The sequence below is a fragment of the Pituophis catenifer genome, unplaced genomic scaffold (assembly GCF_029215685.1).
Source record: "Pituophis catenifer annectens isolate HBS135680 unplaced genomic scaffold, rPitCat1.0.hap2 SCAF_5, whole genome shotgun sequence".
NCBI classification, from domain to species: domain Eukaryota; kingdom Metazoa; phylum Chordata; class Lepidosauria; order Squamata; family Colubridae; genus Pituophis; species Pituophis catenifer.
The window spans coordinates 79855678-79927766 of record NW_027256885.1 but is presented as its reverse complement, the minus strand read 5'-3'; positions in this window follow the sequence as shown (position 1 = coordinate 79927766).

Sequence of the window (72089 nt, the reverse complement as noted above, 5' to 3'; positions counted from 1 at the left end):
CAGGCCACCCTGCTTAAGGAAGACCTATTATCTATGGTTACAGACCCCCCAGAAAAACCCTGGACTTTTGAGTTAGATTGCATTCATCACAAAGCTTACTGTATTGTAATTGCAAGCATTACCCCCAGCATTTACCCCAGTATTAGGCACCACCTGACTGCGTTAGAAATAATACAGAGAATGCACAAATTGTTTTACTGCCAAAGCGTTGCCAGCACCACCAGGCTCTCCAGGGAATTTTATGCCACCAAACTCAAGGCAGGGACACCCATGAGCGAGCATTTACTATCCCTAAATAATACTAGGGCCCAGCTGACACAAAGGGGGGAGGTCATAAGCGAGAGGACCATGATAAGTATCATAGTAAATTCCCTAGACCCCAGTTGGGACACCTTCATTACGCAGATAGACAACCTAGGGACAGGGAGGCTCTCACTGGACTTACTAACAAGCAAACTAATATCAGAGGACTGCATCAGAAAGGACCGCTCCCTAAGCCGCAGGGAGCAAAGACCTAGCAGAAAGGTTGAACCACAGAGCAGGAGCCACAGCAACACAGAGTGTTATATATGTGGGTCAAGAAACCATTACAAAAGGGACTGCCCTAAAAATACAGGAGACAGAATACATAGAAGAGATAGGCCAGAGCAAAGGGCAAGACACACTAGCGGACGCTCACCAGAGGCCAGACACAGGCGTAGGGATTCCCCTAGCCCCAGGGACAGGAGAGACCACAGGGACAGTTCCAGGGAGAGCCACACTGGATCACTGTATGGCATAGGGGACCAAGTGCGACACATAGGCCAAGACAAGGAGGAGGGCACGTGGCTACTGGACTCAGGAGCCACAAACCACACCACACATGATCGCAATCTACTAACCTCCTTTACAGGAGAAAGCTTCGTAGTGAAAGTGGCTAACCAGAATAACGTGCAAGTAACCGGCAAAGGTAACGCGTACGTGCCAGGAATAGGTGAGGTACAGGGAGTACTCCTAGTGCCAAACATACCATATAATATCCTTGCCACCCTAAAACTGAGCAAGGATAACAATGTAGAGGTGACTTTCAAAGAAGGAAAGGCACAGGTAACCAGAGGGGGTAAAAGGATAGGGAAAGTAGTAGTCAGTGGGGAACTACCATTCTTCCACCCAACCAAGGACAAACAGCCAGAAGTAAACAATCACCGAGGGGTTAGACCCAGTAGCACAGACAACGCAAGTAAGGAAGTAGAGGGGGTTAAGCACACACACACCACCGATGAACCCAGTGAACAGGGGGCACCCAGGAAGGAGAAACCAGCAATAGGAAAACCGATGCATGACAACTGTGCCCACCTATTACACAGAAAACTAGGACACATTAGTTTTCCCGTAGTGCAGAAAATGTTGGAATGCTCTGAAGGTGTAAAAATAAAGGATTGTGAGAACTATCTCGAGTGTTCTATTTGTAAGGGCTCCAAATTAAAAACCAAACCAAGACCCAAGAAATCAGTACGCACAACTAATTCGATTTTTCAACTGGTACATATGGACCTAGTGGGACCACTAAGGCCCTCCATCAAGTATAGGAAAAGGTACTTCCTGACCATAGTGGATGACTTCAGCCGCTATGGCTTCGTGTACACCCTGAAACACAAAAATGAGGTATTCCAAAAATTTAAGGAATTCTATGCGAGGGTGGAGACACAGCACAACACCAAAATCAGGCAAATAATGACAGACCGGGGGTCTGAATTCTTATCAAGCGACTTCTCGCGATGGCTGAAAGCACGCGGGATGGTCCATTACACGACTTCTCCGTTTTCCGCCTTTCAAAATGGCGTGGCAGAACAAAAAAACGGAACGCTACAGACCATGATGAGGTGCGCGCTGGATGATGCCGGCCTAGGGCAGCATTTCTGGTCTGAAGCACTCATTTATTCGAATTATACCCTAAATAGACTATGGTCCAGCGTACTGAATAAAACTCCATACGAGTTAATGTACCAAAGGAAACCATAGGTGTCACACTTACACATATTCGGGGTCACAGCAGATGTGCACATCCCCAAGCAACTCAGGCGTAAGGGGGACAGGGTATCCAGGAGGCTGAGGTTCATGGGCTATGAGCCGGGGACGAAGGGATACAGGTTCATAGACAACAGCAACAATTTCGTAATATCACGAACAGCTGTTTTTCACGAAAACACCAACTGGTCCAAAATACACCTCAACGAGGTGTCCCTTAACAAGGACGGACCAGGGGATGATCAAAGGGAGATAAAACACCAAGCAGGAAGGGACACTGAACAGGCAAAGAACAAACCCAAGGGGCAGGAAATACCAGTGAAGGGATGGAAGGAAAACCACCCGCACATTAAAGTGGACTCACTCACTGAGAAAGAAGCTAGGTACATGCATGACACAGAGACACCTCCTGACAGACCAGTCAGGGCAAACAGGGGCAAAAGGCCAGAAAGGTTGGGGGACTACATACTATCCCTACACACTAACCAACTAACCCCCAACACATACGAGGACGTACTGGGGTTACCGGATGAGGAGAGAGAGAAATGGGAACAAGCCATGGAAAGGGAAATGGACAGCCTGAGGGAACTAAACGTATACACTCCCTCCAAAGTCCCAACAGGAAAGACAACCATAGGCACTAGGTGGGTCTACAAAGTCAAGACACTAGAGGGAAACAAAGCGCTCTACAAAGCGAGACTGGTGGCACAGGGGTTCGCCCAGAAATACCCTGATGACTACACGGAAACGTACTCCCCCACGGTCAGGGCCGAGAGCGTGAAGTGTGCACTCGTAATCGCATCACTGCTAGGGCTAGAAGTGCACCAGTTCGACGTGCAAACCGCTTACCTGCACGCTGAACTCGACAAAGAGATATACGTGAGAGCGCCACCCAGCCAAAGCACCAAAAAGGGAGAAACCTGGATTTTAAACCGAAGCTTGTATGGACTCAAACAATCAGGGAAACGTTGGTATGAGTGCCTATCCAAGACATTAAAATCCATGGGGTTCTCAGCCACTTCAGCCGACAACTGCTTCTTCACCAAGAAGTCAGACAACTCCCTCGAATATGTTTTGATATACGTAGACGATATATTGTATATCGGTGATCAAGCCAGCAAATGTAATAACTTCGCCAATGAACTAGGAAAACATTTTACACTAAAAGTATTGGGCAAGGTAGACAAATACTTGGGGGTGCAGATCACGAAAACAAGCAAGGGCTTTCAACTGTCACAGAAGGATAAAATTTTGGAACTAGTTCATAAATGCAACATGGCAAGCGCCAAGGGGTGTGAAACGCCAATGCAACCAGATTTCTTAAAGGACATGTATAATGAGGCTGAGGCGTTCAAGGACAACACATTATACAGATCCACCATAGGCTCCCTACTATACATTGCAAACTGGACCAGGCCAGACATCGCCCTGCCAGTTAACTTGCTGTCAAGACATGTGGGTAAGCCCACTGTGTACCACTGGGAGGCCATCAAAAGGGTATTAAGGTATCTAAAGCAAACCTCCGAGGCTTGCCTGTCATTAGAGCCCGAGAACACCACAACACCCACACTCACGTGTTACGCTGACGCTGACTGGGCTGGGGACGTAAAGTGCAGAAGGAGTACCTCAGGTTACATATTTTTTCTGAACAACAGCCCAGTTCATTGGTATACAGGCAAGCAAGACTTGGTAGCTACATCCACCACGGAGGCCGAATATATCTGCTTGTCCAAAGCCGCCAACAACCTGGTCTGGTTTGATGACCTGCTCGCTGACATATGGGCCGAGCCAAGCTACCCCATCATCATGCACGAGGACAACAAAGCTGCCATGGAAATATCTAAGGCTGAAGCGGTGGGTCAAAGGTCGAGGCATATCGACATAAAGTACAAGCACGTTAGACAGTTCGCGAACATAGGATTTGTGAAGGTTATACACTGTGACACGGAAGAGCAGACAGCAGACATTCTAACAAAGCCATTGCAAAATAAACAGCACACGTATCTCACATCAAAATTAGGCGTCCTACTGAAAAGGACACCTCAGGTACACACCACGCAAAAACATCTCGGCCAGGCATTTAGAGGGGGTTTTGTCATAAATAAATGCCTTGCCTCTGACCCAGAGCTGGAAGCAGGGGGGCTGGACAAGCCAGCCCCCAAGGTCCACCCTAGCAGAATAACCCCTCCTTACCTTAGCCACGCCCCGGGGGTACTTAAGGGTCAGCCATGCGGTCCTGCTGCAGTTCCAGACTTGTACCTGTAACGATAAGATGTATGATCAATAAACAATAATTGATTTACTAAGAACTTGTCTATGGAGTTATTGGGCACGATCCTCGAACACAATTAACAAGAAATGAGACACACACGCAGGTATCTCGGGATGAGAGCCCAGAGCTGACTCCGTGACCCTCTTTTATTAGAAATTCATCAAGCTCATTATACAGCATCATAGTAAGGCGGGCGGGGGGTGGTTACATGATCGGGTTGCATACACTCATGTGATAATAATTACATAGGTCTTTCCCAGGCTGGTACGAGAGTAATCACATAGGTATTTCCTGGCCTGAGCAGTTGGGACTTTTCAGATGATGTAATGTATTTCGACATCCTATTTCCCTGTACGTGCTGTGGCAAGGCCTACGGGTAATTCTGATATGTAGGTATATTTCTATACAACTATTCCCACATCTCCTCCTTTTCTGTTTTGTTGAGATGGGCTTCCTCCAGTTCCAGAAGGGCTTTGGTTTCACTTATCAGGACGTCCTTCCTATTGGAGGGAATAAAACCTTTGCACATTTGAAGAAGGGAGGGGAGACATTGGATACAGCAACAAAGCAAAACAAGCAGTACGATTATAGATACAATAGTTGGCATAATTGATTTCAACCAAGAACCATCCGGGAGCCATGACCAAAGGGCAGCCCAGATGTCAATGGTGTCAGATCCATTGGATGATAAGGGATTGTTTTTTATCATGTTTTCCATATGTTCTATGGTGTGAGTGATGTTATACTGATAATCAGATACATAGGCACAACAATGTGAGTGTATGAGGGCACAAACGCCTCCTTTAGCTGCTAGCATAATATCTAAGGCATATCGGTTTTGTAAGACCACCTCCCTGATTTCAGCCAGTTCTTTGTTCATCAGCTTCAGCACCTTGATAGTCTCGTTGAACATATGTACTGTCCAGTTATTTAGTAAATGAAGATCCCGATAGTTCATTGCCACCCCGAGATTGGGCAAGATGCCTCTGGATATCTGAGTTTTTAATGAGCCACCCAGTGTCAGTGGTTGATCGTCCGTGGTGATCCTCCTATTGCGGAGGCGGCCCTCCGGCAATGTCACCACAGGATATGTGGCCGGGACAAGAAGGCCAAGTGGACATATGCCTTTCCAGTCTTTTGGCACTTGTCGGTATGCTTGCCGGCCGCAAAGAAGCCAAAACCGACTCAGTTCGTATAACCCCCCTGAGGAAATATTGGCGAATGTCACAATGGTTTCCATACTGGAACAAGCCCAGTATGTGCTGACATTGGTCCATTGATTGGAAATGTATTCTGTAGTGTTGTTTTTGGTGTTAGTAACTTTTGTCAGATTGTTTTTTATATGCGAACATCTGGCCACCGAGTTCCATGTAATGGTCTGATAACAATTGGTATAAGTCCCCATGTATGTGGCATTAGTGAACAGGCCGGCGCTGCTGAAGCAAAAACGGGCTGGCTCTAAAATCCGGGTAGGGACAGCATACGTGTGGTTAAGCAGGGCTGTTGTGTAGGGCCACAGGGACGTCCATCCGGTCTCATTGAAAGGCACACTATGAAGCGCCAAGCCTGTTTTCCCATCAGAGGGGATGTGCATGCAAATCCAACAGTTAGTTTTATTGAGAAGTAAAGCAGCCTTGTTCAAATCTCTCACAAATGTGTTGCTGGCCCATGTCCCTGGATCACTGGTCACAATGACATGGTTAAGTGACCATATATGGACGAACACAGCGAGCAGGAGTCCATATAATTTCGCCATTGTCGTCGACTGCAGCGTAGCCCCGACCCCAGGTGACAAGAGAGGCCGGGCCTTTCCACGTAGGATCTGGAAGACGGCGATAATAAACTTGCGGTCGTGGAGAGTCTGTAGGAGAAGCAGAAAAATGCCGACTTGCGGCGGTTGACCTGGGGGTGCCGGAAACATTGAGGAAGTTGAGGGTAAACAAGACAAGGTTCAAGGTATTTTGTATTCCAGGCAAGCCGGGGGTATGTTCCCCTTTCTGTTTTATATGAGCATCAAGGGCCTTTTTTAGGGTCTGATTAGCCCGTTCCATGATGGCCTGGCCAGTGGAGTTGTATGGGATTCCAAACTTGTGTAAGATGGACCAGCGGTGGCAAAACTGTGCAAAGGCAGCACTAGTATATGCAGAGCCATTGTCCGTTTTTATTTGTTTGGGGTTGCCCAGAATACTAAAAGTCCAAATACAATGATTAATAACATGTTTGGTGGCTTCACCCCTCTGCGCGGAGGCCATAATAAAAACATGAACACACTTCCAGGGGGCAAATGATGGATACAACATGACATCCATTTGCCATAATTGACATCTCTCCGTACCCCGGGGGTTGACCCCCAGGGGGACAGAATGCGCTTGTAAGCTGCAAGTGGGGCATTGTTGAATAATAGCAGAGGCCTCCGTTGCAGAGAGAGAGAATTGTTTCATTAAGGCCTTACGATTTTGGTGAAAGTAAGAGTGGCTAGCCCACGGGGTAATAGGGGACAAGGAGAGAATAGAGAGCTCAGGAGGGGCAGTAAGGGCAGTGGCTGCTGCAGCATCAGCCCGAGAGTTTCCCTCTTGAATAATACCAGGAAATGGTTGGTGACTTCTGATATGGGCTGGAAAAAAGGGTTCAGTCCTAGCATGAAGAAGGGATTGTAGGGTTATAAATAAACTTAAAAGATTATCATCAAGAGATGGGGAGATATAGGAGTCCGACAAGGATGTGAGAACCTTGTAAACATAAAGGCTGTCAAGGATAAATTGAAGGGAGAGGTGGGGAAAGTCTGAAAAGCCAAGATGGTAGCGGCTAATTCGGCCCGCTGAGCAGAAGTTTGAGGAGGGGTAATTTTGGTCTGCCACTGGGCCCCTTCTTTCCACACACACGCTCCATAAGATTTGCTGCCGTCTACATACACAGTGACAGCGTTAGAGATTGGGGATGAAGAAAGAGTGGAATGGAAAAACATCGGAACATTGTGGAGGAGTTGAAAGTGAGGGTCAGACGGGACATAACAGGAGACACTGCCCGCCCATTCTGCCAAAGGAAGTTGCAGGGGATCAGAGGTAGCATACAGGGGTTCCCAAGTGGTGAGGGACATAGGAACAAACAAGGAAATAACATCAAAGCCAATGAGACACTTTGCTCGAAACCGGCCTTTGGTGATGAGCAAGGCGAACATATAATGCAAAGGGTTAATAGATTTGCGCGGGGTATTAGGAAGATGAATCCATTCCAGGACGGCAACAGTGCCCTTTTTATATTGAATCAGGGCAGCGGTTGGGATGGAGGGGGTGTTAAAAAGTACAAGGGACACAGGTTCATTAGGGATGGCTCGATCCACCCAACGAGTGGCCATCGCGGAGTCGATGAGAGTTAGCACATGCTTTTGAGGATCAGTCAAAACAATGACTGATGAGGGAGATGAAGGGCCTTTGAGGGCCAGGAAAAAGGGGGAAAGTTGGGCCGTGGTGAGCGCAAGAAACGGGCGGACAAAATTTATCGCGCCCAATATCTGCTGGAGGGCCACAAGAGTAAGAGGATTCGGAAGAACAATATGAGGCAGGGTGGGTGAACAGGAGGAGGTTAAGACCTTATGACCCAGTTATGAAAAAGGTGGGTGGGTCTGAATTTTTTCTGGAGCCACCTGAAACCCATGAGAGGACAGGTGCTGAATCAGTTCAGGGAGAAAAGGTCGGACCGTGCTGGGAGGACCCGAGGCGGCCATAAGGATATCATCCATGTAGTGATAAAGCAGCAAATGAGGGTGAGAAGTACGAAAAGGTGAAAGAACTGCATCGACATAAAATTGACACATTGTGGGACTGTTAAGCATGCCTTGAGGCAAGACAGTCCATTGATAGCACGGGGTAGGGCGAGACATATTAGTTTGAGGGATCGAAAAAGCAAAAAGTTCCTTATCATTATTATGCAACGGGATAGTAAAAAAGGCGTCCTTGAGATCAATGACCACTAAATCATAATCTTTAGGAATCAGATTTGGGTTGGGCATCCCGCATTGAAGTGGGCCCATTGGCTTAACGATGGCATTGACAGCACAAAGATCCTGAATTAATCTCCATTTCCCTGATTTCTTTTTGACCACAAATACTGGAGTATTGTACGGGCTAGTGGTTGGCTCCAAATGTCCGGAGCGCAGTTGGTCATCCACTAGCTGTTGTAATGTGATTAATTTTTCACTGGTAAGTGGCCATTGGTCTATCCAGAAAGGCATAAGGGAGAGCAAAGTAAGTTTCAGGGGAGTTGGAGACATTGCTAGTCCTCTAAAATAAGTTTTGCATCAAATTGTGTAATAAGATCTCTGCCCCATAAATTAATGTGAAGGGGCAGGACAACTGGCTTGATTTGTGCCATAATTCCTTTTGTAACACGTTGTACTGTGAGCCAATTTTTACTGGAACTTGCCTGTTGTGTGCCGCCCACTCCCCGCACCGCTGGAGATGGTTCAAGGGGCCATTGAGAGGGCCATTCCGCTGTTCTTATGACTGAAACGTCAGCGCCAGAGTCTAGAAGGCCAGAAAAGAGAATGCCGTTAATTAAAAACAGCATAATTGGTTTCTGGGGAGTGATTGGCTTGGTAAGAGCTAAGAGCTCGGTGGGCGGGGGCTCCACAGAGGAAGCTGACACATCCTTAGGTAACAGTACCAACCGAGCAACGATATCCCCCTTTTTCGCGAATACGGGGACATTGGTATAGAATTGAATCTGAACACAATTCTGGGGTGGAGGATCAATCACGGAAGGAAGGACAAAGATGCCTCATTGGCAGGCCGCCGCCACTGGGAGAACGGTTGCAGTAACATCTGGTGGGAGCGGGCCGGGCAACTGGGCGTCTGCAACAACAAGGAGATTAGGAAAATCAACAGAAGTGTCAGCAAGAAATTTCAGATCCGTGCCTTGGCAGCAGGGCGGGGCGGAAGGCGGAGAGGAAGCGACAGGAGAGAAGGAAATGTCGCCACAGGAAAGAGAGGGTGCAGCCTTTGGAGGGGGGCTAGCTGCAAGCCCCGTTATTAGTTTCCCTGATTGTGAGGGAAAGCTCGACATTGATTGGCCCAATGGTAGCCCTTTTTACATTTAGGGCATACCGTCTTCGGTTTGGCACTGGAGTTAGGTAGGGGGCGGGCAGCGCTGCCACCCGGGGCTCGGCACTGTTTTTTGAAATGGCCAGGTTTTCCGCAATTGAAACAAGTGCCTTGAGGTTGGTTCCCCTTTTTTAGGGCTGCGGCCAATGCATCCATCTGATAGGTTTGGGTGCCGATAACACGGCAAGCTTTAAGAAAATCCGCCAGAGTGGAGGCCGGGTTAGAGACTAATGGCTTGAGAACAGATTGACAATCCGCATTTGCATGTTCAAAAGCAAGTTTCATCAAAATTTCTTTTGCCGCTTCTTGGTTGGAAATTTGGCGGGTTACCGCGAGTTGCAAGCGGTTAACGAAGTCGGCGTATGACTCTGTCGCCCCCTGGCGAATAGCAGAAAAGGATTGGGTTGGGGTGCCTCGATCATCAACACAAGTTAAGGCAGAAAGAACAGCAGAGCTAATGACAGGAAACGTGGGGGGGGGTTAGATTGTGAGCCTGAGCGTTAATGTTAGCAAAAGCACCTTCCCCAAAGAGTTGGTCAACGGTCCATCGAAAACCTGGGCGAAGAACTCTTGTTTGGATTTCCCTTTTGAATTCTCATTCAAAAACAACATATTGTGTGCCGGTCAATAGCATTCTAAGCAAGTCTTTCCAATCTTGAGGCAACATTTGATAGTTACCAGCAATGGCATTCAACAAACCCCTGGTATAGGGGCTGGCTATGCCATAATCCATAGTTGCCTTTTTTAGTTCTTTAATCATCTGCAGAGGCAAGGGTTCCCAGTCAATAAGAATGCTGCCGGTGGGTCCTTGTTGAAAAACGACCGGGAACAACTCGGTGTCGGCTGGATCAGCAGCATCTAAAGTGCCGGATTTTAAGGCTTTTTGGTATGCCCCGTGAATAAGACCAGGTTGAGAAACAGGAGCAGGGGCAGCGGCAAGGGGAACCAGGGCTTCAGGGGCCGTGGGTGAAAGGGAGCTCACAACCGAGGGCAGAGGGGTAGTCACCATGACCGAAGGAGTCCGGTATGGCGGCGGATCTAATAAAAGCTGGTGAGGCAAATCAGCGTGGTTTTGAATCAAGGTATAGGCTTTTTTCCAAAGGCACAGAATGTCGGGCGGTGCCCAAGGAGGTTGGTGGAAGACTTCGCCAATCTTCTTCCACGTCTCCATTTTTAGAGATCCGCCCTCTGGATAGGACGGACATTGAGCCCACACATAAGCAAGTAATTTAACAGCCTCACTTTTAGAAAGAGATTTGGTAAAATTTTGTTCTTGAGGAGAGAGGTATTTTTTCCTGCCCAATTGTCTCAACTCTTCTACATGAGCTTTCTGAGCTGCAGACATTCCACCCCCCATACTTACGAAAAGAAGAGTCAGTCGCCAGCGACGTCGTCGGGTGCACCGTGCCTATTCCAGGCGATAAGTAGAGGGTTGGCAGGGACGTATTCCCTTGCGGAATCACATCGAGACGTATCCGTATCACGTCGGGGTCACCAGTTGTGGTGGTCTCCCATGAGAGAAATGAGACACACACGCAGGTATCTCGGGATGAGAGCCCAGAGCTGACTCCGTGACCCTCTTTTATTAGAAATTCATCAAGCTCATTATACAGCATCATAGCAAGGCGGGTGGGGGGTAGTTACATGATCGGGTTGCATACACTCATGTGATAATAATTACATAGGTCTTTTCCAGGCTGGTACGAGAGTAATCACATAGGTATTTCCTGGCCTGAGCAGTTGGGACTTTTCAGATGACGTAATGTATTTCGACATCCTATTTCCCTGTACGTGCTGTGGCAAGGCCTACGGGTAATTCTGATATGTAGGTATATTTCTATACAACTATTCCCACATTCTTCCTTCGTTTCTTCTGCTGACTCCTCCCTTTCCTGGGCGTCTTGTTCTTTACTCATCATCCCTCATATGGTGTTTGTTAGGAAATGACTATTGCCTAACTGGTTGGGTTGGCAATATACAGGTGAAACTCAAAAAATTAGAATATCGTGCAAAAGTTCATTTATTTCAGTAATGCAACTTAAAAGGTGAAACTAATATATGAGATAGACTCATTACATGCAAAGCGAGATAGTTCAAGCCTTGATTTGTCATAATTTTGATGATTATGGCTTACAGCTCATGAAAACCCCAAATTCACAATCTCAGAAAATTAGAATATTACATGAAATAAATAAAACAAGGATTGTACATAGAACAATATTGGACCTCTGAAAAGTATAAGCATGCATATGTACTCAGTACTTGGTTTGGCCCCTTTTGCATCAATTACTGCCTCAATGCGGCGTGGCATGGATGCTATCAGCCTGTGCCACTGCTGAGGTGTTATGGAAGACCAGGATGCTTCAATAGCGGCCTTCAGCTCTTCTGCATTGTTCGGTCTCATGTCTCTCATCTTTCTCTTGGCAATGCCCCATAGATTCTCTATGGGGTTCAGGTCAGGCAAGTTTGCTGGCCAATCAAGCACAGTAATTCCATGGTCATTGAACCAAGTTTTGGTACTTTTGGCAGTGTGGGCAGGTGCCAAGTCCTGCTGGAAAATGAAGTCAGCATCCCAATAATAATAATAATAATAATAATAATAATAATAATAATAATTATTATTATTATTATTATTATTATTATTATTATTTTATTTCTATACCGCCCTTCTCCCGAAGGACTCAGGGCGGTGTACAGCCAAAACACAGGACACAACAATGATTAAAAATTAAAATAATTAAATAAATTTGGCCGATTTAAAACCCCAAAAATTAAAATACCCCAATTTAAAATTATTATATTGATAGCCCTGCCTGGCGGAACAACAGGGTCTTCAGTGCGCAGCGAAACACCCGGAGGTCGGAGATCTTACGTATTTCCGGGGGCAGTTCATTCCACAGGGCTGGGGCTCCCACAGAGAAGGCCCTCCCCCTGGGTGTCGCCAGCCGACATAACTTGGCTGATGGCACCCTGAGGAGACCCTCTCTGTGGGAACGGACTGGTTGGTGGGAGGGTATTGGTGGCAGAAGACGGTCTCGAAGGTACCCGGGTCCTATGCCATGGAGCGCTTTAAAGGTGGTAACCAACAACTTGTTTCGCACCCGGAAGACCACTGGGAGCCAGTGCAGCTCGCGCAGGAGGGGTGTCATGCGGGCACAACGAGTTGCGCCCATAACCACCCGCGCGGCCGCATTCTGGACCAGTTGGAGCCTCTGGGTGCTCTTCAAGGGGAGCCCCATGTAGAGAGCATTACAATAGTCCAGCCGGGAGGTGACAAGGGCATGAGTGACTGTGCGCAAGGCGTCCCGGTCCAGAAAGAGCTGCAACTGGCGGATCAGGCGAACCTGATAAAAGTCCCCCTGGCCACGGCCGTCATATGCTCTTCTAAAGACAGCCGTGCGTCCAGGATGACACCCAGATTGCGAGCCCTCTCTGTGGGGGGCAAAGATTCACCCCCAATAGTCAGCGATGGCACCTGCTGACTATATCGGGACGCCGGCAGCCACAGCCACTCGGTCTTGGACGGGTTGAGTCTGAGCCTGTTCCTCCCCATCCAGACCCGCACGGCCTCCAGGCAGCGAGACATCACATCAAGGGCATCGTTGGGGTGGTCTGGGGTGGAGATGTACAGCTGAGTATCATCAGCGTACAGATGACACTTCACCCCAAAACCACGGATGATCTCACCCAGCGGCTTCACATAAATGTTGAACAGAAGAGGTGAGAGGACCGACCCTTGTGGCACTCCCCATGCGAGACGCCTCGAGGTCGACCTCTGCCCCCCTGCCAACACGAACTGCGAGCAGTCGGAGAGGAAGGAGGAGAACCACCGCAGAACGGTGCCCCCTATTCCTAACCCTCTCAACCACTGCAGCATGATACCATGGTCAATGGTATCAAAAGCCGCTGAGAGATCTAATAGGACTAGGACAGAGGAGCAACCCCTGTCCCGAGCCCTCCAGAGATCATCCACCAATGCGACCAATGCCGTTTCTGTGCTGTGCCCCTGCCTGAAGCCCGACTGGTACGGGTCTAGATAGATAGCTTCATCCAGGTGCCCGGGCAGTTGTCGTGCCACCACACTCTCAACAACCTTCGCCACAAAACGAAGGTTGGAGACAGGACGGTAGTTAGCTAATTCAGCCAGGTCCAGGGAAGGCTTCTTGAGGAGGGGCCTCACCACCGCCTCTTTCAAGGCGGCGGGAAAGGCACCCTCACTCAGAGAAGCAGTTATAATCCCCTGGAGCCAGCCTCGTGTAACCTCCCGGGAGGCCAGTACCAACCAGGAGGGACACGGGTCCAATAAACATGTGGCGGCACTAATCCTACCCAGAACCCTGTCCACATCCTCGGGAGCCACAGGATCAAACTCCTCCCAGGTAATATTCTCAAGACCTACCCTCGTCTCCTCCCCCGGACTCACCCAGTCGGAGTCCAAGCCTTCCCGAATCCGAGCGACTGCAGAAGGAAGCATGAAGTGCTCCAAAATCTCCTGGTAGACGGCTGCGTTGACCCTGGACTTAATGAAGCACAGTGGACCAACACCAGCAGATGACATGGCTCCCCAAATCAACACAGACTGTGGAAACTTCACACTGGACTTCAAGCATCTTGCAGTGTGTGCCTCTCCATTCTTCCTCCAGACTCTGGGTCCTTGGTTTCCAAATGAGATGCAAAAGTTGCTCTCATCAGAAAAGAGGACTTTGGAGCACTGAGCAACAGAGCAGTTCTTTTTTTCTTTAGCCCAGGTAAGATGCTTCTGACATTGTTTGTTGTTCAGGAGCGGCTTGACAAGAGGAATACGACATTTGAAGCCCATGTCCAGGATCTGTCTGTGTGTGGTGGCTCTTGATGCACTGACTCCAGCCTCTGTCCACTCCTTGTGAAAGTCCCCAACACTTTTGAATGGCCTTTTCTGGACAATCCTCTCCAGGCTGCGGTCATCCCTGCTGCTTGTGCACCTTTTTCTTCCACACTTTTCCCTTTCATATAACTTTCTATTAATGTGGTTTGATACAGCACTTTGGGAACATCCAACTTCTTTTGCAATTACCTTTTGAGGCTTTCCCTCCTTATGGAGGGTGTCAATGATGGTTTCCTGTACAACTGTCAGGTCAGCAGTCTTTCCCATGATTGTGATTCCTACTGAACCAGACTGAGAGACCATTTAAAGGCTCAGGAACCCTTTGCAGGTGTTATGGCTTAATTAGCTGATTAGAGTGGGACACTTTGAGCCTAGAATATGGAACCTTTTCACAATATTCTAATTTTCTGAGATTGTGAATTTGGGGTTTTCATGAGCTGTAAGCCATAATCATCAAAAGTATGACAAATCAAGGCTTGAACTATCTCGCTTTGCATGTAATGAGTCTATCTCATATATTAGTTTCACCTTTTAAGTTGCATTACTGAAATAAATGAACTTTTGCATGATATTCTAATTTTTCGAGTTTCACCTGTATATAAACCATCAATGCATGTTTGCAGTCAAAATGTAATGTATAGTTTTAAGACTGTAATGCTGTATTGCATCATACTGTATTCTGATTGGCTAGCTCTGTAGCCAACATACTTAAGAGGAAGCTTGAATCATGGCTTATTGTTCTTATTACATTATTATTGCTACCTCTGCTCCTCTCTGCCTGTTCTCTCTGCATGATCAGTGCTTGATCATTGCTACTTGTTGTTTCCTACTGTTTTACTGATTGTTTTACTGCTGTACTTGTTCCTGTTTGCAACTCCAAAAAGAACTGTTTTATTGCATATGACTAAAACAACTGGTAAGAAGACTTTGTTCTTGGAATATCCCTGGATTGACAATTTAACTATCTTTATCTGTGTATGACCTGGATTGTTTATTGGACTTTGCTTTGTTTTTTCCTAAAAGTAAAAGAATATCACAACTCAGTGTGTCTGTATTGACAGTGCTTATTCACAATCACTCTCAGCCATTTTCTCATGTGCACACCCTTGCTACTCAAGGGTTACTCTGCGCATATTCCTTAACAGTGTTTTCCATTTTTTCCATATTCTCCTTAAATCCTTTCTCCATGGTGTCTTTTGTGTTTTGGAAGAGTAACACCATCTCCTTCGAAATTCCACCCATTTCTGCCTCATAAAGCATCTTGTTTTATTTTTTTAAAAATTCAACTTTTGTCCAACAATCCAAGAACTCTTTATTCAGTCCTTAAGTTGCCCTTCAGGGAGTGCACTACTCCCAGTTCTTTATATTCCATCGATAAACAATCAGTTCAATTTAGATAATCCCAAAAGTTATCCAAAGCCTCTTTACATCCCCTTTACAGGTTCAATCTTCTAGCATAACATTCAGGGGTCCCTTTAGTTAAGAAGACTTCCTTATTTTCATATTTGGATCTCCAGTAGTCATAGGGTAGTTAAAAGTATTCCAATAGGACCGGAAGCTGATGTCGCGGCGAAACGGACGGGAGATTCTGGGGCTCCAGGATCCCCGCTGATAGCCCCACTGCTGGATGGTCCATTTTGGACCCCACAGTCTAGTTTTGACTGTGGTAGTGGAGGGCACATCCTGTCGATCCCAGGGACACTGCAAAGTCCCTGGTTGATCCAGGAAAGCCCTTTTTCCCGCAGCGGGGTAGCAGCCATTGCGGCTGCCGAGGCTGGGACAGTTCCAGGAAGAAGAAAGAAGAATGACAGTAAATCGACGTGGTGAGAGAGCTTTATTTTTTTTAATTAATACAAAGAACATCCTGAGGGATAAGAGACTTGGAGAGTAAAAGTAAGAGAAATTAAGCGGCAAATTTAATTTGGAATGTTTTTTTATACCCAACTATTTAATTTGAAGGATTTTAAAATTAGTCTTTTTTTACTATTGACCGGGACTGGATTGAAAGAGAAGAGATTAATATTGGCAATTTTTTGAGCCCTGCCTTTTTAAAATTACTGTTTGATTTTGGTCTGATTTTTTGTGATTGAAGCCTTTCCTCTTTTTTCCTTTTTCTGTAACTTTTTATTAATTTTTAACAAAGAAGTTCTGGATTTTAAAGTGCAGGAAAGATAGGAGAGTGTGCAGTGCTGCTATCTGCTGGAAAAGAAACTTTGTTGCTATGTTTATACAAGCAATAAGCTGAGAGATACATTGTAGCCATAACAAAGAGACTCTGAACTTCTAGACCAGCGGTTCTCAACCTGGGGGTCAAACGGCCATTTCACAGGGGTCGCCAAAGCCCTCTCTCGGCCCCCCCACGCCTTCACTCACCCTCATCCTCTGCCTCTGTTGGATCGCCGGTCGCTGGTCGCTTACCCTGCCCACTCCCAATCTATTCTGCCTCCTGAGTCCCAGCTAATGGCTAGAGGGAAAAAAACTGTTTAAATTCTTGCCGGGGGGCTTCAAAGGGCCGCCCTACAGCTGATCAGTGTTAAAAGAAAACAAATGAGTAGACCGGTGCCTGCAAAAATAGAAAAAACAGACCCTTTCAGCTTCAGCATAGGTTAATTACCATAAGTTGATTTGATCAGCCTCCCGACTCTCAGCTGATTTGCTCTCAGCTGTTTTGCTCAGGGCTCTGTTGCTAGCTAGCTGCAAAGAGGTAAATTGCTGGAGCTATGCTGAAAAAGCAAAACTGAAAGTAAAGCAGGGTCTCTGCTGCAACGTGACAAAATGAGGCAGAGAGAGATTTCTTTTTCTTTTTGCTCACCAAAAAAGGTAGGTGCAAAACTGCAAACAATGGGAAATTTAGGGCAAAAAAGGAGGTTCAAGATTTTAAAACACAAAAGAAAAAAAGCTCTATTTAACTAAGGAATTGTAATAATTGAGATACTATTAATTGTATATTGTGTTGAAAGCAGAAATGCTTAAGTTGTGGTTTGGAGGAATATATGGGGGAAATTATTTGGTTTATTATTATTGGTAAATATAATTAATTGATTTGTAAGAAATTGGATTGCATGGAAATAATTGGAATATTCATGTTCATATTGATTAATATACAAAAAAGATAGTTAAATAACTAATTGATTTATATTAAAATGTTGAATTTGTATTAAACAACTGCATTACATAATTACATAATTAACCAATGTGAGGATGGATATAAAAATAGATGACAATGGGAATGTCACTGCGTTATTTTATTTGCCAGCTGAGCTCATTATTTCTGGACTGTCAGACTCTCTGTAGCTTGCCAACTTCTTATCAGTAAGCTACGTGTTTCTGTATCCACCCACATTCCTTCACACTCTTTCCTTTATTCTCTTGCCAGAGGTCCGGCTGGACCGGCAGGAGATCTCGCTTGCCAAAATGTAACAATTAACTTTTCTTAGTTAGTGAGGTGTTTTATTTTCTTTATAACAAATAAATGAGTTTTATTAGAAACCTTCCTTTGCGTTTCTTTTTCGGAATATTGCAAACAAGGAGGAGCCACGATTCATCTCCTCTAATTAAACCAGGGTAATTAGTCCCAGAGCCAAACATGGGATTAATAAATGCCCTGACATCTGGTAGCTCTCGGACGGTTGATTTATTTTTTTTTTCCTTGTTTTGTTATTTCTGATAAGAGTGCATAGGCAATTAGTTTTTAGCTACTGAGGTACGCTAATTATATTGCTGAGATGCCGAAACAGAAGAAAAAAGGCAAAATGAAGCACAGAGCTTTATCCTCTTTGGAAGAAGAACAGGAGATAGTAACGCCCTCAAGATTCCAGCCTCTTGCTACGGCTACGCAATTGGAACAAGAAGGTGCCATGGGTGAAGAAGATCTGAAAATGCTTTCGGAAACACATCAAAGGACAGATATCAGAACAGCTGCTTTTGAAGATAATGAACTGCGACTGAGGTCGGTAGCTTTTTCTTCTCAATTTGCATGCTATGAATCTATTCTACCAGAGCCCACAGATTACGATGTGCTTGGTGCCAGGCCAAGAAAGTTTCCACAAACGGCAAAGCTTTTTCACCCCCACGCAGAGAGAAGTAATTCATTATTCTTCTCAAAGCCCTGAGCTCACCCAGCGTGAGATGGCCATCAAATCCTATCGTGAGCATGTAAAATATTATGAAAATGAACTGTCTCGATTTAAAAGAGATTTGTTTATGCTGGAACAAGAAAAGACAGAGTCCCGTGACTTAAGATTTTCAAAAGAGGCCATCTTGTCTTCTTCCTCAGAGCCAAAGACACTCCCCCTGGTGGATTTTGTGTCAGGCCAATCAGACCAGAGAGCACTGCATACGTCACATGAAAGTCTCCCTGATCAAGTTACATATAAACCTGCCACGCAATCATTTCTTGTAACTGGGCTGCCCGAAGCTAAAGGTGCAGCACCATCTGCTGGCGAAAGTAATTTACTACAGGAAGCTGAAAGAGAAAGGAGCTTAGATGAACATTTTAAATTACTACAGCAGACCCTGGCAAACCTGTCTCTAACTCACTCAGAGATTCAAGCTGAAATGCCACAAGTGTCTCCACGGGCTCAAACTCCAACACCCCCTGGTGGTGATGGTGCCTTTTTAGATGGAACACAGGCACGCTTTATGCAGCAAAGGCAAATGACTGCATCTCCAGCAGGTCATGCCAATATTGCAGATCAAGCACAAATGGCAACTGGAATACAGCAGATTCCAGTGCATCAGCCACAGCAGCTACAAATGCCTGCATATGTGCCCCAGCCACAAGTGCAAATAGGGCCACCTCCTGGCCCACCTCCAATGGCACAACCAAGACCATTTTTAGGTCCACAACAGGCACAGCAAATACCACAGGCATTTCTGCCAGCACAGCCAGCATACCAAATGCAGGCTCCTCACCAGGCATTTTCTGTCTCTCCACTAACTGGTGAGTCAAAACTAAAAATGTCAGGACATAATTACAAAGCCTGGGTCAGTGAGATTACACTATTGCTTCTTAGAGAAGGCACTCACTGTATGGTATTTAACCCTCCTGCACAACCATGGGATTTTGCAATAAGAGATTTAGAGATAAGGGCTCGCACAACATTATTGATATCCATGGATACTGAACTGCAGGTCACTTTTCCACCAAATACAACAGCCCGACAAATTTGGGCTGAATTGGAAAATTGCTACAGGCCTATCTCAATTGAATCTTCATGTTTACTCATGTCTGAACTCCACGGTTCGAGATTGAAACCTGGTGAACAAGTTGGAGGACATTTGACCAAACTGAAAGGTCTGAGAACAGAATTGAGAGAAAGAGGCCATAACATTGAAGATATTCAAATGATCAGCATCATTATTAACTCTTTGAACTATGAATGGAAAGATGCTGTTACAAAAATTAACCAAGTCCCAACTGCTCAACGCACAGTGGACAATGTCTGTAGGCTTTTAATTGAAGAAGAAGCATTCATGTTGGCCACGCCACACTTGAGAGGACCACCCGCATCAAGAGCTCCAGCTAGACGCCCCTTCCGAGGAAGGACCTACGCTCCAAGGATGCCAAGGTGCAACACCTGCAATCGTGTGGGACATGCCACCCGGGATTGTCCCCAACGAGTTCCAGCTCCCGTCACGTACCAGCCCAGAGGAACAGATTCCAGAGGCAGAGGCAGAGGCGGAAGACAAGGTCGTCGTGGTCCCCGGCGTGATCCACAAACTCCACTCGCCACGTTGGCTTTAACCAATGATCTACAACCTCAACCAGAGTACGACAGACGACTCCTGTGGACTTTGGACAGTGGTGCAGCATTGCATGTTACCTACAGAAAGGAACTTTTCACAGAAATGCACGAACCTGAACCTGAACTACGTGAACTTTATTCTTTTTCCAATCATCCTTGTCAGGTCAAAGGAAAAGGAACTGTTTATGTTGAAGAGCTCGATGCATTCATTCCTGATGTTTATTACATACCAACAGCAACCAGTAATTTGCTTAGTCAGTGTCACTTGTCTAGAATGTTAAAGTTCCAAGTTCACCACCTTGAAAAAGCAAGTTACATAGTTAAAGATGGAGATATTGTTGCTGAAACCATATTAATTGGTGGTGTTTATTACTTAAAACCAAAGCCTAAACCACAAACACAGGCAAGTATGCAAACTCCAAAAAGGGAGAGCACAGGCCCAGAGAGAGATGCTCCAGAGAGAGATCCTGTTGCTATTCCAAAGGCTCCTAAAGCCAACAAAAATAGAGTTGGTAAACAGGTTGCTCAGAGCAAGCCTGAGGTTCCGCATAAAAATGTTAATGTTGAGAATTCACTAACTGGTAAACCTTTGCATTCCAGGTGTATCCATAAATGGCATAGAAGATTGGGGCATGCCAGTTTCCGTGTTCTTAGGAAGATGCCGGAGTTCGCAAAAGGTTTGGATCTAAAGGGGTGTAAGGTGTTTTTGGATTGTGCTGTCTGCAAGAAGGCCAAATCCAAAGCAGCAGCCATTCCCAAACACGCTACACGCCTGTCAACACGCATTTTTGATTTGGTTCACATTGACATAGTTGGTCCTTTCCCGCCATCATTTGGTGGTAGAAAATATTTTCTAACAATTGTTGATAATTACTCTAGATATGGATATGTATATCCTATGAAAGAAAAATCAGAGACTTTTCAGATCTTTAAAGACTTTGCAACCCTTGTTTCTACCCAACACCAAGTTCGCATCGCCAGAATCCAGAGTGATCGTGGTGCCGAGTTCATGTCTCAGCGTTTCCAGGACTGGCTGCGTAAGAATGGAATTATTCATCAGACTTCGGCCCCTTACACACCGGCTCACAATGGAGTTGTAGAACGAAGACAAGGAGTCCTGCAAACCATGATGCGTTGTCTCCTAGAAGACGCCAACCTTGGTAAGATATACTGGGGTGAAGCTATCAAGTATGCAAATTACATTGTAAACCGTACTTGGAGCAGTGTAACAAATCAGACTCCTTTCTTCATGTTGTATGGATACAAGCCTGATCTTAAAAACATCCATATTTTTGGTTCATATGCTATGGTGAACATTCCCTTAGCTCAAAGAAGGAAAGGAGGTCCAACAGCAAAGAGACTGAGATTTATGGGTATTGATGATAATTCAAAATGGAGCAAATTTATTGACTCTAAACATGCAATTGTGATTTCCCAATCTGCTAATTTTGAAGAAGACATTGACTGGTCCAGGATTCATTCCAATGATCCTGGAGTTTATTTTCCTAGAGATGATACCGCTGATGCTACGCAGATTGATGATCAAGATTCCACTGATTCTTCTCAACCCGATGTTCCGTCTTCGCAAGCCGCAGATGCTGACGCTAGCGACGAAAGTGAGGACGAGGACGAAGTAGAAGAAGACTGGACAGTTGTCCCGAGACGTTCCAAGAGGGCCACAAAAGGAATTCCTCCACAACGATATTCTTGGCAACTGACAAAAGCACCCTTGCCTTTGATTTGCAATGTTACACTTCCACCTGATAATTTCACACAAATCAAGCAGCTCCCTGATTCAGAGCAAGACAAATGGTATGATGCAATGCAGGTTGAAATGGACAGTCTAAAGAAACTTAAAGTATTTACACCTGCAAAACCTCCAGCAAACAAAAAGGTCATTGGCACTCGATGGGTCTACAGAATCAAAAAGAAGCCAAATGGTGAGTCATTGTACAAGGCCAGACTTGTAGCTCAGGGTTTCGCTCAACGTTATCCTGAGGACTACACAAATACTTACTCACCGACAGTTCGAACTGAGAGTGTAAAAATTGCTTTAGCAACTGCAACTATCCTTGGTTTAGAAGTTTTCCAGTTTGATGTTGACACGGCTTATCTACATGCAGACCTAGATGAAGAGATCTACGTGAGAAGTCCTCCAGGATTCCGACAGCAAGAAGGGGATACCTGGTTCCTAAACAAAAGTCTTTATGGTCTGAAACAATCTGGTTTAATGTGGTATTTATGTCTTACTGACAAACTAAATTCAATGGGCTTTATTAAGTCCGAAACTGATGAGTGCGTGTTCACAAAAAGATCTAACAATGCATATGAGATAGTTCTTGTTTATGTTGATGATATTGTTTATATTGGTCCAAATAAGCAAATGAGTGAAATTTTTGCCAAAGCTTTGCAGAGATACTTCACATTGAAATCATTAGGTCACATTAGCACTTATTTAGGTGTTCAGATTGAAAAAACACAGAAGGGGTTTAGTCTTTCACAAGAAGATAAAATTGAACAAGTTTTGCATCATTGCAACATGAAGGATGCTAACACAACAAAGACACCCATGCAAACAGATTTTCACAACTTGACACAAGAAGCAAGTCCTGAGTTCGAGGATCAAACACTTTATCGTTCAGTCATTGGGTCACTATTGTACATTAGTAGTTGGACCAGACCCGACATTGCACTTAGTGTTAATCTTTTATCACGACATGTAGGGAAAGCAAAACATTTTCATTGGACATGTATTAAGAAATTATTGAGATACCTAAAATACACTAAACACTTGAAGTTATTGTTGGAACCAACACATACTGATTATGCAGAATTATGTTGTTATGCAGATTCTGATTGGGCAAGTGATAAGAAATCACGTAAAAGTACTTCAGGTTATATGATGTTCTTAAATGGATGTCCTGTTTATTGGCAAGTACGTAAACAGAATTTTGTTTCTTGTTCATCTACTGAAGCTGAATATGCTTGTGTTTCAGATGCATGTAATTCTCTAACTTGGTTTGATGCTTTAGTCACAGATATCTGGACACACCCGATCCGACCGATCACCGTGATGGAAGACAATGAATCGGTGGTTTATATTTCTGAATCACATTTTACAGGTTCCAGGTCCAGACACATTGACATCCGTTATCAAAACATAAAACATTTAGTGAAAAAAGGTTTTGTCAAAAAGCAATATGTATCTACACATGATCAAATTGCTGATATGCTCAACAAACCACTTCCAGCAGCTCAACACGAGTATCTGCGTAAGAAGATGTGCCTTATTTGATGATGTACTGATATTCGCTCAACTGGCAAAGAAGGGGAATGTCACTGCGTTATTTTATTTGCCAGCTGAGCTCATTATTTCTGGACTGTCAGACTCTCCGTAGCTTGCCAACTTCTTATCAGTAAGCTACGTGTTTCCGTATCCACCCACATTCCTTCACACTCTTTCCTTTATTCTCTTGCCAGAGGTCCGGCTGGACCGGCAGGAGATCTCGCTTGCCAAAATGTAACAATTAACTTTTCTTAGTTAGTGAGGTGTTTTATTTTCTTTATAACAAATAAATGAGTTTTATTAGAAAACATCCTTTGCATTTCTTTTTCGGAATATTGCAAACAAGGAGGAGCCACGATTCATCTCCTCTAATTAAACCAGGGTAATTAGTCCCAGAGCCAAACATGGGATTAATAAATGCCCTGACAGGGAAGGGGTATAATATAGAATAGAAGGGAAAAATTGAATTTGATTAAGATTAGAGATGAGGATGAAGGGTAATATTGGTTTTGTAAAAAATAGATGAGGAATAAATATGGCAAAAAGGAAATATAGAAATTGTAAATTTAATTGAAATGACTAAACACTGTTTAAATTTGTGAACCGGCCAAATACTCTGTTCAAAGAAAATACATTGTATGTTTGTATGTGTGTTTCTAATTATTGCTATTTATTCATATTTGTTCTCTTTTATTCTTTAAAGTTTAACAATTCATTCTTTATCTTAATATCTTTATATTTGTTTGGGGTTGGTTTTCTTCCCTTTCATCTTTTTTATTGTACAACAATCTTTCTCCTCAGACCTACCACCTCTCTCTTTTCTTTCCTTCTTACTTTCTCTTTCCCCCCCCTCTTCTTCTCCTCCTCTCTTCCTCCCTCTCTTACCCTCACGCCTACTCTAATTTCCCTTCCCTTCCTTCATCCCTCTCTATTGCTGTATCCTTTTATACATATGGACTACTCAGAGGGCTGAAAAAGTTATTTTTGACTGGTCCTCGCACTTTTGACCAGTCCTCAAATTTACGACTGTCCTCACATTTTACGTTTTTTGCCCTACCTTATCACCATGGTGAAGAGAAGCAGTTGTGAAATGAGTGACATGGTTGTTAAGAATGCTGCACAGGCATAAATGTGAGGATGGTCATAAGTGTGAGGACCAGTCAAAAGTGCGAGGACCTGTCAGAAATGAGTTTTTTCAGCCCTCTGAGTAGTCCCTATACACATAGCCATGGCCACCCGGTCACATGACCAGCTAGCCATGCCTACCCAGTCACATGACCTCCAAGCCATGCCCACAAAATAAGCCACGCCCACAGAACCAGTAGTAAAATATTTTAGAACCCACCCCTGGTTGGGGGTCACCACAACATGAGGAACTGTATTAAAGGGTTGCGGCATTAGGAAGGTTGAGAACCACTGTTCTAGACTGATAAGTGTGTAAAGAGAACATCTGAGGAAGTGGAACTATCTGTATTGTTTACACAGGTGTTCTTGTTGGACTTATTTGAAGTAGGAGTCTAGGAATACTATAGAAGGAATTTTTTTGGGGGGGGCGCTACTTTCATCTTTCTTATTTGTGGCTTGGCTAAGAGACAACTCTCCGTATGCTTTCCGGGTACAAATGTGTCTGATGGATCTTCTTCTTTTTGAGATTTTTATATAACCAAATTGGATTAAGGCACTTAAGAGCCTGAAGATTTATTGCTGATTTTTGAATTTGGATTTTTATATTTCCTTATTTTTTCTTTTTTTTAAATTTTGGCTGGCTTGTTCTTCTCTTGTCCCTTTTTTCTTCTTTTCTTTTTTTTTCTTTTTTTTTTTTCTCTTTTGATTCACACCTAAATGGATTAGGGTTTGGAATAACCTGAAGAGTTGCTTTATTTTATCTTTTTTCTTTTTTATATAATTGGCATTTTTTAAAAAAATATTTTTTGGCTTTGGCCTTGGCTGACCGCTGAATAAAATGAGCAGAAAAGTTGCGACAGTGGGAGCTGCTGCAACCATGCCTTCTTCATCTCCATCTGGAGGACAACGTACCATTCAGGCGATGCTTCAACAAGAGAAAGAGAAAGAGAAAGAGAAAGAGAAAGAGAAAGAGAAAGAGAAAGAGAAAGAGAAAGAGAAAGAGAAAGAGAAAGAGAAAGAGAAAGACACATCGATACAAATGATTCTTCAAACAGTCCAAAGGATGGAACAACAACTACTTAAGACAGATGAAAAAGTCCAAAGGATGGAACAACAACTACTCAAGACAGATGAAAAAGTGGTCAACATCCAGCAAACAATGTCGAAATATGAAGAAAGGTTGCAAAAATTAGAGAAAAAGGATGGTCAAAAAGAAGAAAAAATGAAAGATATAGATAATTGACTGGGAGAGGTTGAACGAGAAAGGAGTGGCTTAATTGGATGGGAAATGGATAAAGCAGAATTTTACCTTAGATTTCAAAATGTGGAAGAAGAAAAGGGAGAAAATTTGGCTGATATTATGATTGAGATTCTGGCTGATGCTTTAGAAACTACCAAAGAGAAGATTATGGATGGTGTGGATGAGATATATCGAGTCTACACTAGATATGCAATGCGTAACAAGCTGCCTCAAGAAGTACATATAAGATTTACTAAGAAATCAATCAAAGCACAAATTCTTCAAGTGGCCAGAGAAAAAACCTTGAAATACAAGGAGAAAGAAGTGGTGGTTTTGAAACAAATACCAAGGAAAGTGAGAGAGATGAGAAGAGAATACCAATTTTTGACCAAAATATTAATCCAAAAAGGAATCAATTACAGATGGATGATACCAGAAGGGCTAATCTTAACGTGGTAACTTCAAAGATATATGCTACAGTAGTGCCATTAAAATTTACAGAAGGGGAATTGGCAATGATTGAATCAGCAGAAGGCACCGCAGATGGGTTTGTGGAATACAAGGAACAACATGAAGTAAGATCAACTAGAGCAACAAAACCTACATATAAAGTATGAATATGGAAGAAACGAAATTAATTTCAATAAACATAAATGGACTTAACTCGGTAGTGAAAAGGAGAAAGGTGTTTCATAAATTAGAGAAATTAAAATTTGACATAATTTGTCTACAAGAAGTACACATTAAAAAGCAACACAAACAATTATTGATACAACCTAAACTTGGAAGAACCTTTTTATCATTGTCACAAAGTAAAAAGAGAGGAGTTGTTTTATATATTAGAAATCCAATACTTGCGGAGCAAATATATGCAGACTCAGAAGGTAGAATTTTGATGGTGGAAATAATTGACAATAATATGAAAATTATTTTGGTAGCAATATACGCTCCAAACAATAATCAAAGTGACTTTTATAGAAAATTACACATGAAAATAATTGAAATGGAGTACGACAATATGTGTATGATGGGCGATTTTAATGGAATAGTGGATGAAAACTTGGACTATGAAATACACAAAACAGTAAGACATAATAGAAAGACACTACCGAAACCCTTTTTTAAGATGATAGAGGAAATAAATTTGAAAGATGTATGGAGAGATACAAATGGGAAAAACAGACAATATACCTTTTACTCCGATAGACACTCATCTTGGTCTAAGCTAGATATGATATGGACAACAATGGATTTGACTTTGAATATAGAACACGTGGAAATAGAAACAAATCTATGGGCTGACCACAACCCTGTGATAGCTACCTGGAAAGGTAGAAAAAGAAAATCCAGATGGACTCTAAATAATACAATTTTAAAAGAAAAAGACTTTGTACAGAAAATGGAGAGAGAGTTGGCCTTTTTTTTAAAGGAGAACAAGAAAGAAGATACATTGGCACAAAATCTTTGGGATACAATGAAGGCCTATGCCAGAGGTCTAATAATGGACTATACAAGGAAAAGAAATGTGAAGAAAAGACAAACTTCTAAAATATTAATTGATGAATATAAGAGATTCGAAAAGGAACTCCAGAAAGATCCATGCAAGAAAGATGTAAAAATGAAAATGGATATAATAAAGCACAAAATGGACTTACTGGAGAAGGAAGAATTAGCCCAAAAAATAAGAAGTGCTAAACAGAATTATTTTGAAAATGCGAATAAACCAGGAAGATGGCTAGCATATAAATTGAAAAAAGAAAGAGAATCAAGAAAAATAACACAATTAATTGATGATCAAGGGCAAAGTAAATTTGGAAATAAAGAGATGGGAAAAATAATACAAGAATATTATAGACAACTCTACAAGAGAGAGATTATAGAGGAAGAAAAAGTGGCAAGGTATTTACAAGATGCAAAATTACCTCGGATTCCCAAAGATATTGAGGAGATGTTGGAGGGGAGCATAACAATGATGGAATTAACAGAAGCAATCAAGAAGCAAAAGAATGGAAAGGCACCAGGGCCAGATGGTTTACCTGTTGAATACTATAGAACACTACAAGAATCTTTAAGTCTCCCATTACTGGACGTTATGAATGAAGTGATGACAAAGAAGAAAATACCCAAATCATGGACTGAGGCGTATATCACATTGTTCCATAAAGAAGATACAGACCCACAACAAATAAAAAAACTATAGGCCTATATCCCTACTAAATTCAGACTATAAAATCTTTGCTTCAATATTGGCAGAAAGGCTTAAGAGATATCTGAATAATTTTATACATACAGATCAAAATGGATTTCTCCCAAAAAGACAAATTAGAGACAATATAAGAATAATTCTGGACACTTTAGAATATTATGAAGCACATCCTGAAAAGCAGATGGCCTTGATATTCTTAGACACACAAAAAGCTTTTGACAATGTAAATTGGTGATTCATGACGCTCCAAACGGAAGAGATGGGCTTTGGCAGGAAATTCATTCAGGCAGTTAAAGCTATATATTTTAAGCAGATGGCAAAAGTAATGTTAAATGGAGAATTGACTGATTCTATTGAGATAGAAAAAGGTACTAGACAAGGATGCCCATTGTCCCCACTGTTGTTTATATTGACTTTAGAAGTTTTAAATAGAAATGTTAGAGAAGAAAAAGAGATAAAAGGTATGAAAATTCAAAAAGAAGAATATAAATTACAAGCCTTTGCGGATGACCTGGTCTTTATTATTGAAGAACCATTAATAACAATAAATAAATTGATAGAAAACATTGGAGAGTTTGGGAAAGTAGCTGGCTTGAAAATTAATAAAGATAAAACGAAGATAATGACCAAAAATATGTTGAAAAAGCAAAAAGAGGAATTGATGGAGATTTCAAAGATGCAGGTCACAAATAAGGTAAAATACTTGGGGATATATCTGACAGCAAAATGTAGCGCACTTAAAGAAAATAATTATAACAAGCTTAAGCAACAGATAGGGCAAGATTTGGTGAAATGGGGAAATCTGCAGCTATTTTTGATTGGTAGGATCTCAACTATCAAGATGAATATTTTGTCTAGAATTTTGTACCTATTCCAGACAATTCCAATCAAGTTGGGTAAGGAATTTTTTTTACATTTGAATAAAATGATGTTGAAATATATTTGGCAGGGAAAGAAGGCGAGAATAAAATTAAAGTTATTACAAGATGCTAAAATGAAGGGTGGTTTTGGCCTGCCTAATTTTGAACTTTATTACCAAGCAGCAAGTTTAATGTGGATTAAAGAATGGATAACTTTGAGAAACACTAGATTATTGAATTTGAAGGGACATGATTTGTTGATGGGATGGCATGCCTTTTTATGGTATAAAGGAACAAAAATACAGGGGTACTTTAGAAGGCACCAAATACGAGAAGCTTTATTGTTGAATTGGGAGAAGGTTAAAAAACATTATTACTTGAAGATTCCAGTCTGGGTATCTACAATTGAAGCTTTTTCATATTCAGTAATATTTAAAAGGGAACAAATTGTTAGATATAGTGAATTATTGGATGAAAAGGGTGAACTTAAATTAAAGCAAGAACTAGAAGATCAGGGATGTAAGATGGATTGGTTTTCATACATGCAAATACGCTTTAGATATGAAGAAGATCTCAAACAAGAAGGTTTTTACTGTCAGCCTCCTCTGGAACCACCTGTGCTCCGCTGAACAAACACCACACGCACACCCTCAAAGGTGAAGCTATCCGGTTTAATCGTAGCTTACACAGTGGTCATACAGTAAGCGCTGAAGTTTTCTGATGAAAAACAAAGTCGGAGACGCCCGATTCCTCCGCTTATCTAGCTTTATAGAACGCCTCCAAGCACCCCACCCTTGCTCAATTGTGTATTTAAAGTCAGGTTCGTTGTGGATTGCCAGTTACTTCCGGATCTCGCTGTCCCTCGTATTGAAGGGCGTCTGTTTCCTTTGACATCATTTTATTGACCCTGTCCCCAGATTCCCTATACTGTCCACCACCTGATATCACCGTGCCCTGCTAAACGCTACAACACCCCCCTTCACCGTGTCTCTGTTCTTCTGTCTTGTCACAGTCCCCGGGATCATGTGTCGAGGGAATGGCTGACACTTGACATGCAGCCCCCCCCTACCAGGTCTCTTCCTGTAGGGACATAAAAACATTTGGTTATTCTCATTAAGTGGGAAAGTGTCCACCTGGTTGTTTGGATATGTTTCATGGAATTGTTTTAGTAATCGTGGAGCATCTATATCCTTCGTTTTCACCCATGTTGCTTCTGATATAGGGTATCCCTTCCAATGTACTAAATACCTAAGCTTCCCATGATATATCTTAGAATCGAGGATCTTTTTAATTTCGTATGAGCTTCCTGTCACAGGCCCTGGACGTGTTCCTGTCTCTCTTATTTTGGCTGCTGGTTTTAGGAGACTACTGTGGAATACTGGGTGTATTCTTTTCAGTAAGGGGGGTAGTTGTAAGGATACCATTACGGGATTTATTATTTTGGTGATGGGAAAGGGACCTATATACTTTGGACCTAATTTTTTACTGGGCATACGCAGATTGATATATTTTATGGACAAATACACTTTTTCTCCTGTTTTTTTTTTTTTTTTATTGAAAAAGTTTTAAAAACAAACATATTTTCCCCACAACCCCCCACAACCCCCACAACCCCCCCTCCCCCTCCCCGACTTCCCAGAGCAGAACACAAGGTATTTCTATTGATCTTTAACAATAATCTAAATTGCATAACCAATCATTAAACTAACATCCCTATAAAAAAAAATTCTTAACCCCCCATATATAAAATCCTATTTCTTAAACATAATACTTCTAATGTCACTTATATAACGCTTATACAAATAAAAGAAATCATTCATAAGCTATTTGATATTTTTTGGTCTGATACTTATTTTGTATATAATCAATCCATCTTCTCCAGTCCTGTATGTACCTTTCTTGTGTGTGATCCTTCAGATATGCTGAAATTTTAGCCATTTCAGCTAAATTAGTTACTTTCAATATCCAGTCATCAATAGTAGGCAAAAAATCCTTCTTCCAGTATTGTGCTACCAACAATCTTGCTGCTGTTATCAAGTTCAAAATCAATTTAGTCTCTGCAACTGTACAGTCCGTAGTTATACCCAGTAAGAACAACTGTGGAGTAAATTTCAGTCTCTTTTTAAGAATATTCTGCATCACCCACCAAATCTTTATCCAAAATGCTTTGATTTTTCTACAAGTCCACCATATATGATAATAAGTTGCATCATCACAGTCACATCTCCAACATTTAGCTTGCACATTAGAATACATGCATGATAATTTTTTAGGATCTAAATGCCATCTATAAAACATTTTATAAAAATTTTCTCTTAAATTTTGTGCTTGTGTAAATTTCACGTTTCTAATCCAAATCTTTTCCCAAGTTTCCATCATTACTGGCTCTTGAAAATTTTGTGCCCATTTAATCATACAATCTTTAACCAATTCCGTCTCAGAATCTATTTCCAATAAAGCATTATACAACCTTTTAATATGCATTTGTTTTTGATCTCTAATTTGTTTTACCAAATTCTCCTCATTTTGCACAAAGCCAATTTTTTGATCTTCCTTCCATCTAGCTTGAAGTTGACCATACTGAAACCATGTATAAATTATACCTTCTTCTCTCAGTATATCTAAAGATTTCAAATACATTACCCCCCTTTCCATAATAAGAAGCTCTTTATAGGTAATCACCTCCTGTTTTTGTTCTATACTTATATTTTCTATTGCATGTCTAGGATTTGCCCATAAAGGTATCTTATAATTTAACTTATATTGATATTTTTTCCAAACCCTTAACAAAGCATTTCTTAATATATGAACCTTAAATACTTTATCCACTTTTTTGTCATATAACAAATAGGCATGCCATCCATATAACAAATCATAACCTTCTAAATTCAAAATTCTCCCCTCAGTTAAATTAAACCAATCACTGATTTGTGATAAAACCGCTGCTTCATAATATAATCTTAAATTAGGCATTTTAAGACCCCCTCTTTCACGTGTATCTTGTATAATTTTCATTTTTATTCTGGGTTTTTTCCCAGCCCAAATAAAAGTATTAACACCTTTCTGCCATTCTCTCAGATTTTCATCTTTCTTAAGCACAGGTATCATTTGGAACAGAAATAAAAATCTAGGTAAAACATTCATTTTAATTGCTGCAATTCTTCCCAATAAAGACAACTGTAATTTTTTCCAATTTTCCATATCCTTCTGTACCTTCTGCCAAAGTACCTCATAATTGTTTTTGTATAATTTTGTATTTGAAGCTGCTATGTATACCCCTAGATATTTAACCTTTTTAACTATTTCAAAATCTGTTAATCTTGCTAATTTGTCTCTTTCAAATGTAGTCATATTTTTAACTATCATCTTTGTCTTATGTGAATTAACTTTAAATCCTGATACTTTCCCATATTGATTAATTATATCCAATATGTATGGAGCCGACTCTATAGGTTGAGATAAGGTAATAACCAAATCATCTGCAAAGGCTCTTAATCTGTAATCTTGTTGTCTAATTACAATACCCTTCAATTTTTGTGAATCACGTATCTTATTCAGTAATACCTCCAAAGTCAAAATAAATAATAGTGGGGACAGAGGACACCCCTGTCTTGTTCCTTTCTCAATTTTAAAAGCCTCTGTTAAACCTCCATTAACTATGATTTGTGCTGATTGCTGCTGGTATATCGCTCTAATTGATTGTATAAAATATTCCCCAAAGTGCATTTTCTCTATTATTTTAAACAAAAATTGCCAGTTCAAACGATCAAATGCCTTCTCTGCATCCAAAAATATAAACGCTGCAGGGACTTGATTATTTTTTTCCAAATATTCCAATAAGTTTACAATTTGTCTAACATTATATCTCATTTGTCTACCTTTTATAAACCCTGATTGATCATTGTGAATTATTTGTTGCATAACTGGCATTAGTCTATTAGCTAATATTTTAGCAAAAATCTTATAATCAGTATTCAGAAGTGAAATTGGCCTGAAATTCTCCGGTTTAATGGAATTTCGGTCCTCCTTTGGAATTAGTGAAACAAAGGCTGTTTTCCAAGAAGGTGGTACTCCTCCTCCTAATTGTATTTTATTAAATAAAATTTTTAGTGGTTCTAACATTTCGGATTGTAAATGTTTATAATAAACAGCTGTTAGTCCATCTGTTCCCGGAGCCTTACCTATTTTTAATTGTTTAATTGCTCCAACAATTTCCTCAGAAGTTATTGGCTGATTCAATCTATCTCTCTGTTCCAACGTTAATTCAGGAATCTCCATCTTTAGATATCTATCAATATCAACATCTTGAATTGCATCTTTAGCATATAATTTTGTATAAAACTCCAAAAAAGCCTTTTTTATTAAATTCTGTTGATAAATCTCTTTACCTCTAAATTCTATTTTATCTATAATACGTGATTTCTGTTTTTTCCTCATCGTGTAAGCCAACCATCTCCCAGGTTTATTAGCATTACAAAATGTGTTATATCTGGCATATTGTATGCTAGTTGCTACTTGCCCCGCCATTAACATATTAAATTGCTCTCTTAAAATATTAATCATATCTTTTGCCTTTTTATCTCCCGGATTAATTATAAGCAATTGTTCTTTCTTTTTAATTTCCTCCTCTATCTCTTTCCATCTATTTTGTTGTTTTAATCTATGTTTATTATTCAAAAAGATTAATGTTCCTCTCATATAAGCCTTACACGCATCCCATACCATCTCCATCGAAGTTCCTTTGTTCATATTATTAATAAAAAATTCTTTCATTTGTTTTTTAAGCTCACACAAATTGTCTTCATATCTGAATAAATTCTCATTTAGCCTCCAAGACCTCCTTTCCCCTCTCTCCTGCTCTAGTTCCACCCAAACCGGGCTATGATCAGTTAAAGTTCTTGGACATATCTTCGTACTCTTCACCCTAGAAAAAAGATCGTTTGTAGTTAATATAAAATCAATCCTCGAAAAAGATTGGTGCCTATCTGAGAAAAAAGTAAAATCGCTCTCCAATACATTCCTTTCTCTCCAAATGTCTCTAAGCTCCATATCCTCCAAAATATCAAAAAAAGATTTAGGCAACTTAGCACGCATGGAGATCTTGGAAAGACTTTTTTTATCTTTCTGGGTATCTAATACCCCATTCCAATCACCCATTAAAAATAAGGATCTATAGTCCCATTGTAGTATTTTGGTATGTAAAAGTTTGTAAAATTTATCTTGTTGTTGATTAGGTGCATATACTCCAATTACAAGCAGCTTCCCACTCTGTGTTGTTAATTCAATTGCAATATATCTACCTTGAGTATCAGCCTCAATTAAATTGGCCACTAAGCCTCTTTTAACATATATTACTAGGCCGTTTTTCTTTTCTGGTGCTGATGCCACAAAATGTGTACCTAATTTCGAATTTATCAAGTACTTTTGATCTGAAGATTTAATATGCGTTTCTTGCAAACAAATAACATCGTTCTGAAATTGCTTCAAATAATGAAATATTTTCTTTCTTTTTTGTGGAGAATTTAAACCGTTAACATTCCAAGATAGAAATTTATTTGCCATCTCTGGGCGTTCCAAGCTTCGAGAGCATCAGCTGAACCTCCTCCGCCATTTTAGACTTCGGCCTAGCTCCTCCCACTGCTTGCGTTTTTTGGGCTTGTTGAGTTGGATCTTGAGGCTGTTGTGCCATATGTTGTTTATAGGTAGCCCTTGTCAGTCGTTGATCTTTTGGCAGCTGAATCATCGTTAATGACTCCAAGGTTGGTGGTGGACCCCCAGTCAGTAATGGATCTTCTTCCAGAATAGCTCCTCCAGCTAATACTTGAGCATAGGTTTGTGGTTGCCCTCCATCTTTCTCTTGTTGAGTAATTTCCAATTGCTTTCTAGCACCCCCTGGTGAGGGTGGCCTTCCAGCCTTTAAAACATTGGCATAAAAATCTTTTGCTTTTCCAACTGTGTTTAAACGATGTCTTTGCCCAGCGTATGGCACTATTATCCCAAATGGGACATCCCATCTGTACTGAATTTGCTGGTTTCTTAGTTCATTCACCAAAAAGCCAAACTGCTTTCTATCTCTTAACATTTTAGGAGGAAGCTCTTTCAGGACCACCAGCTCTTGTCCTTCCACTTTAATCTTATTTCTATAAGACGCTTGCAAAATGTCATTTCTAACTCTCCTTGTTGTAAAATAGATCACCACATCTCTTGGTAGCTGCTTTTGTTTTGCCAGCCAGGAATTGACCCTGTAAATTTTGTCCATTTGAATTGCCACATCTTCTGGCCTTTCTGGAATCAGCTCTGCTAAAGCATTGGAGCAAACATCTTTTAAATTTTCACCACTCTTTTCTTTCAAACCTCTCAGCCTCAGGGCAAATTCCATTGACCTGTACTGTAACATAACCATCTCGTCATCCACTTTCTCTGTCTGTATCATAACCTCTCCCAGTTTAGTTGCAATCTCCAAATTAGCATCATCAATTTCCCACACTCTCTCCTCAATCTTTAACATGTGAGTAGCCAATCCTGAAACTGCAAAAACAATGTCATCTCTTATTTCATCATGTTTTTCCTCCACCACACTTGTAAGTTTCTTTAACTCCTCTGAAAATCCTTTCATCATTTCTGTCTGATTATTCAGGGCACCCATTATAAATTCTTTAAGGTCTTGTGACTGTGTATCAGCCGGAAGTTGTTGTTTTTGAGTCACTACAGGGGAACCTCCTCCCCCTTTAGAAGTTGGTGGCTTTAGTTGTTTAGCAGCCATTTTATTTAAAGAAAAGTTTTCCTTTTACAGCCAGAAAATCTTGTAAACAGTCTTAGAAAGTATATTCCAAAGTTTTTCCAAAATAAACAATCCTCTCTTCAAACTATACTCAAAACCCAGTAATTTTCTCTTCAGGCAGAGGGCTATTAACAAGCAGTTTCCTTTTAACTTTCACTTTCCCTTCCGCCCATAACAAAGGCTTCCTCCCAGCCTCCAGCTCCAGAGAGCTCCGTTTGCAACAATGTATTCACAGAGTTAAGTTCTGTTTCTCTTAAAAAGCTTGCACTCTTGCTTCCGCTCTGTCTGCCTTGTTGAAAATCATTAAAACTCACTGTTTGCCGGCAGAATTGGACGCAGACGTCTTGCTCTGAAGACAGAGGCACCAGCGATCCGGAGCGATGGGAGGGGTGAACTGAGGAGCTCTCACCCTCCAAGTCCCTGGAATTAATCCAGTGACTTTCGGGGAGCTCTACCCACCCCCTCCGGCTCTCCTCTCCTTCTTTGCCTGAAGGAGAGTTTTTTCAAACCGCCGGACAGCTGTTTAGCGCTGTCAGGGCGGTTTTAACAGATCGGGTGGCTGGCGGTCTATGGAGACCGTCCTCGACGTCTGCGGAGCCACCGGAAGTCCTACACTTTTTCTCCTGTTTTGAAGGGTAGGTTATCTCGTCTCCGTTTGTTTACTTGGGTTTTGTACGCTTCAGAAGCTTTTTCTAATGCATTTTTGATGTGTGGCCAACTCTGTTTAACCTTCTCTGTCCATTCTTTTGGACTATGGGAACTAGTCATTTGTACATCTAGATCGGGGATGGCCAGGAACTCTTTTCCAGAAACTACTAGGAAGGGTGTATAACCTGTACTGCTGTGCACGGCGTTATTATATGCTGATTCTGCGAAAGGTAAGAATTCGTACCAGTCTGTTTGTTGGTATGACACATAAGAACGTAGATACCTTTCTACCATGGCATTGGCTCTTTCAGCGGCTCCGTTGGTATTTGGGTGGAACGCAGAGCTCAGTCCTTGTTCTGTTCCTAATTGTCCTAGGAAACGTCTCCAGAACCGGGCGGTAAATTGGGGACCTCTGTCTGAGATTATACGTTTGGGTGTGCCATGAAGTTGATATACGTGTTGGACAAATAGTTTCGCTAGACGCCCTGTGGACGGTAGTCCTTTACAGGGGACAAAATGCGCCTGTCTCAGGAGGACTCAGGGCGGTGTACAGCCAATTTAAAAACACAAGACACAACAATAATTAAAAATTAAAATAATTAAATAGATTTGGCCGATTTAAAACCCCAAAAATTAAAATACCCCAATTTAAAATTATTATATTGACAGCCCTGCCTGGCGGAACAACAGGGTCTTCAGTGCGCAGCGGAACACCCGGAGGTTGGAGATCTTACGTATTTCCGGGGGCAGTTCATTCCACAGGGTTGGGGCTCCCACAGAGAAGGCCCTCCCCCTGGGTGTCGCCAGCCGACATAACTTGGCTGATGGCACCCTGAGGAGACCCTCTCTGTGGGAATGGACTGGTTGGTGGGAGGCTATTGGTGGCAGAAGACGGTCTCGAAGGTACCCGGGTCCTGTGCCATGGAGCGCTTTAAAGGTGGTAACCAACACCTTGAATCGCACCCGGAAGACCACTGGGAGCCAGTGCAGCTCGCGCAGGAGGGGTGTCACGCGGGCACAATGAGGTGCGCCCATAACCACCCGCGCAGCCGCATTCTGGACCAGCTGGAGCCTCCGAGTGCTCTTCAAGGGGAGCCCCATGTAGAGAGCATTACAATAGTCCAGCCGGGAGGTGACAAGGGCATGAGTGACCGTGCGCAAGGCGTCCCGGTCCAGAAAGGGCTGCAACTGGCGGATCAGGCGAACCTGATAAAAGGCCCCCCTGGCCACGGCCGTCATATGCTCTTCTAAAGACAGCCGTGCGTCCAGGAGGACACCCAGATTGCGAGCCCTCTCTGTGGGGGGCAAAGATTCACCCCCAATAGTCAGCGATGGCACCTGCTGACTATATCGGGACGCCGGTAGCCACAGCCACTCGGTCTTGGAAGGGTTGAGTCTGAGCCTGTTCCTCCCCATCCAGACCCGCACGGCCTCCAGGCAGCGAGACATCACATCAAGGGCATCGTTGGGGTGGTCTGGGGTGGAGATGTACAGCTGAGTATCATCAGCGTACAGGTGACACTTCACCCCAAAACCACGGATGATCTCACCCAGTGGCTTCACATAAATGTTGAACAGAAGAGGCGAGAGGACCGACCCTTGTGGCACTCCCCATGCGAGATGCCTCGAGGTCGACCTCTGCCCTCACATATTACATTGTGTCCTTTGCTGGGAGGCAATTCAACTATGAAATCCATGGCTATATCTTCCCAAGGCCTCTGTGGTTCAGCCACGGACTGTAATAAACCAGATGGTTTCCCTGACAAGGGTTTAGCTCTTATACAGACGGGACAGCCTTGTACATATGTCTCTACCTGTTTTCGCATACGTGGCCACCAGAACTGTCTCCTCACTAGATGCAACGTTTTCATGAAACCGAAATGCCCTGCTGTTTTTACATCGTGGCATTGTCATAACACCTTATCTCTCAATCCTTTGGGGATATATAATTTATCTCCTTTCCACATTAGTCCTCTTTTCTGTGTCACTATCTGGGGATTGGTCTTCAACCAACTGTCTGTTGCTAATTTTTTCCTCAACTCCACTACCCAGGTTGTGGGGAGCGGGAATACGTCCCTTCCTTGCTTTCCTGTCTGTTTATAAGGTATTAAGGCTTGTGTTATCTCCTCTTTTTGGCTCTCAAATTGCGGCATGCGCGATAGGGCATCAGCTAAATAGTTCTTTCCCCCTGGTATCGCTTTCAGCTTGATGGTAAATCTGCGGAAATATCGCGCCCAACGTGCCTGTTTCGGGGACAGTTTACGAGGCGATTGAAGTGCCTCTAGATTTTTGTGATCCGTCCATACCTCAGATTCTACCTTAGTCCCTTCTAGCAAATGCCTCCACGTTTGTAAGGCCCATTTTATGGCATACGCCTCTTTTTCCCAAACTGTCCAATTTCGTTCTGTATCGGTTAGTTTTCGGGAGGTGTAGGCGCATGGTTGAAGAACCCCATGTTCATTTCTTTGTAGGAGAACACCCCCTACCGCCACATCACTTGCATCCTCCTGGATTACAAAGGGTTTCGATGTGTTAGGATGTTTTAGCATGGGTTCATTAGCGAAGAGGGTTTTCAACGTGTCAAATGCATGTTGACATGATATCGTCCAATTGATTTTTTTGTTGTGGGTTGCCTTTCCCGACTGCAATTTTTCTCGTCTTTAAGAGATCAGTCAACAGTAAAGCCACCTTAGCAAATGAGGGGATAAATCTCCTATAAAAATTTGCAAAGCCCAGAAAACCTTGTAACTGTTTTCGGGTCTTTGGAGCCTGCCATTCCAACACTGTCTTAACCTTATTTGGGTCCATTTCAATCCCTTTTTCTGAAATCCTAAACCCCAAGTAATCTATCTCTGTCTTGTGAAATTCGCATTTCGATAGCTTTACATACAACTGAGCCTTCAACAACTTCAGTAATATTTGCCGTACCAGACGAACGTGTTCTTCTAGGGTATTGGAGTATATCAGGATATTGTCTAGATATACGAGAACTCCGCGATACAGGTGGTCATAGAGTATACTATTGATAAACTGCATAAAAACTGCAGGGGCCCCCTGTAGACCAAATGGCATGACCCGGAACTTATAGCTGCCCAAAGGGCAGTTAAATGTGGTCTTCCATTCATCACCCGCTTTTACCCGGACCCTGTAATACGCTTCTCGGAGGTCCAACTTAGTAAAGATCTTCCCTGTCGTGAGAGTGGAAAGCAAATCTGTCATAAGAGGTAAGGGATAAAGGGGTTCCATAGAGACAGCGTTTAATCCCCGAAAATCAACACACAATCTTAGCCCTCCATCTTTCTTCTCCTTAAACAGAACTGGCGCTGCCATATGCGCACGACTGGGCGAGATAAAACCCCTGGCTAGGTTCTGATCTATATAACGCCGCAATTCCTCTAATTCAAGGGGAGTCATGGAATACATGCGGGGTTTAGGTAGACTAACACCTGGTTTCAACTCTATCACACAGTCTGTAGGACGGTGGGGTGGAAGGGCCTCACATTCCTTCTCGCTAAACACACGCCATAGATCTCTGTATACGTGTGGGACTTTTTCTAGACAGGACATCTCCCTTCCAGTCGCTCCTACATCTCTACTGTCTTCAGGTGGATCAGGGCCTACTGCCAAGCGTAATTTGCGAAAAACCCCTTCCCACCAAATGGTAGGTTTCCACTTATCTAACCATGATAGGCCTAGAATGATGGGTTCAATCATTTTTTCTACAACCACAAATCGTACTACTTCCCGATGATTCCCGATCTCAAGTGTCACAGGCTCTGTAACATGGGTAGCCGGTTGTCCTCCTAGCATTGAACCATCCATTTGCTCAAAGTAAATAGGTTTCTGCAATCTCACTACACGGAGTCCAAGACTGTCTGCTATCGCCCTTCGTAAAAGGCAACGGGTGCAACCAGTATCTACTAAGGCCCCTTGCTGTTCCAGTCTACCCGACCCAGGGTGTTTTAGTGTCACCTGGATAACGAAAGGTCGGACAGGATCACATACCATAGGATCCGTGTGTTCCGTTTCCTCCTCAATGTTCCCCTCCTCCGTTGGCATTTGGATGATGTCAGGAGAGCCACCATTGCCATCACGACCATTGGCCTCGCCACCTCTTGTTTGAGCCGCGATACGAGAGCGCTCCGATAGTCTGGAACGGAAACCTGCCCGCCTACCGGAACCTGATGCCTGGATGTCTGGGGCCCAGAGAGGCGGGAGTGGGCAATCAAGCGCTCTGTGGCCCTCCTGGTCACACCGGTAACATCGGAATGGTCTTCGTGAGGCAATACCACCTCTTACTCCTATAGGCATATATGTTCGAATGCCTCCCCGCCCTGTTGGCGGCTTCTCCAACACCTTCCGTGGTGGGGTCATGGTGTCGCTTCACATCCGGAACTCTTTCAGGCCTACATCCAATTCGACAGCCGCTTTATACCAGGCTGTTATGTAAGGACCAAGGCCCCTATAAACGCAGGCCTGACGTAGGTCTCTATCCAGCCCCTTATGGAAATGGTGAACTAATAAACGTTCGGGCCAGCCCCTCAACCGATTAGCCAAGGTACAAAATTCCTTTACATAGTCTTTAGCCGCTCGTCCATTTTGTTTTAGTGAAACTAGATCGCTTTCGACAATGGCCTGGGTGCTGGCATCATCCTCAAATCGACTCCGTAACGCTTCCAGGAACAGTCCCAAATCTGCCAGTTCTCAAGTGTGCATGGTGTGTAAACTGGCCACCCAGTCAGCTGCCTCACCTGTCAAAACCGTCGTAACCGCTACTACTCTGGCCCACTGAGAGGAATAATAGTGCCCGTAAGCATCCATGTAGCTGATCACCTGGCTTAGAAAGAGGGCTACACGGTCTGGATTCCCATCGAACATGGCTTGTAAGGGAGGGAGACCCCATGGTATTTGCTGTACCCAAGGCCCTGGGATCCATGCAGGTGCTGGATCCCGTTCATGCCTGGACCACTCTCCACCCCGAGGGGCTCTTCGTTCCTGTGAGCGGGACCATCTAGCAGCAGGCTCACCTTCCTGGTCCTCACAATGCCCCTGACTATGTGGCTGTCATCATGTACCATGTATCCCCTCGCTTGACGAGGAACCCCCCCCCGGGGAGCAGGGTCTTCATCCCTTCCGCCCCTGTATCGACTATGGTCTACTCGCAGCTTTGGACTGGCCAAACACACCCTGGATTCGGACATTCCGCCCATTGACGCTCCCACCCACTCTGCCACGTATTTGACTGGTCTGCCCCGGGTGCCCAGGGCTGCCAAGAGGGGGCATCCCGGAAGCTAGCTTCCCCAAACCTCTCCCTCAGCATATCCATGGTGGTTACACCGGGGCTGGAAGAATAACTCCAGTCCCACTCTTCCTCCTCCTCCGTCCATCGCCTTTCCCACCACCCTTGGAATTGAGGGGCTAGAGGGGGGGGTAGCTGACGTCTGAAACCCCAACTTCCCCAGTATAGCGGTACTTTGCCACCAATTTCCAGATGGTTTCCGAGCAGCTTCAGTCCCCAATGAATCCTGTCTTTCCTGCTTGTCTTCTGGGGGCGGGGGGGGGCGACACCACTCTCTGTTTGGGGCGTATCACTGGCTGTTCGCAATGCTCCTCCATCTCCATGTTCTCCCCCTCCTCTGCCTCCAGCTCCGTCCCCAAATCCAACACCGTGGCATCATCCGTCACGCCCTCTGCCATCACAGCTGCTTGCAGTCCTCAGACAGAAGAATAAAGCGTCTCCGACTTTCTGCCAGCCTCCTCTGGAACCACCTGTGCTCCGCCGAACAAAAACCACACGCACACCCTCAAAGGTGAAGCTATCCGGTTTAATCGTAGCTTACACGGTGGTCATACAGTAAGCGCTGAAGTTTTCTGATGAAAAACAAAGTCGGAGACGCCCGATTCCTCCGCTTATCTGGCTTTACAGAACGCCCCCAAGCGCCCCGCCCTTGCTCAATTGTGTATTTAAAGTGACCGTGCTATTTACTCCTTCAGGTTCATTGTGAATTGCCAGTTACTTCCAGATCTCGCTGTCCCTCGTATTGAAGGGCGTTTGTTTCCTTTGACATTGTTTTATTGACCCTGTCCCCAGATTCCCTATACTGTCCACCACCTGATATCACCGTGCCCTGCTAAATGCTACAACACCCCCCTTCACCGTGTCTCTGTTCTTCTGTCTTGTCACAGTCCCCGGGATCATGTGTCGAGGGAATGGCTGACACTCGACATTTACAATGTTTTGACTAATTTAGATAAGATTTTAATGGGTTCTGATGATCATGTAATTAAAAAGTTATATGGATATTTGTTAGAGGTAAAATTGGAAGAAGAACAAGTTAAAGAATCAATGATAGCGTGGGGGAAAAATTTTGGTCATGGTATTGATTTAGAGAAATGGCAAAAATTGTGGTCGCATAATTATAAAATGACAATGTCTACAGCATATTTTATTTATTTTATTTTTATTTTATTTTGAATTTGTATACCGCCCTTCTCCCTGAGGACTCGGGGCAGTGAACAGCCAAGTAAAAACATCAAGTACAAATATTAAAATACAATTAAAAAGACATATATAAATTTGGCCCCATTAATTAAAAACGATAAACAAAACAATTAAAAACATTTTAAAAAGTGTTAGGCCAGCCCGGCTTGCTGGAAAAAGAAGGTTTTAAGGGCATGGCGGAAGGCACCGAGGTCTTGGATTCTCCTTATCTCTGGGGGCAGCTGATTCCAGAGGGTAGGTGCCCCCACAGAGAAGGCCCTCCCCCTGGGGGTCACCAGTCTACATTGTTTGGCTGATGGCACCCCGAGGAGGCCCTCTCTGTGGGAGCGCACAGGTCAATGGGAGGCCGTCGGTAGCAGCAGGCGGTCTCAAAGATAACTAGGTCCTATGCCATGGAGCGCATATAAGGAGAATTTGTATAAGATGTTTTACAGGTGGCATTTACCCCCGACGAGGATAGCCAGAATGTTCAAGAATAAATCGGAGAAATGTTGGAAGTGTCATCAAACTCCAGGACCTTATTACCATATGTGGTGGACATGCACAGAAGCTAAGAGATATTGGACTAAGATACACATGTGGTTGGAAAAAATGATAAAGAGACATATTGACTTTAAACCAGAGATATTTTTATTAGGGATATTACCAGAGACATATAATAAAGAACTGCAATACTTAATTGTGAATGTTTTAACAGCGGCTAGAATTGTATTTGCTAAAAACTGGAAAGGAGAAAAGATACCTACTGATGAAGTTATTAAGAAAATGATGAACTGTGCTGAAATGAGCAAATTAACATTTGAAATAAGAGAACAGGAAGATAAACACTATTATTTGATATGGGATTTATATTATCAATGGATAGATAATAAAATATGGAGATAAATATGAAATATGAAGTGGAAGTTTAGATAAAATAAGTGAAATATTTCTTTATGAAAATAAGCTTTGGTCATATATTGATATTTTGAAGATGGGATTGAGCACAAAAGGATGTTAACCGATCGATACACTGTCTGTAATTGTTTGGAATGATGATGAATTTTATGTTTTATTTTTGTTTTATAATAAAAAATTGTTTTTGCAAAAAAAAAAAAGTATTCCAATAGATATTTTAACAGTCTTTCATGTAATTTTTCCTTTCGTCAGCAGGTGGCACTCTCAGTTTAAATTTCAGTATTACCACTAATCAAGCGAACTTTTAGTTGTAGAACAATTATAAAAGCAGAATAAGTTTTGTAAGTAAACAATTCCAGCATTTTAAAATGCCTTCCTAGTACCATGTCTTCCCAATTTGAGAATCCAATTTTCTGTATATTTCAAAGTTTGTTATTTTTCTCTTCTACGCCCCTCACTTCTGGTCTGGTAGTCTGGTAGTTTCTCAGAATGCTCAGACGCCACTTAAACAGATAATTTTGAGCAAATAGTTCTAAATTGTTCCTTGGGGTTGAATTTAAAGCAAAAGGAAATCCTCTCCCTCAGTTCCAGGCACTGTTCACCTACTTCGCTCCAGCTTTGGAGCAGCCATCTTTAGCTGCCTCTTCTTGTTGTGGCTGAGAGGGAAAAGAAACCCCGGGTCAGATAGGAGAGCTGCGACTCTCCTCAACCTCACAGGGTGCCCCTCCTTGCTTCACCACCCCTACAGGGCGGCTTAGGCTCCTCTCCAAGCCCACAAACAGGGAGAAGTCAGCACAGTGAACACAGAGACCCGTTCACTGTGTCTGAGGGTGCTGCAACGTCAACCAGAAGTCCTTTCCCCCCACTTTTTTTTTTCTTTGAAGATGGGAACTTCATCAGCTCTTTTCCAGTCCTCTGGTAGTTCCCCGGTGCTCCAGGATCTTTGAAAGATATAGTTCAGTGTTTCTGAGATCATGTCTGCCAGTTCCTTCAGAACCTTGGGGTGTAATCCATCTGGTCCTGGTGATTTGAACTCGTCTAGGGTAGACAGGTGCTCACTTACCATTTTCTTCCCTATTTTAACTTGTGTTCCTAATCTGTTTTTTATAATGCTGTTTTTGATCGGTTGGACTGTTTTTTCCCTTTGTGTAAAGATGTATGCATAAAACGAGTTAAGTAGTTCTGCTTTCTCCCTGTTGCTTTTCACCTTCTTGCCACTTTCTCCCATTAATGGACCAATGATTTCCTTGACTTTTTTCTTGTTTTTTACATGTTGAAAGAAGCTCTTTTTGTTATTTTTGACTTTTGTTGCAAGGCTTAGTTCATTTTGAGCCTTAGCTTTCCTCACGTCATCTTTGCAGGCTTGGGCTATTCGCTGATATTCTGCCTTAGTTATGTGCCCCTCTTTCCACTTTTTTTTTTTTTAATTTGATTTATATGCCGCCCTTCTCCGGAGACTCAGGGCGGCTTACAATGCACTAAGCAATAGCCTTCATTCTTTTGTATATTTATACAAAGTCAGCTTATTGCCCCCACAACTGGGTCCTCAATTTACCTACCTTAGAAAGGATGGAAGGCTGAGTCAACCTTGAGCCTTGGCGAGATTCGAACCTGCAGTAATTGCAGGCAGCTGTTCTTAATAACAGGGTGCTTTTTATACTTGTCCTTTTTGTCTTTCAATTTAGTTTCAATTTGCAGCCATGCCACTTCCTTCATCAGCTGGCAAGAGAAACTATGGAGAGGTTGGTAAGGAGCATCCTTGACAGTTTGCCAAGGACAATTTCAGTCATACTTTAGAATAAGCAGGGTCTAGCATCTGATGCATACAGTATTCAGTAGTCAACTTGCGCGAGCGACAGGCTGTCGGTCACTCTTGTGTGTGCACACTGGCCCACTGTTCGTGCAAGTTGAGCTGCGCACCTGCTTGCCAGCCTGCCACTTGTGCAAGGGGTGTGTGCATGCGCATGTGTGCACCAGCCCACTGCTTGCACAACCCAGTTCCCCTCCCCCCCAGCTGGGCTGCCAAGCTGCAAAGGTTGGGGACCACTGTTCTATCATGTTGCTACATGAGGAGTTCACATATCTTGTTACATGTAAATGCCCAACATTGTGTGCCCATGGCAGGGCAAGGGTTAATACCACCCAACCTACCCAGCACTTCCCTTGACCCCTCCTTCCCTTGACCCCGCCTTCCAGGTATATAAGGTTTTGTCCAGGAGTCCATGCAGTATTCCAGGAGTGTATCTGCAAGAGATAAGTAACATGTATTAATAAACAAGTATTGATTCAAACTTAACCTTGTGCTGGAGTTATTGGGCTAGATCCTTAGAAACACTTAAAATATCTGCATTCTGAACTTGTCATGATATATAACAATAGAAGACTGAGTTATAATTCAGGTGGGTGACCTTAGGCCAGTCAATTTCTCTCAGTCCTAGGAAGGAGGCAATGAGAAACCACTTCTGAAAACCTTACCAAGAAAACTGCAGGGAATGTGTCCAAGCAATCACCAGGAGACAAAGGTGCAAAAACAAACAAATGATGATATGAAGCAATCTTGAAAAGCAACAGCAAAATCCTCTTGTTTGTACCTCACACATAGGATTCTCAATACAGTGTAAAATTATAATCAATTACAGCATATCTGAAAGTATGCCTTACATGTACTAGGTCCCCAATCTTGCAGTTAGAGAATTTCTGGTAAGCAACCATAGGGAATACAGAAAATATTAAACTAGGCCAGATGGATAGAACAAAAAGTTCTACCATTTTCTTTTTTCACTCCAACAGTGTTCTTTTGCTAGTACTTAATAAAGAAGCCAACAAGTAATGTTAATCTCAGAAAGAGAATGATATCATACTGTATTTTTTCACCTGTTCTATATAACCTGGACAACAGCAGATGTCTACAATCACAATCTTCTTGAGGTATTTTAAATGCAGTACAACAACTGGCTTCCCCCACCCCAACTTGGGGACCTCTCCAGCTGGGAAACAAGTATTTATTCTGATAGAATCATCTGTCTAAATTGGGAAATTTAAACAAATAAATAAAATAAAATAAGTAAAATAAATAAAAATTATTTATTTAAAAATAAATAAATAAAATACAGATTCACTGGAATCTGTAGAATGGAAAATCCTTATAAAATGAGTTTGCTGCTTTCTTGGGAGGAGCTGTTTAGGAGGGGAGAAGATGTTTTTTGATCCATCCAGAGCTCTCTGTTTTTCTTCCGTTTATAAAAACAACAAAACCCCCAAATTTAGTCAAAGGACAATCTGTTTCCCTGTCATTCCACTGTGGATTGAATATATGCTGTTTAAAGCAGCCTTAAAAATTTAATTAACCAACACATAAAATGTGATTTTACTACCCAGGCTCAACAAAAAAAAAGAACTCTTTCCTTATAGCTGCTTTTAAAATATTAAAATCTATGTGTTAATATTCCTGAAATTTATAGTTTTATTTCTAGAAACTACTTTGGATATTTCTGTTACTACTAGCCAAGTGGTATATATTATAACTCACCACCATCTCTACCCATTCAACGTCAAGAATGACGAGATTATGCTATTCTCTCCCATTAGTCATCTTGAAAACATATTTTTGACTTCCGGCTGTGACGTCACACTATAGTGGGGCAAACTAGCAGGGCTCCACTAGTTTGTACCCGATTTTTCGTGTTTTTGAAGCCTTTTTTGGCAGGTCGGATCCTGGAGGGATCGGCGAGGTGGAGGGGTTTCTTCGGAGTTTGAATGTGGAGCAGTGCGAGTGCCCGTTCGGCGAGAAGAGCCCTCCGGATACAAACGGAAGAAATCTACATGAGAATGGCGGATCCTGAGGCATGATGCCACCAGAAGCCAGACCACAGCTGCATCATTAGCCACTTTAAACCCCTCCAATCCAAACATGAAGCAAACTGACACCCACCATGAAGATGTGGCACAACCATGAACGCGAAGCCAAACAACAGCAACGCAGCTCACCAGCTCAAATCTCCCTGCAACTCAGACTAACCTGAGCACAACCAAGCCCCCACCTAAACAGAACACACCCCCAGCCAATCAGAGCACAGCCAACCCCCCATCCAATCAGTTCACACCCCCACTGGTAGTTAAAAGGAAGAAACAGCTGTGATCACACATTGCTCCTAGAAGCACAAAGCCGAAAACACCAGCCTGAAGATGACAAATGAGACTTCATCGAAATGTCGCCAAGACACTTCCAATTTTACGCGGGAGAAGACCCGAATAACCAAAGACCTACATATATATATATATTTGTTTTCGTAGATTTTCACAGGTACAGGTATGCAAGTCTTGGTGTATTCGGGTCTTTTCCCATGTAAAATTGAGAGTATCTTGGCGACGTTTTGTTGAGGTCCCACTCGTCATCTTCAGGCTGGTGTCTTCGGCTTTGTGCATGTGCGAGCAAAGCGTGATCGGAGATGCCATCTCTCTATAAATACTGGTGGGGAGGTGTGGAGTGCTGGCTTTCTTGTTGTACGTGGGTTGGTTGGCTGTGTTGTTACATCTTGATTAGTTGATTGTTCTGCCCCAGCACCAGATTTCCGAGGATATTGACACACACCAACGGTCCTTATCAAATTTATTAAGTAGCAAGAATAAACAAGACCGGCAAAGGTTGGCAACCAGCCCAGAAAACAAGATATGATAAACCAAAATACTCTGATAATAAATACAAGTAGTTTCCAGCAAGAAAGCACTAGCTGCGTGCGACTTAAATAGGCTAAGGGAGTGGCCAATTATCCTCAAGCCCTACTCTCGAGTAGACCTCCTCCTGAGTAGCCACTCCTGCCTTTTGGCAGCCCTGCGTGCTCGAGCATTGAGGAGAGGCTCCTCCACTTCACTCTCTCCACTTGAAGGAGCCTCTGGAGGTTCTGAAGGCCCTGGCTGAGTCTCTGCCTCTGGCACCACATCCTCTTCAGCCTCCTTGCTGTTTGACGCAAGCGCCGGCTGTGCCGGCTGCTGGCACAACACCACACCAGCCTCCTCATCGTCGGGATCAGCCACGATCCGCGCAGGCTGCTGGCAGGCCACAACATTAATGTTTGCAGATTAGTTGGCTGTTTCGTAACATCCTGTGTGGGTGAGGTCCTAGCTGTGTGCCCATTAGGCTTTTGTGTTGTAACAACCTGTCCCATTTCCCAGGTCGTAACGACCACGGCCCATTACCCAGGTCGTTACAACACAAAAGCCTAATGGGCACACAGCTAGGACCTCGCCCACACAGGTTGTTACGAAACAGCCAACTAATCTGCAAACATCAACTCCATCAACTAATCAAGATGTAACAACACAGCCAACCAACCCACCTACAACAACAAAGCCAGCACTCCCCACCTCCCCACCAGTACTTATAGAGAGACGGCATCTCCGATCACGCTTTGCTCGCACATGCACGAAGCCGAAGACACCAGCCTGAAGATGACGAGTGGGACCTCGTCGAAACATCACCAAGATACTCTCAATCTTACATGGGAAAAGACCCAAATACACCAAGACTCCAAGACTTGCATATATATATATATATATGTATATATATGTCTTCTTAAGTTTTCGCGGGTGTGCATATGCAAAAAATTAAAATCTCGGGTGTTTTCCCACGTCATTATAAATAATGGAAAAGACAAGCTAGACAATTTTCTAGCACACTTGAATAACATGCACCCGAAGATAAAGTTCACTATGGAAATGGAGAAAGAAAATCAACTCCCATTCCTAGATGTACTAATATATAAGAGAACTGATGGCACCCTAGGACACAGTGTTTACCAAAAGAAGACACATACAAATCGTTACCTGAACGCACACTCACACCATCATCCCTCACAAATAAGTTCAGTGGCAAAAACTTTAATCACTAGAACTAAACGTCTAGCAGATGAGGCACATGTACAAACAGAGCTTAAGACCCTCACAGAAGTATTAATGGCAAATGGGTTCCACGAAAATAGAATTAGAACTATAATCCAGCAAGGGACAGTAGGACAGAGCAAAACCCAAGAAGAAGAACAGAATATGGGAACTGCCATCCTGCCCTATATAAAAGGGACCACTGATAACATTAGTAAGATATTACAGAAACAAAAAATAAAAACAGTGTTCCGTACAGATAGAAAAATATCGATGATGGTGAGAAACCCTAAGGATAAAATTGAGTTGGAAAACCAGGGGATATACGAAGTGCCATGTGCCTCCTGTCAGTCATCTTATATTGGACAGACAAATAGACGAATAAGTGTGCGTTTAGAAGAACATAGAAATGCAGTGAGGAAAGAAGAGCAAACTTCTTCTTTGGTACAACACATGAAAGCCACGGGACACAATATTGATTTTAATAAAACCAGAACAGTGGCGAAAGAGGAACATCTCAACAAAAGAATAATCAGGGAGGCCATCAAAATTGAAAAGAGGCCGCAGAATATGAACAGACGAGACGACGCCTCTAGGTTATCAAGTATTTGGGGACCTGCACTGAGAGAAACTCGAGTGTTAACATCAGAAGAGAGGCAGAGATTCCAACAAGCAACCAGTGGTGTTGCAAGGCCTGCCAGAATTCTTCCCGCTCTGCAGAGGGTGGCTAGCAATAAGGAGAGAGAGAGGATCGAGCCAGAAGACAGGCTGAGATCTCAACTAACAATCAAGGGTGCTGTGATGCCTACCAGAATCCTTTCCCCTCTACAGCAGACAGATAATAATAGAGAATCTGAGAAAGCTGGGCCGGTAACACGAAGCCAAGCAGCTAGGATGAGGAAGCAGGAAGAAAAACTGTTGTCCTCCAATCGGAACACAGAGTTGCAGGCTAGCCAGCATACGTCAGCAGCAGCAAATATAGATAAGCGACAGCTCCGGCCCCGCAACACAGAACCCATAGCTTCTACATGAAACAGAGCCTGAAGATGACAGGGTTGTGAGCCTGTTGAAACATTGTTTTAAGAAAAACTTTTAAAGTCACTGGTAGGATTTTAGCTGAGGTTTTAAAGGACCTTGCAGAGTGCTCTGTAAGGATTTTTAGAAGATTTTAAGCTGGGATTTTAACCAGGATTTTAAATATTTTAACCAACTTATTTATAATGATGTGGGAAAACACCCGAGATTTTATTTTTTTGCATATATATATATATATATATATATATATATATATATATATATATATATATATATATATATATATATTCTTTCTAGCCAGGTTTTACCTATGTAAACTTAGTTGTTCTTCAGCCCTAGGTTCTGTGAAATCTCATTCACAAGTTCTTGGGCCCTTTTTCTGCTGACAAACTGCAACTCTGTGTTGCTTCCTGGGAGACCCAGATAGCTATTTCTACCTCTTAAGGCGTCCTCAGTGGGCCACACCCACTTCCCAATTATCCTCCCTGTAAAAGGCATAATGTATCTTTTTTCTTTTTTCATAGGCTTTTATGTGCATATTCTTTCTAGCCAGGTTTTACCTATGTAAACTTAGTTGTTCTTCAGCCCTAGGTTCTGTGAAATCTCATTCACAAGTTCTTGGGCCCTTTTTCTGCTGACAAACTGCAACTCTGTGTTGCTTCCTGGGAGACCCAGATAGCTATTTCTACCTCTTAAGGCGTCCTCAGTGGGCCACACCCACTTCCCAATTATCCTCCCTGTAAAAGGCATAATGTATCTTTTTTCATAGGCTTTTATGTGCATATTCTTTCTAGCCAGGTTTTACCTATGTAAACTTAGTTGTTCTTCAGCCCTAGGTTCTGTGAAATCTCATTCACAAGTTCTTGGGCCCTTTTTCTGCTGACAAACTGCAACTCTGTGTTGCTTCCTGGGAGACCCAGATAGCTATTTCTACCTCTTAAGGCGTCCTCAGTGGGCCACACCCACTTCCCAATTATCCTCCCTGTAAAAGGCATAATGTATCTTTTTTCTTTTTTCATAGGCTTTTATGTGCATATTCTTTCTAGCCAGGTTTTACCTATGTAAACTTAGTTGTTCTTCAGCCCTAGGTTCTGTGAAATCTCATTCACAAGTTCTTGGGCCCTTTTTCTGCTGACAAACTGCAACTCTGTGTTGCTTCCTGGGAGACCCAGATAGCTATTTCTACCTCTTAAGGCGTCCTCAGTGGGCCACACCCACTTCCCAATTATCCTCCCTGTAAAAGGCATAATGTATCTTTTTTCATAGGCTTTTATGTGCATATTCTTTCTAGCCAGGTTTTACCTATGTAAACTTAGTTGTTCTTCAGCCCTAGGTTCTGTGAAATCTCATTCACAAGTTCTTGGGCCCTTTTTCTGCTGACAAACTGCAACTCTGTGTTGCTTCCTGGGAGACCCAGATAGCTATTTCTACCTCTTAAGGCGTCCTCAGTGGGCCACACCCACTTCCCAATTATCCTCCCTGTAAAAGGCATAATGTATCTTTTTTCTTTTTTCATAGGCTTTTATGTGCATATTCTTTCTAGCCAGGTTTTACCTATGTAAACTTAGTTGTTCTTCAGCCCTAGGTTCTGTGAAATCTCATTCACAAGTTCTTGGGCCCTTTTTCTGCTGACAAACTGCAACTCTGTGTTGCTTCCTGGGAGACCCAGATAGCTATTTCTACCTCTTAAGGCGTCCTCAGTGGGCCACACCCACTTCCCAATTATCCTCCCTGTAAAAGGCATAATGTATCTTTTTTCTTTTTTCATAGGCTTTTATGTGCATATTCTTTCTAGCCAGGTTTTACCTATGTAAACTTAGTTGTTCTTCAGCCCTAGGTTCTGTGAAATCTCATTCACAAGTTCTTGGGCCCTTTTTCTGCTGACAAACTGCAACTCTGTGTTGCTTCCTGGGAGACCCAGATAGCTATTTCTACCTCTTAAGGCGTCCTCAGTGGGCCACACCCACTTCCCAATTATCCTCCCTGTAAAAGGCATAATGTATCTTTTTTCTTTTTTCATAGGCTTTTATGTGCATATTCTTTCTAGCCAGGTTTTACCTATGTAAACTTAGTTGTTCTTCAGCCCTAGGTTCTGTGAAATCTCATTCACAAGTTCTTGGGCCCTTTTTCTGCTGACAAACTGCAACTCTGTGTTGCTTCCTGGGAGACCCAGATAGCTATTTCTACCTCTTAAGGCGTCCTCAGTGGGCCACACCCACTTCCCAATTATCCTCCCTGTAAAAGGCATAATGTATCTTTTTTCTTTTTTCATAGGCTTTTATGTGCATATTCTTTCTAGCCAGGTTTTACCTATGTAAACTTAGTTGTTCTTCAGCCCTAGGTTCTGTGAAATCTCATTCACAAGTTCTTGGGCCCTTTTTCTGCTGACAAACTGCAACTCTGTGTTGCTTCCTGGGAGACCCAGATAGCTATTTCTACCTCTTAAGGCGTCCTCAGTGGGCCACACCCACTTCCCAATTATCCTCCCTGTAAAAGGCATAATGTATCTTTTTTCTTTTTTCATAGGCTTTTATGTGCATATTCTTTCTAGCCAGGTTTTACCTATGTAAACTTAGTTGTTCTTCAGCCCTAGGTTCTGTGAAATCTCATTCACAAGTTCTTGGGCCCTTTTTCTGCTGACAAACTGCAACTCTGTGTTGCTTCCTGGGAGACCCAGATAGCTATTTCTACCTCTTAAGGCGTCCTCAGTGGGCCACACCCACTTCCCAATTATCCTCCCTGTAAAAGGCATAATGTATCTTTTTTCTTTTTTCATAGGCTTTTATGTGCATATTCTTTCTAGCCAGGTTTTACCTATGTAAACTTAGTTGTTCTTCAGCCCTAGGTTCTGTGAAATCTCATTCACAAGTTCTTGGGCCCTTTTTCTGCTGACAAACTGCAACTCTGTGTTGCTTCCTGGGAGACCCAGATAGCTATTTCTACCTCTTAAGGCGTCCTCAGTGGGCCACACCCACTTCCCAATTATCCTCCCTGTAAAAGGCATAATGTATCTTTTTTCTTTTTTCATAGGCTTTTATGTGCATATTCTTTCTAGCCAGGTTTTACCTATGTAAACTTAGTTGTTCTTCAGCCCTAGGTTCTGTGAAATCTCATTCACAAGTTCTTGGGCCCTTTTTCTGCTGACAAACTGCAACTCTGTGTTGCTTCCTGGGAGACCCAGATAGCTATTTCTACCTCTTAAGGCGTCCTCAGTGGGCCACACCCACTTCCCAATTATCCTCCCTGTAAAAGGCATAATGTATCTTTTTTCTTTTTTCATAGGCTTTTATGTGCATATTCTTTCTAGCCAGGTTTTACCTATGTAAACTTAGTTGTTCTTCAGCCCTAGGTTCTGTGAAATCTCATTCACAAGTTCTTGGGCCCTTTTTCTGCTGACAAACTGCAACTCTGTGTTGCTTCCTGGGAGACCCAGATAGCTATTTCTACCTCTTAAGGCGTCCTCAGTGGGCCACACCCACTTCCCAATTATCCTCCCTGTAAAAGGCATAATGTATCTTTTTTCTTTTTTCATAGGCTTTTATGTGCATATTCTTTCTAGCCAGGTTTTACCTATGTAAACTTAGTTGTTCTTCAGCCCTAGGTTCTGTGAAATCTCATTCACAAGTTCTTGGGCCCTTTTTCTGCTGACAAACTGCAACTCTGTGTTGCTTCCTGGGAGACCCAGATAGCTATTTCTACCTCTTAAGGCGTCCTCAGTGGGCCACACCCACTTCCCAATTATCCTCCCTGTAAAAGGCATAATGTATCTTTTTTCTTTTTTCATAGGCTTTTATGTGCATATTCTTTCTAGCCAGGTTTTACCTATGTAAACTTAGTTGTTCTTCAGCCCTAGGTTCTGTGAAATCTCATTCACAAGTTCTTGGGCCCTTTTTCTGCTGACAAACTGCAACTCTGTGTTGCTTCCTGGGAGACCCAGATAGCTATTTCTACCTCTTAAGGCGTCCTCAGTGGGCCACACCCACTTCCCAATTATCCTCCCTGTAAAAGGCATAATGTATCTTTTTTCTTTTTTCATAGGCTTTTATGTGCATATTCTTTCTAGCCAGGTTTTACCTATGTAAACTTAGTTGTTCTTCAGCCCTAGGTTCTGTGAAATCTCATTCACAAGTTCTTGGGCCCTTTTTCTGCTGACAAACTGCAACTCTGTGTTGCTTCCTGGGAGACCCAGATAGCTATTTCTACCTCTTAAGGCGTCCTCAGTGGGCCACACCCACTTCCCAATTATCCTCCCTGTAAAAGGCATAATGTATCTTTTTTCTTTTTTCATAGGCTTTTATGTGCATATTCTTTCTAGCCAGGTTTTACCTATGTAAACTTAGTTGTTCTTCAGCCCTAGGTTCTGTGAAATCTCATTCACAAGTTCTTGGGCCCTTTTTCTGCTGACAAACTGCAACTCTGTGTTGCTTCCTGGGAGACCCAGATAGCTATTTCTACCTCTTAAGGCGTCCTCAGTGGGCCACACCCACTTCCCAATTATCCTCCCTGTAAAAGGCATAATGTATCTTTTTTCTTTTTTCATAGGCTTTTATGTGCATATTCTTTCTAGCCAGGTTTTACCTATGTAAACTTAGTTGTTCTTCAGCCCTAGGTTCTGTGAAATCTCATTCACAAGTTCTTGGGCCCTTTTTCTGCTGACAAACTGCAACTCTGTGTTGCTTCCTGGGAGACCCAGATAGCTATTTCTACCTCTTAAGGCGTCCTCAGTGGGCCACACCCACTTCCCAATTATCCTCCCTGTAAAAGGCATAATGTATCTTTTTTCTTTTTTCATAGGCTTTTATGTGCATATTCTTTCTAGCCAGGTTTTACCTATGTAAACTTAGTTGTTCTTCAGCCCTAGGTTCTGTGAAATCTCATTCACAAGTTCTTGGGCCCTTTTTCTGCTGACAAACTGCAACTCTGTGTTGCTTCCTGGGAGACCCAGATAGCTATTTCTACCTCTTAAGGCGTCCTCAGTGGGCCACACCCACTTCCCAATTATCCTCCCTGTAAAAGGCATAATGTATCTTTTTTCTTTTTTCATAGGCTTTTATGTGCATATTCTTTCTAGCCAGGTTTTACCTATGTAAACTTAGTTGTTCTTCAGCCCTAGGTTCTGTGAAATCTCATTCACAAGTTCTTGGGCCCTTTTTCTGCTGACAAACTGCAACTCTGTGTTGCTTCCTGGGAGACCCAGATAGCTATTTCTACCTCTTAAGGCGTCCTCAGTGGGCCACACCCACTTCCCAATTATCCTCCCTGTAAAAGGCATAATGTATCTTTTTTCTTTTTTCATAGGCTTTTATGTGCATATTCTTTCTAGCCAGGTTTTACCTATGTAAACTTAGTTGTTCTTCAGCCCTAGGTTCTGTGAAATCTCATTCACAAGTTCTTGGGCCCTTTTTCTGCTGACAAACTGCAACTCTGTGTTGCTTCCTGGGAGACCCAGATAGCTATTTCTACCTCTTAAGGCGTCCTCAGTGGGCCACACCCACTTCCCAATTATCCTCCCTGTAAAAGGCATAATGTATCTTTTTTCTTTTTTCATAGGCTTTTATGTGCATATTCTTTCTAGCCAGGTTTTACCTATGTAAACTTAGTTGTTCTTCAGCCCTAGGTTCTGTGAAATCTCATTCACAAGTTCTTGGGCCCTTTTTCTGCTGACAAACTGCAACTCTGTGTTGCTTCCTGGGAGACCCAGATAGCTATTTCTACCTCTTAAGGCGTCCTCAGTGGGCCACACCCACTTCCCAATTATCCTCCCTGTAAAAGGCATAATGTATCTTTTTTCTTTTTTCATAGGCTTTTATGTGCATATTCTTTCTAGCCAGGTTTTACCTATGTAAACTTAGTTGTTCTTCAGCCCTAGGTTCTGTGAAATCTCATTCACAAGTTCTTGGGCCCTTTTTCTGCTGACAAACTGCAACTCTGTGTTGCTTCCTGGGAGACCCAGATAGCTATTTCTACCTCTTAAGGCGTCCTCAGTGGGCCACACCCACTTCCCAATTATCCTCCCTGTAAAAGGCATAATGTATCTTTTTTCTTTTTTCATAGGCTTTTATGTGCATATTCTTTCTAGCCAGGTTTTACCTATGTAAACTTAGTTGTTCTTCAGCCCTAGGTTCTGTGAAATCTCATTCACAAGTTCTTGGGCCCTTTTTCTGCTGACAAACTGCAACTCTGTGTTGCTTCCTGGGAGACCCAGATAGCTATTTCTACCTCTTAAGGCGTCCTCAGTGGGCCACACCCACTTCCCAATTATCCTCCCTGTAAAAGGCATAATGTATCTTTTTTCTTTTTTCATAGGCTTTTATGTGCATATTCTTTCTAGCCAGGTTTTACCTATGTAAACTTAGTTGTTCTTCAGCCCTAGGTTCTGTGAAATCTCATTCACAAGTTCTTGGGCCCTTTTTCTGCTGACAAACTGCAACTCTGTGTTGCTTCCTGGGAGACCCAGATAGCTATTTCTACCTCTTAAGGCGTCCTCAGTGGGCCACACCCACTTCCCAATTATCCTCCCTGTAAAAGGCATAATGTATCTTTTTTCTTTTTTCATAGGCTTTTATGTGCATATTCTTTCTAGCCAGGTTTTACCTATGTAAACTTAGTTGTTCTTCAGCCCTAGGTTCTGTGAAATCTCATTCACAAGTTCTTGGGCCCTTTTTCTGCTGACAAACTGCAACTCTGTGTTGCTTCCTGGGAGACCCAGATAGCTATTTCTACCTCTTAAGGCGTCCTCAGTGGGCCACACCCACTTCCCAATTATCCTCCCTGTAAAAGGCATAATGTATCTTTTTTCTTTTTTCATAGGCTTTTATGTGCATATTCTTTCTAGCCAGGTTTTACCTATGTAAACTTAGTTGTTCTTCAGCCCTAGGTTCTGTGAAATCTCATTCACAAGTTCTTGGGCCCTTTTTCTGCTGACAAACTGCAACTCTGTGTTGCTTCCTGGGAGACCCAGATAGCTATTTCTACCTCTTAAGGCGTCCTCAGTGGGCCACACCCACTTCCCAATTATCCTCCCTGTAAAAGGCATAATGTATCTTTTTTCTTTTTTCATAGGCTTTTATGTGCATATTCTTTCTAGCCAGGTTTTACCTATGTAAACTTAGTTGTTCTTCAGCCCTAGGTTCTGTGAAATCTCATTCATAAGTTCTTGGGCCCTTTTTCTGCTGACAAACTGCAACTCTGTGTTGCTTCCTGGGAGACCCAGATAGCTATTTCTACCTCTTAAGGCGTCCTCAGTGGGCCACACCCACTTCCCAATTATCCTCCCTGTAAAAGGCATAATGTATCTTTTTTCTTTTTTCATAGGCTTTTATGTGCATATTCTTTCTAGCCAGGTTTTACCTATGTAAACTTAGTTGTTCTTCAGCCCTAGGTTCTGTGAAATCTCATTCACAAGTTCTTGGGCCCTTTTTCTGCTGACAAACTGCAACTCTGTGTTGCTTCCTGGGAGACCCAGATAGCTATTTCTACCTCTTAAGGCGTCCTCAGTGGGCCACACCCACTTCCCAATTATCCTCCCTGTAAAGATGGCTGTGTTGTGTGTGTGTGGGGACGGGGACAGATCATCTTGTTCGTCACCCCACATACTCCATCGTTAACCCACGATGGACCAACAGCTGCAGCAGCAGTTACAGCAGATACTGCAGGCCAATCAGCTTCTGCCACAGCAAGTAGCACAGCTAACTGCCCAACTTGCTTTGGGAAATGCTCCTGCAGCTCCACCTCCTCCCCCTCCCCGTCCGAGATGCCCAGTGAACGTGCCAGATAGGTTTTCTGGGCAGCAGGAGATGTTTCCGGCCTTCTTGAGACAATGCCAACTACTATCGGACCTTCATCCCGGGCTTCGCCACCCTGACCTTGCCGTTGACCCAGCTCCTTCGGAAGAAGGTCCCGTTCCAGTGGGGGCCCCCGCAGCAGCAGGCCTTCGAGGTCCTCAAGCAGGCCTTCCTCACGGAGCCAGTCCTGAGGCACCCCAATCCACACCGTCCGTTCGTGGTGGAGATGGACGCGTCCAACGTGGCGATTGGGGCGGTGCTGCTACAGGCTCCGGTGGATGGCGGCACTCTTTTTCCCTGCGCATACTACTCCCGGAAACTCAACCCTTCCGAGCGCAACTACACCATCTGGGAAAAGGAGTTGCTGGCCATCAAGGCCGCGTTCGAGGCTTGGCGACATCACCTCGAGGGGGCCCGACACCAGGTGGAGGTGCGGACGGACCATCGGAACCTGGAGCACCTCACCACGGCACGGAAGTTGAACCAGCGGCAGATCCGGTGGTCGTTGTTTTTCGCCCGGTTCAACTTCCACGTCACCTACATTCCGAGCAACCTCAACCAGAGGGCGGACGCGCTATCCCGTAAGCCGGAATACTTTTGCCCCAAGGACTCCCTTCCCCCCCGGACGGTGCTGCCAGCGGACTCCTTGGCCGCGGTCCAGGAACCGGTGGACCTGCGGGCTCAGGTGCTGGAAGCGCAGCGACGGGACGACTGGTCGCAGCAGCGGAGAGCGGACGTCGGCCCCGCGTCCCCATGGACCGTGGAGGAGGGCTTGCTCAGACATCGGGGTCGGCTGTACGTGCCCACGAGTCCGCTCCGAGCCCTCGTCATGAACCAGTGTCATGACAACCCCGCGGCGGGGCACTTCGGCTTCTTTAAGACTTTGAACCTGGTGACACGGACTTTTTGGTGGCCTCGGGTACGGCACGACGTGCACGCCTACGTGACGTCCTGTGTGAAGTGCCGACAGGCCAAAGCCGCGTCCGGCCCCCCTCCCGGACTCCTCCAGCCGCTGCCGACACCGGAGAGACCGTGGGGAGCCATCTCCATGGACTTCCTGACAGACCTGCCCCTGTCCGCTACGTACACGACTGTCCTCGTGGTGGTGGATGCGCTCACGAAGACGGCACATTTCATCCCGTGCCGCGGCCTGCCCTCAGCCCACACCACGGCTCGCCTGTTCCTGCAACATATCTTCCGCCTCCACGGCCTGCCGGACCGGGTGGTTTCGGACCGCGGGGCCCAGTTCACGGCCCGCCTCTGGAAAAGCCTGATGGCCGCGCTGGAGGTGCAGGTGTGCCTGTCGTCGTCGCACCATCCGGAGACTGACGGGGGCACGGAGAAGGTCATCGGCATACTGGAGCAGTACCTCCGCTGTTTTGTCAACCAGCAGCAGGACAACTGGGCCGAGTACCTTTCCCTGGCAGAGTTCGCCTTTAATAACTCCCAACACACCTCCACCCAGATGACCCCGTTCCATGCCAACGTCGGATACCATCCACGGCTTTTCCCGTTGACCATCATGGACTCCCCTGTTCCCGAGACCCGGGACTTCCTCTCGGAGCTGCAGGCGGTGCAGCAACTGGTGCGGCGGCAGCTGATCCGGGCAAAAGAGGATTATAAACGGTTCGCCGATCGCGCCCGCCGGGCGACGCCACCGCTGGAAGTAGGAGATCGGGTGTGGTTGTCCACGAAACACCTCCCCACGGACCGGCCGGTGAGGAAACTGGCCCAACGCTTTATCGGTCCCTTCCCTATCGAGGCGGTCATCAATCCGGTGGCCTACCGGTTGACTCTACCCCGCTCCATGCGGCTCCACCCTGTTTTTCATCGGTCCCTCCTGGTCCCTGAGGCCCCCGCGAGCCATCTCCGCCGCCCGCCGACGCCTGCCCCCCCCAGCCGCAGCCGACGAGGATGACGCCTCGACGTACGAGGTGGACAGTATCCGGGACTCCTGTTGGCTGAAGGGGCGCTTCCAATACCTCATCGCCTGGAAGGGGTACGGGCCCGAGGATTTCACCTGGGTGGACGCGTCTGCCGTTCAGGCCCCTGACCTGGTGCGGGCTTTCCACGAACAGTTCCCGTCCCGACCCCATCCCGACCGTCAGACCCGGGGGAAGGGCCCTGCGGTGGGGGATAGTGTTGTGGCCCCGCCCTCTGAGCCTGTCCCATCGGAGGAAGAAAGCTCCGAGCATGAGGAAGAGGAGTCAGCCAGGCCTCCCTCTCCAGGCCCCTCCCCTCTGGCATTGTCTCAAGTGCCGGTCGAGGGAGAGGAGACAGCTGATTCGAATCAAAGTGATAATGAAACATCATTCCTGGATGCACGCCTCCGAAGGCGTGATAAACGTTTGCAGCAGCTTAGGAGGCGTGCTAGGGATTAGAACTGAGTCACTGGACCACACCCCAGAGACTATATCATAGAGGGTAGTGGTCAAAGGATCCTTGTGACGAACAAAGTAAACCTTGGACAGTCACTAAAGCCTCGTCCGGAACTGCTGGGAGGAATATTATTTCTGTTTGGACTTTCTTGAACGTTCGTATCTTATCTGTCTGTTTGTGAAAATAAAGTCCCTTGGCAGACAGTGTGTCTATCGCTGCCAAGAGGGAGATAAGAACTGGGTGCGTTCCAAAGTGTTTCCTTAACCCTCGGCTGGCTGTGTTGTGTGTGTGTGGGGACGGGGACAGATCAGGTTTGAATATGATTTGGTTGGGATTTGTACATGCTTTTTGATTAATACTTGATCTATGTTTTATATTTGGTGTTAAGATTCGTCTATCTATGAGAGCAGGTTTCCAAATAGTAGGCAGACGTGAAGTGTCATCCCATTTATTCATGCAATATGGTCTTTTCTCTATTTCAATATATATATAGTATTGTGGAAAAACTTTTTTAGAAATATCAAAATGACAAGCACAACTACAACAGTCACTAAAATAGGGGGGTGGGGGGAAATAACCTCAATGACAGTTTCCCCCTCAGGAACAAAGTCAGTGGAAGCCATGTTGGGAGGAGAAAAAGTGGGTTCTACCGTCAATTTACAACATATGCAGTCAACCTTATTAGTGATACAAGAAACGATGCTAAAAATGCAGGAGGTCATGACAACCAATCACGAAGACATTAAGAATGACATGGGAGAAGTAAAGGGGGAGATAAAGGAGGAGATACGAAAGTTAGACGATAAAATCTGTACAATGCAGGAGACAATAATTAAAAACGAACAAAAGATAAAGTCGGTTGAGGCTAAAACGGAACATATGGAAAAAAAGATGGACATAGTAACGAATAAAATGATGGCGGAACATAGGGAACTGGAAGGAGCCATAATAAATTTGGAGATGGAGAAATTGATGGTATATCTCTGCTTTCAAAATATACCAGAAAACAAGGAAGAGAATCTCCCTGCACTGATGGCTGAGCTACTAGCGGAACTATTGCAAAAAGGCAAACAAGAATTGGAAAACGAAATCGATGAGGCATATAGGATCCACACAAATTATGCATGGAGGAATAGGCTCCCGAGAGAGGTCCATGTCAAATTTGTTAGGAAAAAAATAAGAGATGAAATATATAGTAAAACACGCGAGGACCCACTGATGTTCAAAGGAAAGGAGATTACTGTACTGAAACAAATTCCCAAAAGAATAAGAGAGCAAAGACGAAGTTATCATTTTCTCTCTACACAATTACTTAAATATAGAGTGATGTTTCGATGGCTCATCCTGGAGGGGATGTTGATAATGTGGCAGGAGAAAAAAATTCGGCTTGACACATTAGAAAAGGCTCAGGAGTTCTATGATCATTATATAAGCGGAGAAGATGAACAAGACAGCAGGGAAGACGAAGGAGAAAGTAAAAGCCAGGAAGATCAGATTTCGGACGAAAAAATTGTAGAACAAGACACAAGAGACCATAAGTAAGTAGAGCGTCAAGTGAGGGAAGGAGCCAGAACCAGAGCACAGACCGAGAACAGAGTGAGGAGAGGACTGAGATCAACGGATAAGTAAGAAGATGGAAAATGAAATAAAGATGCTGTCACTAAATATAAACGGCATCAACTCAGCTACTAAACGTAAACAAATACTATCAAGATTACAGAAAGAGAAAATGGATATCATCTGCCTCCAAGAGGTACATATTAAGGAAAAACATAGTGATCTTATAAAATGTCCTAAATTAGGGGAAGTATTTTCGGCATTGGCACAGAATAAAAAAAGAGGGATTGCTGTATATATAAAAATTGGTTAAACCCTAGGAAAATATTTAGTGATAAAGATGGAAGAATTTTAATAATGGAAATAAGTACAAATTATAGGAAAATTCTGCTAGTAAAAATTTACGCACCAAGCATAAAACAAGAAAAAAATTATAATAAATTACACAGGAAATTAACGGAATTAGAGGGCGAAAATATTTGTATAATAGGGGACTTCAACGGAGAGGTAGACAATAAATTGGATTATAAAACAGTGAAAGAAAACAAAAATAGAAGACGAAAATTACCAAATGCATTTTTTGAATTGGTAAAAGAGTTTAATATAAACGATGCATGGAGACAATTAAATATACAGAAAAGACAATACACCTTCTTCTCTCATCCACATAACTCATGGTCCCGCATAGACATGGCTTGGATGAATCCAGAATTGGTCAATAATCTAGAAGAGATGGATATCATGCCGAACACCTGGACGGATCACAGTCCCTTAGTATTAAAATGGAAAGGTAGGGGGAAAAAGAAGAGATGGACATTAGATCAAAGAATTGTAAAAGAGAAATGTTATTCACAAATAATGGAGAAGGAATTAAAGATGTTTTTTAAAGAGAATAGGAATGAAGATACTACAATACAAAACCTATGGGACACCACCAAAGCTTATATGAGGGGGATAACTATTTCATATATGGCGAGGAGAAACAAAGAGAAGAAGGAATAACGAATGTCAACATTGGAGAACCTGGAAAAATTAGAACTATCACTTCAGAAAGATCCCCAAAACAGGGAAATCAGAAAGGAAATAGAGTTAATGAAACATAAAATTAATATACTACAACAGGAAGAAATGATAAGGAATATAAAATTGGCAAAACAAAACTATTTTGAATTGGCAAATAAACCAGGGAGATGGCTCACCCACAAATTGAAAAAAGAAAAAGCAAAAAAACTGATACAATATTTACGAGATGAGCAAGGAAACTTGCACCATAGAATTGAGGGGGAAAAAATATTATTCAAAATTATTTTCAAATACTGTATAGTCAAGAAAACATTAAAGAAGAAAATATCATAAATTACCTACAGGAAAGGAACTTGCCAAGTATAACAGATGAAGATAGGGAAATGTTGAATGGGGAAATTACATTAACAGAGTTAAGAGAGGCAATTAAAAAACAGAAGAATAATAAAACACCAGGGACAGATGGAATTCCGGCGGAAGTATATAAAAAATTTCAGGAAGTTTTGGAGGAAATTATGTTGGATATATATAACGAGGTATTAGAGAAAGCCAAAATGCCAAATTCATGGATGGAGGCATATATAGCATTAATTCCAAAGTAAAGCACAGACAATCAATTCATTCAAAACTATAGGCCAATCTCGCTGTTAAATGCCGACTATAAAATCCTGGCAACAATAATAGCAGAAAGACTAAAAAAGATATGAAATAAAATAATTCATTCGGATCAAAATGGGTTTTTACCCAAATGACAAATTAAGAACAATACAAGGATTATCATGAATATTTTAGAATACTATGAGGCTCATCCAGAAAAACAATTGGCAGTAATAATGATAGATGCACAAAAGGCGTTCGACAACTTGAATTGGCAGTTTTTAATTAATCAATTAATCGGGATGAAATTTGGTGAAAAATTTATAGAAATGATTAAAACAATTTATTCTAAGCAAACAGCAAAAATTATGGTCAATAGAGATCTTACAGAAAAAGTTGATATAAACAAAGGAGTTAGACAAGGCTGTCCATTGTCCTCCCTCTTATTCATCCTTTCATTGGAAATATTATTGGCACAGGTAAGGGGAAATAAGGAAATAAAAGGGTTAAAAATTAAAAGAGAAGAATACAAAACACAGGCCTTTGCAGACGACATGGCATTTATATTAGAGGATCCTTTGGAAACAGGAGAAAAACTCCTACTAGAAATAGAGAAATTTGGAATAGTAGCAGGACTGAAAATCAATAAAAACAAAACAAAGATAATTACCAAGAATCTCACGCAAGGCCAAAACAAGAAATTAGAGGAAAAACTAGGAATTCAAATTGTCAAAAAAGCAAAGTACCTGGGCATTTGGCTCACGGCAAGAACATCTTCAATAAAGTAATCTTCAATTACTCAAAATTATTGCAACAAATTCAAAAAGATTTAGAAAATTGGGCAAAACTACAAATTTCTTTGATTGGGAGAATCGCCACGATAAAGATGAATATCTTACCTAAAATTTTATATTTGTTCCAAACAGTACCTATACAATTGGGGAAAACCTTTTTTGACAAATTGAATAAAATTATTAGTAAATTCATATGGCTAGGGAAAAAGTCAAGAATTAAAATTAAAATGTTACAAGATACCAGAAGTAAAGGTGACTTTGGCCTTCTAGACTGGGAACTGTACCATCAGGCAGCAGTAATGTCATGGCTCAGGGAATGGATAAATCTAAAGAATGGAAGAATTTTAACAATTGAGGGCCATGACTTGCAGAAAGGTTGGCATTCCTTTATTTGGGATGGAAAAGACAAAGCCCACAAGTATTTTCAGAGGCATCAAGTGAGGGAAGTACTATTAGAAACTTGGATGAAAATTAAAAGGAACTTTTATCCAAAAATCCCAAGATGTGTGTCGGCAATGGAAGCCTTGGTCTACCCTAATTTAATGGATCTTAACAAAATAGTAATGAGGTAAATATAGCAAATAAAGAATAATGTAGATAAAAGAAATAATGTGAATAAAATAGGAATCATACAGAGTCAGATATATGGGCTCTGGGGGACCCTCTCTATTCACATTATTATAAGGGGAAGACGTGCTTGGATACATGAACTCTGAGAGACCCTATCTATTCACATTATTATAAGAGAGGAAAGTGCTTGTTGGAAATTACATTAACAAACAGTTAAACCCCTTTAAGTGGTAATATATCTTCTGAGACCTAGATGTCACGGAAAGGACTACCATATGGAAAAACATCTGAGTGACCTCACTGTGAATGACACAAAGACCTATATGTTACAAAGAGTTACTTAATCCAATGAATTTACCCAAGGACAGTAGTAACTCTCCCATTAGCAACTCCGAGCACTTAAGAAAAGTTGTGCGGCTAAGATAATTTTGTAAACTAAGATTAATGCTTTAAGTAATTAGATGAACTTATTATCCAGTGTATGTAACCATAGAAGGAAAATCAGATGTATGATCTCATGATTAACCATATATGGAAAATGTATGATCTCACTGAATCCTTTGTCTTAGAAATGTATAAAAACCATTGTATCAGAGTTCTTTGGTTGTTCAAAGCTTCAGGTACAAATCTGGCTCTGAACCTTGCGCAATAAAGCTGTCTCTGACTGACCTGGGAATGTTTTTTTAGTCCTTCCATTCCACTACATTTATGGCACCCTGGCAGATGGGACTAGGGAACAAAGAACTTTTGTTCTGCCAGACAGCCTGCCCCAGCAGAACCAACGCCTCCCCAAGGAAAATCCACTGGCCGGCCATTAGGACTCCTTTGAAGTCCACGGAACCTTTCGGTGAGGAGGTGCCGTAAACCCGCTGGCGAAACAGGCTAGTCAAGGATCCTTAAAGGTTAGCCAGACACAGAGACCTTAATGTAAAGAAAAAGGAAAAGAAAACAGGTAAGTATAAATCAGAGAGTTAAAGTCTCTCTGTTTAGAGGTACACACCCGTTAAGGGGTGGCAGAGGGGGCCTGATCACCCCCCCCCCAGGAGACCAGGTGGCGTCCTGAAGTCTCTGGAATTAAGTATTTAAGTATTGTGGAATTAAGTATTGTGTGGGATTGTGCGGGTGGTTAAACCTCTGCGGTTCTCATAGACGACTGTCGGAACGTCCAGCGTCGTGAGCCAGGGGTAGTGTTGTTAGAATGGGTGGTAATAGTATTGATCAGTGGAAGACTAAAAGAGAGACCCCCTTAATTACTCAAGTTCAGGCAGAGTTTGCTAGGGTCTGTTTGATGAAAACTAAAGAAAGGGGAGAAAGAAAACCTTATGCAATAAAAGTTTTTTTTAAAAAAAAAATGCGTGATCTTATGTGTGGTAAGAGAAAATAACTAATTGCAGTGTTATAAATTTTCTGATAAATTGCCGCTCTTAAAAAGCCAGAGAACTCTGAAAGAACTAAGAATAAAGAAGACATTGTTTACTGTTCTTCCCACCCGGGGTTTAGCAGGCAGTAAAGAGGTAAAGCCTGTCTAAATGGGAAGTGTCAGATAATTTGACTTGATCAATTTGGTGTGATTTCTGTTAAAAATATATATATATAATGATAGTGTGTAAAATTGAATGGAATTGAATTGATTGTGATATGTTTGGCTGGCCAGCAAATTAAGTAAACTTGTGCTTGAATAATTGTAATGATTGGTTTGCATGAAGTGAGATTTTTGCAGGTGAGATTGGTGTACGCAGTTTGATTGCAGCGTGAATGTGAAGTGTGTTGAGGGTAAAAGTTGGTGAAAATGCACTTTAATTCCCCTTCATATAATTTGTGGGAAATGTCTGTGAATTATGGAGGTTAGAGAGAAATGCAGAATGTGTTGCTTTGTTGGAAGAATGCTGAATGAAGCAGGGAAGTGAGGCTTGGTTGCCTGCTGTAAAACGTTTTTCTTCCCTCTCCCCCCCCCTTTTCCGCAGGAAAAGGGTGGGCTGTTGGATTTTTTTCAGCGGACATCTCTCTCTCTGCTGAAAGAGCAGAGAAAGGAGGGGGAAAGATCAGCTAATGTGGTTTTTGCTGCTGAACTCTTTAATTTGCATATGAAAGCTTTTCTGCTCTGAATACAATTTTGATTTTATTTTTTTCTGGAAATTTTTGAGGTTTAAAACACTTAATTAAACCTATATAAAAGAAATGATTTTGAAAGATTTTTTAATCTGACTTGCATTTTACTAAAGGCAGAGAATTGAAGCTAAAGTTTGATCCAAATATATTTCAGATTTGTTTGTTTGATTGTTAGCAGCATAAGTTGTTGTTCCTTTCGAAGAAGGAGCTAATTTGTTTATAAAAGAGAGATATTCACTAAAACACAGAAATAGCAAACTGAATAATTATAGGGAACGAACAACTACAAAGGGTTAGGAAAAACAGAGAGTGAACTATAAAACTATTACTTATTTGCCAGATCCAGGACAGAAGAACCTAATCACAAACAAAGACAGGATTTAACCACCATAAAACCATCACACACACAAAACAAAGAATTCACACGCCAAATCAAAATATGTTTTTTTTTGAAAAAAAAAAGGGTTACTCTTACAGTTAAGACAGGCCTCCGAACGCTGTGCTTGTGTTTGTTTGTTTGTTTCTTGACTGCCTCCCTAGAAACAATAAACTGATTCTACTCTCAAGCAGCTGACCTCCAATCATTTTGAAGTAATCTCCCAGCCGGGAGTTTTGAATTCAGGAAGGGGAAGCTCTGCCTTTCAACAATCCTTAAAAGGAAAGGCTTCTTTTTCCCAGGAGTAGCGTCTCAGCCTCTATCTATAAACAAGCAAAAATTAAGATAGTTCTATGCAAAATTAATTGTATCTGGACCTTGGAATTTGAAATGGGAGGGACATGAAAGAGGGAGCCTTGAAAATTTGAAACAAGCTTTGACCAAGGCTCCTGTATTAAGTTTACCAAACTTGGAAAAGCCATTCAATCTCTTTGAAAACACACACACACACACACACACACACACACACACACATACAAATGAAACAATTTTAATGCAGCAGACAGACTTGATTGTAACTACAGATAACAATTTGAATCAAGCACAGTTCTTAGCCAACACCAGATCAATTGATCAGTTTGGATTAGAACATTATGGTGCTGAAGTGATTGATTTACAAACAAAAATAAGACCTGATTTGGAGGAACACCCCCTGGAGAAAGGAGAAGCAATTTGTATAAATGGTTCCTCTAGGGTGGAAGGGGGAGTACAGAAAAATCCTGGAAGCAAGGGGTTTGCCTCGAAATTGGTCTGCTCAAACCTTTGAATGGTATTCATTAAATTAAGCTCTATGGACAGGGAGCCTGGATAGCTCAATAGACAAATGCATTGTAATTTAACACCAGCTGTCTGCAATTACTGTCAATTCGAATCTCACCAGGCTCAAGGTTGACTCAGCCTTCCATCCTTTCTAAGGTAGGTGAATTGAGGACCCAGTTTGTGGGGGCAATAAGCTGACTTTATGAAGGCTATTGCTTAACGCATTATAATCCTGAGTCTCCAGCGAAGGGCGGCACATAAAAAAAAAAAGGGGGATGCTGTATGCTGTATGCATTTGGGATAGTGCATTCATTTGGCAAAATATGGGTGGAGTCATTGGGGAATTCAAGCTATTGTAGATGAACTTTTAAAATGCTATGGTTGTATTGGGATATATCCTTTAGTAACATCAATTATAAACAAATGTTTGATTTGTAAAAAGGTGAATGAACAAGCTGTCAGGAAACAACAGATGGGTGGGAGACCACCAGCTTTAAGACCATTTCAATGTATTCATGTGGATTTTATAGAATTACCAAAAGTGGGGAGAGTAAAATATTTATTGGTCATAGTGGACCACCTCACAGGGTGGGTTGAAGCTTTTCCCTGCAGTAATGCTACAGCAACAGTGGTGTCAAGAGTTTTATTATAACCAACCTAGAAAGATTATCATCATATGAACTGTTGTTTGGAGTAGTTTTCACTACAGGAAGCATATGCATTGATTCCCTGGAAACCAGAGACAAAGTATTGAAACAATATGTGTATAAACTGTCCAGATATTTTAAAGTTTTTAGGAAACAAGGACTATTAGCCCAAAAACCACCTTTGAAGTTTCCAGTCCATAAATTCCACCATGATGATTGGATGTTGCTGGAAGGAAGTTAAACCCCAAGTGAAAGGGCCCATGCCAGCCCCAAAGGAGTGGAAGGTGGAATCTCACCAAGGAGATCCATTGAAGTGGATGATCCAAAGGATCCAAGGGACTGGTGGGCAGTAACCAGTGGGAATAGCGTTCTTCATCATCTGGACTATTTTTGTATTTTTTTTTCTTTCTTAGGATTGAGTGGTTGCCTATGCTGTTTCCCAACTGAAGAGGACTACAACTGCTCAGATCCCTTTGCGCGCTCTCCCAGATATATTGGTTTTGTAATTGTGCTTTTAAGATCTTAGGAGGACGGTCCTGGATCCACTGGACGAGACTGAAGCCCGCAGACCAAAGTGATCCAGTCACATACCAGGTGACAACAATTGACCGGCCCTTGGTGTTGAGGTTCAAGAAGAATACACCCTGCTGAGTCCTACCGGCAACGGAGTCTCAACGCACGGTGGTGATCGTCAGCCTTGTCAAACTACCCTGGAAGCTGGTTCCCTGCGCACGGCCGAAGCTTGGAACGGAGGAAGACAACATTCCATGACTGTAGTTTGTAATGTAAAACCCATTAACAGTGATAGTATCCAGTAAGCACTTATTAAAAACATTCATGGTTGAGGAAGATTGGGTGTGGGGACTCTGGGCAACCGCTACTTTAGCCCTTCTGTTGGTAGTGTTTTAATACGATTGATATTGCCCTACCCCCAAGTTACATATATCCCTAACCCTCTTCCTGACATGATGAACTTGTAAACTTCAGGTCTTGCACTCTTAAGGCCTTGTGGGTGTGGGAATAAAGTCACTATGATTTATTTGGGGTTGTGGGTACTATTAGTCAAGGGTCTAGTGAGTGATGCTAGCTTGAACAGTAGTTCCCCAGGTTGTGTGGATGTTCAAGAATTTCCCCTTGTCTCTGCGGAAGGATTTGAAGATGTCAAGAATCCCAGGGGACCTAGCAGCATCAGGACACTGAATGGGGACACTTTGGGTCAAGTCCACTCCCGCCAACAACGTGGCATCAGAAGGTGGAGTGGGTACCTTATTCCTAAACCAACTCCTAGACCTAAGGTTAAGAGTTTAACAATCCTGGTACAGGGGGGAATAGAAAAGGAGAACGGGCCCCTACAACAATTGAAAAGAGGAGATTGCATATCAGGGATACTGGAATTGGGTCGAAACCTTGTTAAATCATAGGGTCACCTTCCCTGTGTGTAAAGAGACATCAGAAACCTGGTAGGCCTATAGGATCCCTGACAAAAGAACAATGTCCATCAGAAGTGTACCTTGGTCCTAGAATGAACCTTAGGGATGTAAAACTAACCAAAGATCTTTTTCCTTCTGCACACCACTCACTTTCTCATCACCACCAACTGCCATCATCACAAAATGGGGAGGATGGAAGAGGTCCTGGAAGGTATCCAAGGAAAGGTGCACTAGTCTGTTCCAGCCCCCTCGCTTCACTATCTGGCTCTCCATTAGGTCCAACACAGGTTTATGTGTCTTCTTTCCCCCTGGGATACTACCTCCCGGTATCTTTTTGAAGGTTCAATCCTCAGAGATAAGCAAAAGGACCCTTCACTAGAAGTCCCATTACAGCCGCTTGCCGGAATGTTTGTAGCAGGGACGTTGGGGGTCTGGAATAATGAAAAGAACCATTGAACCCATGCTTTCTCCATGAACATAGGCGTGTGTGTAGGGGAAAAGGGAGTTTTATTTTTCTGTGGAAAAGATGCATATTTATGTTTACCAACAAATTGGACTGGAACATGCACACTACACCTTTTTCCTAAAATAGATGTTGTCAGTGGAGAACATACCATCCCTGTTCCTCTCATGGGGCATGTTCAGAAACGAGTACCAATCCTAGTCCCACTATTAGTAATCATGGGGATAGGAACTGCAGTGGAACAGGTGTAGGTGGGGTAACACACTCAGTAATACAGTTTCAGCAATTATCAGAAGAAAGCCTGAACCAAATTGCTGGAACCCTGGTGGAAGTCCAAGACCAGATAGAGTCATTGGCAGCAGTGGTCCTACAAAATCGACGTGCCTTAGACCTTGTGGCTGCAGAGAGAGGAGGTATGAGAAGATTGTTGTTTCTATGTGAATAAATCAGGTGTGGTCAGAGAAGTTGCCAAGGATTTGCAGGATAGGGCATCCAAGATAAGTCAGAGGTTACAAACAACTGACAGGTGGTTTTCTTGGTTGCCTGGATCCGGCTGGATTAAACAAATGTTATTCTTGTTGATATGGCTGTGGCAGGCCTAGCTTTTATTCCTTGTGCAGGCCTAGCTTTTATTCCTTGTGCAATCCCTGTGCTGAAACAGCTATCTATCAGAGCAGTGAAAGAGATACAGACTGCGAAGGAATTAGTTTTGACAGAGCGCTTTCTTGAAAAAAAAAAGTTTCTGAAACAGACACATATGTCGAAATAGGGTCTGGGAAAAGAATGGAGGGAGTACCTCCAAGGACTAATAGGGTGAAGATCAAGAAATACCTATCTCTTGCCTAGATTAGTCATATGTTGTGGGATATTATATGTTGGCTTTGTATATTAAGGGACATAGAGTGTTGTGTAGGAAGTAATGGAAGTTTATGCATGGAAAAACTTCCACAGGGGGGAAATGAGGTAAATATAGCAAATAAAGAATAATGTAGATAAAAGAAATAATGTGAATAAAATAGGAATCATACAGAGTCAGATATATGGGCTCTGGGGGACCCTCTCTATTCACATTATTATAAGAGGAAGACGTGCTTG